We start from the raw sequence: 72,089 nt of genomic DNA, 5'->3' as shown, positions 1-72,089 counted from the left end.
GGTCATTTTAAACTTTATGTGCTTTTCCTGGATGACATTTTCATTTTTTGGAAGGGAGATATGGATGAAATAGAAAAAAATTGTTTCTTATCTGAACAACATTTACCCCTATTTTAAGTTCACTTTTACATATGATAACCTTGGGTTGTCCTTTTTAGGTACTTACATTTCACATGCACCCCATGGTTTTAAATCAAATATACATCGCAAACCCACATTCGGCAATTCGTATTTAGAATTTAGTAGCTGCCATCCTTTTTCACAGAAAAAAAGTATTTTAAGAGGACAATGCATAAGGGCAGGTAGAATGACTTCAAACTATGCTGATATGGTAGAGGAACTTAGATTGGTAGGCACCGTGTTCCTGGAAAGAGGTTACCTCCATAAATTAGTTAATGAAACTATTAAATATATATTATCACAATGGGGGGTACTATATAAGACATTATTAGGAAAAGAGCTTATCCAGAAAGTGGAGAATACAAATAAAGCAAATTTTACTAGCACTATGGTTTTAAAATACAGCCCTTTTTCGCCAATTATTAAGTACGTGATATCTAAAAATTGGAATATTTTAAGGGGTGATGTGGATACAGGACATAACCCTGATTTTTGTTTACAAGACAGGTGTCAATATTAAATTCCAGTTAGAGAATTATAGCTTAAAGGAACCTGCAAATGTGGGGCTTGTAACCAGTGTGTGTACATTTATGAAGAAAATGTCAAGTATTTGGAAAACACTAGTAGAAGTAAGATGACGTTCCTGACAGTGAACTGCAATACTAAGAGCATAGTGTATTTGGCTATGTGCTGTACCTGCCTGGCATATTATGTCGGGAAAACAGACAGGTTTTTGAAGAAAAGAATATATGAACATATTTATGATATAATAAAAGAGAACACTAATAATGGTTTATATAGACACATTCAAAAGAAAAACACGTCACACATTTAGGTTTACCATTATTGATAAGGTGCATTTTAACCCCAGGGGTGGTAATGTTAAGCTTCTATTTGAAGAAAAAGAAGTAGTATGGCAACTTAAATTAAATGCCAGCAACCCCCTGGGTATCACTGACCATATTTGTTTGATACACATTTCAAAGTCTAGGGTTTGAAAGTTCACCGTAAAATTAACATATAAACACACATACGTTTAATTGATTATATATTTTAATATGTACTTTTACAGATAGGCTTGTTTGTTGAGGCACAAAATTAAATATGTTTGTCCCACATAACACACTATTTTTATATATAGAAAAAAGTGTTTTAGTTATAAATATTTATAAATTTTAATATTATGATTATTTATATTTACTATTTTGATACTCACATTTTTAATAGTTTTTGCTTTTTTTATTGCGTACATTTTAGTTGTACATCTTTTTTAAAAAAGTAAGCTGTTTAGTCAATTGTAACCACTGTTGCATCATTTCCTGGTTTATGTGTTCATTTCTTGTGGCTATAAAAAGGCATTCTATCATTGTTTTAATGAATCTGATGAAGTCCAATGAATCTGGATGAAAGTGCTCATTCCTTTGTGTTTTTCGTATAAAGAAGAGATTTTATTACATATATTGGGAGTCTTTATGGTCTACATCCATTGCCCGGATTGCCTAGTATTTCAGTGTAGTTTTGGCTGCTACTTGTTTGTTTTTTGACTATTTTTATGTTCTTTTAAATCATCCTGAGAATTTATATAAAAGAATTTTGGCATGATCATATCATACAATATTTTTCAACCATTATCTAGGATTTTATATCAACATGTTGCTCTACCATGTTTTTTATACAATGACTGAGTCTAAAATTCTTATTTTATTTATTTATTTTTAGATGCATTGCAACAATATGCCATTATGTTTATTTAATAACCTCTACAATAAAGTTATCCTCATTGTCTTAAAAAACTCAGTTTCTTTAAATATCTTTAACAACCCAGAACAAATATAAAGGATTTAAATAAACTACACAATTAAGTAATCCAAAACTACCAAGCTGCTTCTTATTGTAAACTATGCATCTTCTAATAGCATTTAATCATGAGCCCAATAATACATAAAAAATAAGCAAAATAATTGTTTTCCATAACTTCGGGAGAAATAAAATTTCCTCCCATATGATTTGACTTACTTAAAACTTAGTGCAATATGTACACCATTCTCCTAAAAATAATTCAAACAACTTCCAAACTTTTCCCATTGGCTTGTAATCAACTTAAAGTGTACCTCCATTGCTCTTTTCTTTTATCACTTCCATGTTTTCAAATCTAATGCCTAAAATCTCACTCACTCTCACTTAGAAAAATAAAATCCCCTATCTTCTTTACACTACTAAAGTAATTTCATTTAATACTAAACAAAATAGTGTAGTGCACAAAGGGCACCCTTTCTCAAAACCATGTAGTTCTTTGTCAACCAATCAACCACTGGGAAAACATAAGTATTTTCATAACAACTCTAGATTGCTAATAATTATAGCTGGTATATTGTATAAACTTAAAATCTCCCATAATGTATCATAATTTATATTACCCAACACGTTTTGATCATGAAAAGCACTAGTTAATCCCTTCACAGTCTCTCTTTCAATATCCAGTATGACTTAATTTACAATATTCAATGTCACTTTCATATTTCTATTTTTAATCTCAAAGACACCTTTTCCCACCATGTCTTCAAAAACCTTCTCCAATTGTTTTTGTAATATTGTCATTATTATGTTACAATCTACCTTACCTAACATAATCAGTCTCTATTTTTTTAAATACTACCTGTTAGCCTTTTCTGCAGTCATTTTGTAAGTTCTTTACAAATTTCCATGCCTCTACTTCCATTTTTTTAAATATTCATCAATAACCCAGAAAATGATTTGTCTGTGCTTAATCATATCTTTGTAAAAATCATTATCCAATCCCACCATATCCCAACACATAATTTTCTTTTTCATTCACTGTGTAGTTTTTTTAATGATATTATATTTACCAATTCTTTTTGCAACTTTATTAGAAACTTTTTTAATCTTATAACCTGATTTCTCTGAAATATTTTTCTTTGAATACAAATTAGTTAAATAGTTATGAATCTCTATAGTTCATTCTCTTAAATAATTATTTTAATTTTTGACTTCCATAATAACATTTTCCTTATGCTTAACTTGTTTCCCCTGTAAGGGCTTAACTTCCTCTGTTTTTGTTTGTTAAATATTTTAACTAATCATAGAAGCTCTCATTTTAAAGCATTTAACACAAATTATTATTTCTTTAAAAAATTCAGTTTTTTTCCCTCTAAAATCTTATTTTCTTGTTCACCAATTTTCTCTCTGTAAATTATGTTCTTTTTCTCATGCAAACTTTTTCTATTTCCATGTATATGTTCTTATATGTATATTTTCTTATATTTATCTTTATATGCTATCCACAATAATTCCACATCTATGTGAAGGTGTCTCATTCATAAATGCTGATTAAGAAGTTTAGTCAAATCTATTCTATTTTACATACCCTTGTTAGTCTTTACAAACCCTTGCCTTCTATTAAAATTATTTCCAGCAAATACTGCTTCTACTGCAACATGATCTGTAATGCCCACCACATTAGTCTTTTGTACACAAATCTTTATACTTCTTGAATATAATATGTGAGCATGTCTATCTTAAATCACCCCTTTAATATGTATGCATATAATTTCATGTAACACCATAAAACATTCTTATAACTTTCCTTACATGATTTTCTATATCTTAGATTTCCTTTTATCTTAAGCAAATTACAATTCAACTCTCCCAATATTATTATATTCATATTAACTACCAAATAATCCATTAAACTCCTAAATATTTTTTCTCTGTGTCTCTGTTTCTCTCTCCCTCTCTCATCCTAAAGTGTAAGGCATAAATTGCAATGATTCTAAGTGTGTTAGTTCCTTTTTTTATAATATATGACTACTGCTCTACCTATTTTAACAACTGTTCATTAAAAATAAATCCATAAAATGTATTCAAACTCTACAATATTTTATTCTCTCAATACTGTTCAGTTTGCATTCATTTGTAAATATGCAATAATCTTGTATTAAGCAATATCAGTAAATCAGTTTTACTCCTCTTGCGTAATCTTCTTTCATCATTCTGAATACTGTTCATATTTAATGTGATAATTCTGAAATTATCACTTTCTGTTTTTTATTCTATTCATATGTATTTTTATATTTGTTTATTTTCTTACTTCTTACTTTTTGACATGTAAAACATTATTTCTGTTTTTCTTCTGAAATACCTTCATTTTTACAATTAGAAAAGAGATTTTCATTCAACACATATCTTTCATTACCCAAACCAAAATCAATATCATGTTCTACTATTGATTCATCCTAAGTTTCCTCTTCTAATTTTCTTGAATCTGGATTTTTATTTAGTTACATTACAGTCATTAACATTTATCTCTTCCTTCTGAGGAAAATCAAACAGCAAATGTCTTTGCACTTAGCACTTTGTGCAAACAGTTTTACAGTTCATTGCTGAATGACCCATATCATCACACATACATTGCACTTCTGTTAAGGTCATATTTTTATCAAATATTGATCACTACAACAGAAAAACAACATTTCTGCTGCCCTTGATAACACAAATTAGCATGAACAGCACTGATAACATTGCAAGGTATAAGGTTAGTTACATAATGTTCTATATGTAATAAAGCCCACACTTTACATGTCCCAGTCCAAATGTTTCTTTCATCATTTTTTTTACTGAAATAATCGATTTGAATTTAGTTGAAAATTAATCATATGTGTGTTTTTTTTTCTAAAGAACCCTTAAGAAAATGCACAATTAAACACTTTGTTTTTTTCTGTCATACTTCAAGAAATAAATTTCACTGATGGTCATGTTTTTCCTTTTCAGCAAGCTCATGAATTTTAGTAACGCATGATCACTCTCAAATATCACAGTACAAAATCTTTCTTTAACTAAATGAAAGTACAGTTGTGTAAATAAAACTTACCTTGGCAGTAGATATTTGAATGATCACTACTGCAATACCCTTAGGTATATGTGTTATATATTGCTAAGGATATATCAGTCAGCCAGCTTCCAAACCTTCAGGGCACCTACCATGCAACAAAACTGTCAGGTAGCTTGTGTTAAGCTGATTAAAAGAAGTTTGGGCGCAAAGCCCTTCAGAGCTTTCCTGACAGCAAAGTGAGGGAGGCAGAACCCTGGGAGGACAATGATAGAAACAACAGAAAATAAAAGTCTGCACTCTGGCATAAAAAAGCACACCAAAAAACAAGGGGGATGGAGAGAGGCAGTGACTACTACAGCAGTGATCATTCAAATATCTGCTGCTATGGTAAGTTTTAATTATACAACTGTACTATGTTCATCATATTGATCAATGACGTAGTAGCCTTAGCAATATAGGTAGATTACCTTAGCTCAGAGCTGGATCAAACACTAGGTGACCTAGGCAGTTGCCTATGTTCTGCTGGCTGGGGTGTTGCCACAACATTTAATTTTAAACAATAAAAAAAAAACATTTCTTCTTTAAGGGCACACTCTGTGTCTCTGTATGTGTTTTTAGTGCAACAACAAACAGCAATGTAGGGGATCTGATTTCACAAATGTTCATGGATAAGTTTATTGAAGTAGAGGAGAAGAACTGCTGCTTCATCACCACCCTTTTTGAACAGAACAAACACCAGTGTGTGTACAAAATGCCTTAGTTAGGGAGGGCAGGTTAGTTAATTAACTTGCCCTGGCTTAAACCCTGAGCCTTGGCTACAAAAGACAAAAGCCTTAATCCTCGACATCAAGTACCAGACTGCTCACTTAGTCATCAGAGTTGATTGAAATGGGTAACTATGTCTTTTATTGATTCATACATGTTTCACTGCTTAATGGGAAAAAATCTTCAAAACTAAAGGGCTACATTTTCAATTACTGTGAGTTTCAGTAAATTTTAAGGAGTGTGAATTTCATTGCATTTTCAAGGAGTATGAGCTTCAAGGGAAGAGTTTACTGTAGCTCATGCTAAGTCTGTTTTCAATGTGCAACAGTTTTGTTTAGCAAATAGCCATCTGTGTTTGCAATGAATAACATAGAAGCAGTGGTAGTAGCACAGCAAGTAGCATACTTGTCTCCACTGTAGAAGGCTGTGGGTTCTATTCCCACACCACATAGCTAGATTGCTGATGCATCAGTCCATTTTAAGGGAGTTGGGTGTTGCACTCCTGAGTGTGTCATCATTTGGATGAGATATTAAACAAAAGTCACATTTGTCTGCTTTAATGTCAGGGGCTATGAAATCTTTTACATCAACCCCGAGCTATCAAAAAAGAGTAGGGGGAAATTCCCCAAAGGTGTAGCCAAATTTCCCCTAGTAGTATAAATACCAACAAGGATCTCTCCAAAAATATGCTAGTGGACCTAACTTGGTCAACAAAGAATATTTAAATTAAAAGTATTGAATTAAATCCATATCTCTACCTTTATTGCAGAAGTTAAGAAGAAAATAGTATGCATGCTGACAGTTTAGAGCAGTGTTTATGGTAACTGGGGGAGAGAGATAAGTAATGGGACACCAAAAATGCTGCAGGGGGATCCTGGTCCATTTTCCTGCCTAGGCCCCATTGACCATGATCTGGATCTGCCTTAGCTATCTATATTTGGGAGATAAAAGAAGAGTCCAACAGTTCCTGGAAGGTGATTTTATCAAAGCTTGATCTGGACCTAGAGAAAGAATCTAAAAAGAAAACCCCGTCACCCCTGGGCTTTCGGATATTGGCAAAGACTCTTGCTACCCCCATATTGCCTTTTTTAGGCAAGGCTCAAAAGACAAACCCACCTCCATAGGTATCACAAGGGATAAGAAACTAAGAGTAATGCTACTCAATGCCAGAAGTCTAAACCTCAAGATGCATGCACTTGAAACTCTCCTTAGCATGGAGAACATCGATATCTGTGCAGTAACAGAAACCTGGTTCAAGGCTCCCGAGAGCACCACAGCACTACCAGGTTATACTTCATACCATGCTTTTCGGCCCCAAAACTTGGACCGAACCACAAAAGGAGGGGGAGTATCAATATTCGTCAAAGATATCCACACCTCCAGGTTGGTGGCACAGCACAAAGCATCAGAGACTATCCATGTGCAGCTAACAGTGGTAAAACTGCCTTCCAGTTTATAGCCTGTTACAGATCACCCTCCCAAACCCAGGAACCCCACTCAGCCTTCCTGAGAACACTGGAAAATATGAAGGTCTCTCCAAACACCATTATATTGGGTGACTTCAACTACCCAAACATAGACTGGGAGCATTACTCTAGCTCCAACACCCTAGCCCAAAGGTTCCTAGAATTTATAAACTCAAATGCTATGGAACAACTTGTTACCACTCCCACAAGAGGGGAAAACATACTGGATCTGATCTTCACCAACATGGGGACTCTATGCTCCAGACCAGAAGTGTATCCCTCACTGGTAAGATCAGATCATAAACTAATCTCACTGGCTATTCACATCCCGGACCCCACCCCCTGCCCAGAAAACCACAGTGAAAAACTTATCTAAAGCAAATTTCACACTCCTCAAAACCGAGGTGGAATCCTTCAAAGCCCCTGGGCCTGTGGAAAATATGTCCCAGACCGCAGAAGCCTTTATAAATGCATTCTTTGAACACCTTCATGAATGCATGGATCATGCAATCCCTAATAAAACCAAGACCCAATCCTCCAAAGGCAGACGTCCTGTCTGGTGGACCCCAGCCATAAACAAACTATTCGATAGAAGGAGGAAGCTACTACATGATTGAGCAAAATCCCAAAAAGGGAAGGCATCTCTGATCAGTATTAGCAAAAAACTACTGGCACTCATAAAATCGTCTAAGGCCAGCTTCGAGAGAAAAATTGCACAGGACACTAAGGATAATCACAAGGCTTTTTTTAGTTATGTTAGGAACCTGGGTGGGAATTCCCAGATATGCTCAGAATTAGTCCAAAATGACAAAAAATACACCGAACCCACAAACATTGCCAACATCCTAGCTGACAGGTTCAGCACAAACCCCCCCCCACCAAAAGGGCAAATATCTATCCCAGCAGAGTGCTGCCCCCTGACATCTCAGATGCTCAGGTAAGAGCCACCCTCTCCAAAGCAAAAAACACAGCATCAATGGGACCAGACGGTGTCCCGGGCTGCGTCCTACATGAACTCCACGAAGAGCTAAACCCAAACATTAAAACTACTGTTCAATCTCAGCCTTACTACAGGATATGTACCCAAAGAGTGGTGTACAGCAACAGTGGTCCCTCTCCACAAAGGTGGTGCCTCAACGGATCCTGGAAACTATCGCCCCATAAGCCTGACTAGCTTGGTCTGCAAAGCTATGGAAAGGATCATCATGGACCTCATAAATAAAGATATTGGGGACCTACAGACACTGAATCCTACCCAGTTTGGCTTTGTTAAGGGCAGATCCTGCCTCTTAAACCTGGTCAATTTCTTTGAAACAGTCACCAAGGCCATTGACGAGGGGAAAGTGGTCCACACAGCCTACCTGGACCTCGCAAAAGCCTTCGATACAATACCCCACTTGGGCATTATAGATAAGCTCACCAGCTTAAATATAAACCCCTATGTCACTAGATGGGTTGCAAACTGGCTCAAGGATAGAACCCACATGGTTAGAATTGCTGGAGCCATGTCAGACTCCAAACCAGTTACAAGTGGCATCCCACAAGGCTCAGTCCTGGGACCTCTCTTGTTCGGTATATATTTCTCGGAGGTACAGGCCAACACGGAAGGACTGTGGCTGACCAAGTTTGCAGATGACTGCAAACTGAGCACCATAATTGACTCTCCAGCCGGCACAAGCATCCTCCAAAAGGGCCTCATAGAAACAGACAACTGGTGCCAGAGCAATGGACTCAAGCTAAACGCCAAAAAGTGTATAGTCATCCCCTTTGGCAAAAACAAAGTGCCCACAAATTACTACATAGGTGGTAATCCATTAAGCACAGAAGAAGTAATTAGGGACCTGGGGACCCAAGTTGATAGCAATCTCTCATTTGACAACCACGTGGCCAAAGTGGTTAGAAAAACATTTTATTTAGCCCACCTAATCATGAAGGGATTCACATCTAGATCAGGGGAGGTCATCGTGCCTCTTTACTCATCCCTCATCAGGCCCATAATTGAGTACAGTGCCCCTTTTGGGATGTACCTTACCAGACACCTGCAGCAACTGGAAAGACCCAAAAAGTACCTCACCAAGAGGATCAAAGGGCTCAAACAGATGCCATATGCTGCCCAGTTAAAGAAACTCCAGCTCTACTCAGTGGCATACCACCTGCTCAGAGGCGATCTGTGCCTGAAGTATACATCAGCACTGAAATAAATAGGACATACTGGAGGGACAGATTCATAACTCAGAGGCTCCCTTCACTCTGCAATAAAATCCCAGTCCAGGTTAGGCAGAGTCCCTCATTGACTCTCTTCAAGAGGAATCTTGATGAGTGGATGGGAGATCATAGCTTTACCCCGGGTATCACTTCTGTGTCACTGTTAGACAGAGGCACAGTATACTAACCTCAAAAAAGGGCATAGCAAAATGAATTTAAAATGGGTGGCGAAAGCCAAGCACACTCTGGCTAGGCTTGTAAATGCCCTAGGGCAGATAGCCTAGTATGAACCTATAAACCTATGAATCAAGTTTATATTGCATTATAAAACTATGTCCAAAAGACCAAGTACAGCTTATAGAATATTTTTAAAATACAACCATTTCCAAAAAGCCATAGATAAAGCTAAGGATTTGGTAAAATGGAGCTTGACCCTACCTAGAATAGTTTTGTTATGGTGAGTATAACAAAAAGTAATAGCCTTGTAATAGCCTTAGACAACCATTTAGAAATAGTATGTTTTGACAGTGGTTGTCCCTTCTTACCTTCACAAGAAATTAATAATTCATCTAAAGATCTGAAAGATTTGGTTCTGTCATGATAGTACCTGAGTTGTCTGGGGATATCTAAGGTATGGAGTATCCTTCCTCCCTCATTTATACAAATTTAAAAAAGGCGGAACAGGGAGTCCAAGAAGAAGCACTAATCCTCGAAGTCAATAATAATAATATTGATTATTGACTTTGAGGATTAGTGCTTCTTCTTGGACTCCCTGTTCCGGCTTTTTTACATTTGGTTATACTGCTTCACAAGTTTGTCATTTATACAAATAGTAAGATGGATAGTTTGGCTTAAAGTAAACCCGGATTCCAATTTAGGCATAAAAGACGTATTAGCTCTCAAAGAAGCTCTGACTCTATGGAAAATGAGTTAGAGTTAACTTACCATAAGAGCTTTCAACTCAGATGCCCTTCTTGCTGAGGTTAGAACAATCAGGAAAAACTGTTCTCTGTATTAAGAACCTCTAGTCAGACATATTAGCTGGCTTAACTAGAAGTTTTATCTTCTCTAACACAAAATTAAGATCCTAAGGAGAGGCCACCAGTTTTCTTGGAGGCTTTTATGCAAAATCCATTTCAAGAACATTCTGGCTTGGGACTGCATTTAAAGAAGAGGATCTATGGGCAGATATGCTGAAATGGACAACAAAGGAACCTTGAAAGAGGAATAACATCACCAAATTTGCCACTGGAGCCCCTTTTTGTACCCACTATTACAAAAATCTGAAACAACTAGGATGGCTGGAATTGCAAAACCAATTTCTTCTACTACAACTTACTATCGCCCACAAGATGTTGTACCATCCCACCAACACTCCAATACTCTCTAACATTATTAGCCCTTACAAAAATCTCACAACCATACGATTAGCTAATAAGCTACTAGTAGCAACCCTTAAATCCAACAATAAATCCGGTGACTGCCTGTTCACTAACTCTGTTGGAAATACTTAGAACAAACTTCCAAGTGAAATGACATCTCTCACTTCTACTCCACTTTTCAAGAAGCAACTTAGACCCTTCCTAAAATCCCTTTGGCTACGCCCGTGTACTAATCCTGAATGATACTTTCTCCACCAGCCTTAATAGCTTTAAATGCCTGTAACTCTTTCTGATGACTTATTTCTTTACTACTTTTTAAGGGACATGATATAACAAAAGGAAAAAAAAAAGAAAAGTTTACTTTTCCAGTTCTCTAATACTACAATTGAATAACTGCTAGCCATTTCTGATATCTCTATACTGTCCACAACTCTGTATACACAATGCTTAACAGAAACCAGTGTATAGATTTCCTTATTCTCTCTCTGACAATCAGCCTATATGTAATGTTGGCTAAATGTTTATATGTAAGTCCGTTTTTTTGTCTTTTTTTTTGTGTAGCAAAAACATATCTATAAGGGTTTTATATGTAGAATCATTCAAGATGCATTTTCCTATTGTATATGCCTTGTAATCTTTGACACTTGTATAACATTGCATAATGCTGTTGGAGCTTTTCTCCCCAGTCCTCTACTGAAAATAGACATATATCCAGTTAGACTAGCCCGGTCAACAAATGTAAAATAAAATTAAATAAATAAAATAAAGAAAGGCCATATGTTAGTAACTCACACAAATCTTGTAGAAGCAGAAACAAACTAGCACTTACTAGGTGCTGGTTATGTTGCTGGCACCAACTTAAAAACCTTTTCCATTTGCTAATATATGATTTTTTTTTAGCAGTGGGCTTTCTTGCCTCCATAAGTACATGCTTTATGTCTTAGGTAAACATGTATGTAAAACAAATTAAGACCCTATCACCCAGGCAGTCAATTGACGCTGATTGATGTCAAAGTATGTCAAAACCCCTATTCTTGTGTGAGATCCAGTCTATGAAGAAGCTTGTGGTAATTGCCTCTTTCCATTTGTTAAAAGAAGGGAGAACTATAGTTGCCTCAGGCCAGAAGGGAGTTACCACAATGATCTTAGGGGACTTTATTCTGAGTCTTCAGAAGTACCCTGGATATTAGTGAAAAGGATGGAAAAGCATACAGTAACAATCCTGTCAAGGAAAAGAAAAGACATCTGTCTTACAGGTCTTCTTGCATGGAGACTTTGATCAGAATCTTGCCAGTTGATTGCTAAGAGAGGATGCAGACATGTTTATTTGAAGAACTCCCAACAGATGGATCAAATCTTGGAAGATCACCTGATCTAGTTACCATTCGTGAGGGTCTGCTCTGGTCATGCTCAGCTTGTCTGCCAAACAATTTTGGTCTGACAGAATGTAGGATGCACTGTGAATCTATATCCCAAAATAACATAGTCTGCAAAGGGGTATGACCTGGTTCCTCTTTTCTTGATATAGCACATGACTGTGGTATTGTCTGTAACCATGTGAAGATGTCCCAGGGACCAAAGATGGTTTAGAGAGTAGAGTGACTTGATCAGGGCAAGCATCTTCATGATATTTCTGTGCTTGTGTCAGCCCTTGATGTTCCACATGACCTGCACTTTTAACCCTTATGAAACTGCTTCCCAAGCAAATTCCAAGATGTCTGTGGTTACTGACTGCTTTGGAGCAAGAAGGGAGAATGGGAAACCCGGATTAAAGGATATCTGTTGTCTCCACCAAAAGATTTCTCTTTTGCCAATCCCCAGCACTGAGATTTGAAAAGGTAAAGAGTGTTGATGCTGGGACCAAAAAGATTTCAGATACCAGTGTATCTTTCTCATGGAGTCTTGCCAGGAGTATCATTAGAATCATAGATGCTATGAGACCCAAAATCCTGAGGTATTCCCTCACAGTGACTAAAGTCTGAGTGGGAAACTTTATAAATAGATCTAGATAAAGATCTATTTTTTTTCTTGTAGAAGAAAATCTCTTTGAATTGAGGTGTCTAGTTGACATCCCAGAACTCAGCAAAGATAAGTAAGTCATCTAAATATGGAAAATGTGGATACCCTGTACCATGCAATGAATTACAACCAGAGCTAGACACTTTGTGACTACTCTTGATGCAGTGGATAGTCTGAAGGGTAAAGCAGAGAACTGGTAATATGATCGGCACACAAAACCTTAAGAAACATCTGAAGTCTGGATAAATAGGGATATGATGGTAAGTAAATTTTATTCTAAGGTTGCCAGGAAACTTGAATTAGGAAGAAGAGGTAACAGGCTGTGAAGTAACATCATTCTGAATTTGGGCACTGTCACAAACAAGTTTAGGAAAGAAAGATTCTGAACTGGTCTCCATGAATTTTCTTTTTTTGGCACTGTGATTAAAAACCCTTCCCAACCAGGGAAGGAAGAACTTATTCTATCAATCCTTGGGACAGCATGTTATGAAAAACTGGTCAAAATAAAAGAGTCTAATATGGAGGATGAGGAATGACTCCCTGGAAAGCAGGACATTTCCACACACTGTCATTTGTTTGCAATCTTGAATGATTTTCAGAATCTAATTGTCTGAAACTATCTGTTGCCAAAGAGAAAAATGGAGATTTAGACTTTCTGGAAGAAAAAAGAGCAGGGTAGGAGGTGTTCACAAGGTTTTTTTGTACAGTCATTCAGATTTGTTGGACTGTCCTTGATTTTGGGAGGTTTAGGACTTCTTTTTGGAACTCATTTCTTCTTAAATTTCTGTCCACCTGTATTTTGTTGAGACTATTTATTCTTTTTTTTTCCAAAATTGGATGAGGAGATAGAAAGTCTCTTGGAAAATCTGGAAAAGATGGGCTGACAAATCTTAGAGAGTTCCTAAATCAGCTTGTTCCTTACATCACACATTTTAATCATCTCTACAGCAAAAGGGCAAAACACTAAATTTCTGTCCAAGGGAGAATTTAAAATCTCATTTTTTAAATCTTAGAGGTTCTGAGAATGCAGCCATGCATACCTCCTGAAAACAGTACCAGTGGCCATATCCCTAGGAGAAATATCAACAGAGTCATATGCATGCTGCAAACAATGAGTACTGACCTGTACAATAGAAGAAACTAAGTTATTTAAAGCCGATTTTTCCTCACAAAAAAAAAAAACTGCGGAAAAAAACACTCCTCATACTTTCATAATTTGTCAAAACAAACTTTAATGTATGAGCCTGACAATTCAAAATTCTGAAAATGAAAGTTGCAGAAGTACATACTTTATTCCCACACCTACCAATAATTTTCTCATGCTTATCAGACAGAGTAGAATTGAAATGAACTAAGTGCTTAACAGCAATGGGATCAACAAAAGCTATAGCTGCTGGGTCAGGTTTGGAAAAAATGCATAAAAATTTAAAAGAATAAGGAACTTAGGGGCATCTGGCTGACTATCAGGAAAATTGCAGGCAGAAGCACGCATGTCCTACAAAGCATACAGAATAAGAGGAATGGATGTAGGTTCTGGAAATTCCTTCTGTAACAACTCATAGTATTTTCTGAGAGACTGAGTAACCTCAGTATTGTCTCACTGAAAACACTGGTACACTCTTGAAATACTCTCAGAGAAAGAGAAACTCCCATATGAAGCTGTCCTCTGAGTCTGAATCAGATATCAGAATTTAAAAAAAATGTATCTGTCCCTATACAATTATGAATCTCTTTGGGAAAAGATGAAACTTTCTTTCTTTTACCAGAAGCTACTCTACAAGAAGAATCAACAGCCTGAATTAAACTTGAGCCAGACCCAGTAAAGTACTGATATCCAAAGAAAATTGAAGAGGAGTAGATGCATGCTTGGTTTTATGTTTTCTTTCAACAGGGAAAATTGGGCCAACCATGTTACTAATGACAACAGCAGCTTCTCCAGGGATGGATGCACCTTTCTGACACAACAGGGAAAATGTCTATGTTCCCTCTCCAGGACTGACAAGAATTGATATCAGTTGCCCACTGCCTGTACCCCAACAGCCACAGAAGATATGGCTAACCCCTAACCATATTGGTTGTAGGTGCTACACCTGAGGGATCCATGGCAAAAGATGAACAGTCCTAGGTACAGCAAATTTCCACAACAAGGTAAATTGCTAGGCTCCTGTGGTGGCAAAGGCTGTTTGCTTATTTTTTTCATTCTGTCGCTCAAAGAAGGAGGGACCATGGTACCAGTAGTCTGTGCTATGGTCAAGCCAAAAATGGTGGATCTTTCCCAGGGAAAACAAGCAGTAATTGCTAGTAAACATTGCCAGTCCATAAAAGTTATTTTTTGACAGAAAAACACAGTAAAAAGTATTTAAAAACACTATGCCAGTACCAGAAAAGTATAATAAACACAATTTCTCCACAGGAAAAAGTTTTCAGTTACTTTACACCACTTTTAAACTGACATAAAAATGAGCACAATGTTTAAAATTACACTGCAGCCTCAAAACAGTCCATTAAAACATAACACTCCAAAGCTTTAAAATAACTTTACTGAAGATGAAGGTAATAAAGCATCAGCAGAATTAAGAAAATAGAAGGTTTTTGCCTAAGTAGAACGTACCTGCCTAGCAAAGAAAAACACAAGCTGATAGTCAATACTCAATAGTTTCCAAGGAACATATTTTTTGGCGGCAGTAAAGGCCCAGAGTTGATTTTTCATCAGCTCAGATTGAGCTGCCTGTCAATTCAGGTGTGTGGAGGGTTTTCTGAAGTTTTGGAAGTTGGCAAGCTGGTATATCCTTAGTAGGATATAACCCATATAGCTAAGGCTACTGCAGCAGTGATCAATATGATGTACATTAATCAATATTATATCCATGGCAGAAAAACTGAAAGGGTAAATGATAATTGTCACAGATAAAATACCTGTTAATGTCTTCTCCCTTCATGTGAATCCCAAAACAGGTCTTGGTCTTTTTTGAAACTTTATTTATAGAGCCTTATCAACCTTCTTGTTCATAGAAGCAGCTTCTTCATAAGGTTTCCTTTGAAAAGCTGAAGACAGCACCCCACCATTAATTATGTTAAAAAGCTTCTTGAACTTTGCTTGATTTTGCTAAGCAATGATCTCTACCCCTTTTACTTCCTAAACATTCCACTATCTGTGACCATGAAACAGAAGAACTGAATGAGTCTGCTGCTATCATTTTTTAAGGTAGCGTCATTCTAGCCACTGGATAATAACAAGGCTGCTCAAATCCAGCCAAGCATAACATAAATGCAGCTGTAGTGACATGAAACAGTGATAAGTCCAAAACTGCAGCAAAATCTTTCTATTCTTTTTATGTCTAGCATAAACTTTCCAACACATTGATGATTTTAAGATATTCACACAGGTATTCTGTAACCCTCATGGTGAGAGTTTTCTGTGGGTCATGCAGTTAATGCTGACACCTATAGCATGTGTAGTTAGCTAGACATTGGTTCAAATCTGGTAATGTATATGTGCAAAGCAATATTGATGGACAGCATTGACTTACCCAACAAACAGTGATATGGCAAACTCACACATGTGAACAGTAACATGGCTAAATCCATTTGATCCCAGTAGATGAATTTCTCCAGAAAACATGAACATCCAAAACATTTCTTTGTTCACACCTTGAAGTGTGTCCTTTCTTACAACCATATATTACAATTTCTTGTTGCAAAAGTAGTTAATGCACAGATAGATCTGCATCATGTGGAGCTTAATAGCCAGGGGTTTGAATCTGGGAAGGTATATCTGTCAGACAGTTATAATAGACACCAGTGGCTTAACCCAAAGAATGGTGATATGGCACAGTATCAGGGACACATTTTTAGGGCTCATCCTTCATTTTGAAATGATACTGATGTAATCCCATCAAGGGATACATCAGATATGGTTCTTTCTTTAAAGTCAACTGTTGATAACATATCTCTATACAATCTGACCAGAGGCTTTTGTTCATGTCTGACAAGGTGTAACTGCTTACAGGCAGTATTTAATTCCCCAAAATAATGCTGTTTATTCCATGACTTAATGAAAACATTTTCATATACCTTTTATTATTTTTGTTTACAATATTCATATTTAAAGGTAATAATGGCTTATCGATTGATTGATTGAATGATTGATTGATTGATTGATTGATTGATTGATTGATTGATTGACATCTGAATACTGAGAAAGTCCAACTGGGTAGGTGTCCATTTTCAGAGGAGGCCTGAGGAGAAAAGCTCCAAAGTATTACAAAAACATTTAAGAACAATAATTTTACAAACTTCAAAAATAATACAAAAACATCTACAGCTTAAATAATTATACAAAAAAATGTGGATACTTTTATATTTAGAGACATTTTAGCCAGTTTGTAAAGAAAGCAAAGGTAAGTTAGTATAATACAAACAGGAATTGCAGTATGAAGTGAGAGAAAAATCAGGGTTTTGGCATATTTAGAAAGCCATGGGAGAAAAACTGATTGATGTTTGGAAGTGAGTGAAGAAGGGAAAGTAAGGAGGTATAAGATATGAAGAGATACTTGTTTATATTTATGTATATAGTTTATCCTGAGGATGAGCAAAAACAGGCATAGATTTTTAGTTATGAAGTCTTTCACAATGATTTTAAAGGACAGGAGGAAGGGTAATGGATACAGGTAAATAGATCCAGGTCTTAGTAACATAGTATGAGTACAGACCATGTCCAGCAGATTCAATAAGTTTGTTGGAGTTTTTAGTCATTGGATCGCAGTGACCAACTAGGAACATAGTTGTGTAGAATGGTATTTAGTGGTGGACAAGTAGATGGATGCTGGATAATTTTATATGTGGTAAGAATCTGTGTATACGTTAGTTGATTGGGCAGTTATGATGAAAAAGCAGCAAACCAAAGACCAGGAAGGAACCGGACCACAAAACTTATAAGCTTTCGTTCATTTAATAAAACACCACAAATTTTAGGTGTGTACTAGGCTAATGGCCCTGGAGCCTTTACAAGCCTGTCCCATAGAAGTACCCTGGCATCATGCCGCCCAACGTTAGTTCCCAGTGCCTCTACGAAGTAGATCCACTGGAGTGATCCCAGGGGTGAACTTTCTATTTCCCATCCACTCATCAAGATTTCTTTTGAAGAGGGCCAGTGAGGAGCTCTGCTTGACTGGGTAGTCTCTGGGTTATGAACCTGTCCCTCCAGCATGTTCTACTGATTGTGGTAATGAAATTGAGGTCTCTGGAGCATGTGGTGTGAAAGGATTGGGATTTCTTTAGATGTAGCATTTTAACACAGCTGGGTCACACATGGCTTTGTAAGTCAAGCAGAGATAGTCTCTTAGTAGACAGTATAAGACAAAAAATATCGGGAGTTTTTTGAGTCTGTCCATGTAGGACATGTTTAATGCCTAAGATACTCTTCGTAGGTACGTTTGTTGCCTTTCCACCTGTTGCATGTGTCTAGTGAGGTACATGCCAAATGTGGAATTATACTCGATGATTGGCCTAATGAGGGAAGAGTAGAGAGAGATGATGACCTCTTCCTTCCTGGATGCAAAACCCTTGGTAATGAGATGTACCACAGAGAAGGACTTTCTAACCACAGTGGCAATGTGGTGGTCAAAGGAGAAGTTGCTGTCAACCTGTGTCCCCAGATATCTCTTACAACATCTTCAGTGTTCAATGGGCTCCCATCGATGTGGTAATTAGTGGGAACTGAGTTTTTCCCAAAGGGGATGATGATGCATTTTTTGGCATTAAGCTTAAGGCTATGGTTTTGACACCAATCATTGGTCTTAGTGAGGCCTTTCTGTAGGATGCCTACATCACTTGGGGAGTTAATAATGGCTCCCAGCCTGCAGTCATCTGTGAACTTGGTCAGCCAGAGTCCCTCTGTGTTGGCCTGGACTTCTGAGAAGTAGATGCCAAACAGGAGAGGACCCAGGACTGATCCCTGTGGGACTCCACTCATGAGTGGTCAGCAGTCTGAAATGGAGTCCGCAACTTTCACACTGTGAGTTCTATCTGTGAGCCACTTTGCAACCCACCTAGTGATATAGGGGTTGATGGCTAGTTTGGTGAGTTTACCAATAATTCCTGAGTGGGGAATAGTATCAAAGACCTTGGCCAGATCAAAGTAGGCTGTATGAACAGCCTTGCCCTCATCCACAACTCTGGTGACTAACTCAAAGAAGTCAAACAGGTTGAGCAGGCATGATCTACCTTTCACAAAACCAAATTGTGTGGGATCTAGAGTTTGGAGATTCTCTATATCCTTGTTAATTAGGTCCATGATGATGTGCTCCATAGCCTTACATATCAGACTCATCAGGCTAATGGGGTGATAATTCCCTGGGTCTGTAGTCACTCCAACTTTATGGAGATGGATGACTGCAGCAGTGTGCCGTTCAGTAGGAACAAAGCCTGAGGAGAGGCTGTGATTGAACATGGCACACAGATGTGGTGCCAGTTTACTTTGTAGTTCATGTACAACACATCCAGGGATATTGTTTGGTCCCATGGAAGCTGTATTCTTGGCCTTTGACAATGCAGCTTTAACTTGTGCTGCAGTAATGCTGGGTGCCTGGCATTCCTCCGGTGTTGTGACTGGTCCTTCAGTGGGGAGAGAGGGGTAAATATGGCACTGAATATGTCTGCCAGTATGTTGGCAATATCTGTTGGCTCAGTATAGGAGGTACCATTGTGGAGTATCTCAGAGCAAACCTGGGTATTGCTGTGGAGATTCTTGATATAACTATAGAAGGCTTTGTGGTTGTTTTTAGTGTCTGCGGCAATTCTGCCTTCATAGCTAGCTTTAGAGGTTTTCATGAGGGATCTCAACTTTTTGTTGAGGCTAATATGGGAGTTTTTCCAGTCTTGGGACTTCACTTTTTTCTGCAACAGTTTCTTCCTTTTGTTGTAGAGTTTATTAATGGCAGGGGACCACCAGATTGGCTTCCTTATTTTGGAGGAGAGCTTATTGGTTCTGTTGGGTATGGCTAGCTCCATGTATTTATGTACATGTTTGTACAGTATATTGGTGTATGATTTGATAGTCATGCATCTATTTTCCATTGACATGGGTGCTGTGAAGTTAGCCACCTCTGTTTTTAGGAGCCCAAAGTTAGCTTTGGAGAAGTTTTTCATGGTGGCTACCTTTGCAGGGGGTGTGGGTGAGATGTGGGTTTCCATGGTGATTAGTTTGTGGTTGGATCTAACCAGGGAGGAATTGACTATTGGTGTAGAGCAACAGGTTGCTACTGTTAGTAATAACCAGGTCAAGGATGTTGCTTCCTTTACTAGGGGTAAGAATGAGCTGGTCCAGGGCATTGGAATTGATGAATTCCAGGAAGCGTTAGGCCAGTGTGTATTTGTGCATGAGTAGTTTTAACAGTTGATGGAGGGGTAGTTGAAGTCATCTAGTATGAGAGTCTCGAGTTGGACCCTAATAGTTTCCACGGTGCTTAGGAACATGGAGTGAGAGTCTTGGGACATGGTTGGGGACCTATAGCAGGCTATGACCTGAATCGCCATCTTACCCAATGTTAGTTGTACCTGAAGTATCTCAAATGCGTTATGCTGGGCTACTAGTCTGGAGGTGTGCATATCCTTTATGAATATGGAGACACCACCACCTTTGGTGCTTTGGTCCAGGTTCTGGGGCCAAAAGGTGTGGAATGAGTTATAGCCTGGTAGCTCAGGGGTGATTTCAGCTGCTTTAAGCCAGGCCTCCATTACAGCACAAATGTCGATATTCTCAATTTTGAGGATTGCTTTGAGCAAGTGCTTCATGAGATTTAAACTTTTAGCATTGAGCAGCATGACCCTCAGATTGCATTTATTTATAGCTGTTACGATGGTAATTTAGTGTTTGGAACATTGCCTAAAAAAGGCACTATAGGGGTGGCAAAAGCCTTAGCCAGTATCCAGAAATCCAGGGGTGACAGATGCAGGCCATCTCTGGCAAAGCATCAAGGTCTGTCAATCATGTCATCCCAAGCACACAGATACTGGATCCCCTTAGAATGACACAAGAAACTTAGGCAATTGTTGAAGTCAGTCATTTTCTGCTTGTAGTGCAGTATCATTCTGGGCAATGGTAGGATGTTGCTCAGGGCTAGGGTCATACCTGCCTGGGCCATATAATCCAAGAGCTCCTCCATGTCTCTTTTCATGTAGTCCAGGGAGGTGCATCTCAGGTCATTCACACCCACATGCACAGTGACAGAGTAATACTTGTACTTGTTGTGGAGTGACCTGAGTGCATGTGTTATGTGCCAGATTCTGGCACCTGACAGACAGATGACTGTTACCTTCTCCTTATTCAACCTAGTGAGTGAGACATCTGTGTGCCTCACTATCGAGTCACCTATGATTAGTGTATTGGGCAAGCTGTTTTGCCTTAGGGGCTTAGGTTGAAAGGCACACTGTGTAGGTAAGCTATGTGTCTTGTGGTTTGTGCTGTGTTGTGGTGGTTGAGTGTGCTTCTGCCTTGGAGGTGTCTGCTGTGTGGGTAGAATTCTATTGAGACCCTCCACAAAGGCGGGTGTGTGGTTTGTGTTTTTATGTGAGAGCTATGATGGTTGGTGTTTTGGAGGTCTATGTGTTGTATGTGGTGTGGTGCAGGTGTTGACCTGCTCCACTTGACCAGCTATTCCTGTCTTGGCTTGAGAGTGCATGGCTTCCAATTTGGATATATAAGTGCATCTCTCATAAGTCTGAGTGTTAGGAGGTAAAAGGAGAGGTTTGTCTGTGTACATGAGGCAGTTGCTACTCCAACTCAGAATGCCCAAGTTCACCAGGTTAATAGGAGAAAGCACAGGGAACTGACCTTTAGACATGCCAGGAGGGATAAGTACTGGAGCTGTTTCCTTATATATTCCTTTTACAGGAAAAATATCACTCAAGGTGTCTGAGTCTGTTCAGAGCACTGCTAAACACTTAAGATTCATACACCTCATATCTCTCATAGTTACAGAACTGTAACTATGGATAGCTGCAAAATATTCTGGTAATATGCTGCTCAAAGTGAAAATTCTGAATATGTGTCAGGCCTTTCTGGATTACAGTACATAAATATGCATCATGTATGAACAATCACACCTATCATTCACATTAAGCAGGTTGCAACCACAAATGATTGTTTTCAGATTTTCTAATTTTATTGGAATGCTTTTACAAATGTGCATGAGTCTTCTCAGTATGTCCACATTTTGATATGTGTACATTGCCATTACTGTTTCCTTCAAATATATAAGGCAAAAATGTGCTAACATTCCCATAGCTTTTACATGACTATGTCTGGGTATTGCACCAGGTGGTCCAAGAAATACTGAGCTAAGAAGTTGTTGTCGGAATTTGTTAGTCAATTGTTCAATAAAAATAAATGCATTCTAGTAGTAGACTGGAGATGATTTGTACCCAGTTCTACAAGTTGCGATCAGTATGTAGCTGCTTATGTGACCGCTGACGAGTGTAATTAAATATGTAACAGTTACATTTTGAAGTTGTACTAGCTGAAGCTGCTTACATTGAAGACATACAATGTAGCACTATGTAAATATAGTACCCGTTCAGTCTGTGGTAGAAACTGGTTGTTTAGGTAATTCTCCTTACATAGTTAACAAGCAGACAAACACAAAAATGAACAATTGAAGTTAGAAAAACAAATTCAGTAATAATAAAATACTAAGATTAGTATAGCTATCTGTGTTAACTCACATGTATACCTGCTTCTTAAGAAAGGTATGTGTGGTTTGTATGGGATAAGCAGGGCTTAGCATCTACCGCTTTAAGCAATGCTTATCTTTGCTAAGCGGATTTGCCCGAAACTTAGCTAAGCTCAGCATATTCAAAACTGTCCAATCACAGCAAAGGGCAGGAAATCAGCCCTATTTAAACCTTGCAGGTGGGAATACAGCTCATAACCAGTTGTAGCTCCCCACTGTAGGCACTATGGCAGGTGTTGGTGAAGGTGTGCACTTTTGAGCGCAGTGCTGGGGCATTCAAGAGTCCAGGGTCATGGTCAGGCTCCTTGTAGAAAACCATGACATTAGACTGCTGCATGACCAGTACCAGGGCTCCCAATACAAAGCAGAGGCTTGGGAACGTCTCGCCCGTGATCTCACCAATGCCGCTGGCATCTCTCAGACTGGTGAGCAGGTCTGACACCACTTTGCTGACTTACAGCAGAGGAAGTGGGAGCGCTTGGACCAGTGGGTCCAAGATGCCTGGGCAGGGAATGCTTCAGGCATGTATAAGTATCAGTCACAATAAGTGTTTTTCAAAGTTCAGCCTTTGTATGTGATGGATAGGTATGCATAAATGTTTTTTCTTATCTCTTGTACAGCTGCAGATGAGAGGGCTGTGAACATGGACGCCCAATCCAGCAGGCTGCTAAGGCTGCATCACAAGGCTGGTGAGTAACAATCTAGCTTGTAGTATTCAGGGCAAATAAATAAAAATGAGTATTATGTCACCTTGCAGTATTTAAAAATGGGTATGGTTTGTACTGAATAAACAAGCCAGTAGGAGAGTAATACTGACATACAAGCTATATATCAATAAAATTGTAAGTACTCATCAATAAAAGTCAAAACCCCAGACTGGCTGTGTATTGTATGAATTGAAATGTGTACAGTTTATGCATAGCAACTGTAGCTCTGAAAGCATTAAACAATCAAGGCTCATCTGCCAAAGATTGTGGAGGTGTAAAACAGGAGATTAGCTATATGAAGAGAGTATTTGAGAGAAAATGGTCAAATAAAAGAAAGCAATTTTTCAATACCTCATTCTGATGAAACTCAAACTTGTATTTTTCACACAAAAAGGCATGCTTCAAATCCCGGGAGTAGTAGTAAGCTGTATGTATAATTTCACCCAGGATTTTGTGAATATGTGCAGAAACAGTCAGGTAGTCTTAACAGAAATTTCCTCCACAGGTCTGCCAGGTAAGAAAAGGTATAAAGTAGCTATAAGAAGGCTGTAGTTATACTTTGTCCAATACCCACTGTCCTACCCCAAGGCTGCAAATGACAGTAAGATAAGTACATTCACCGAGTAATCTCCCCCAAGTAATGTTCCTCAAGTGTCATGCTGTCACAAACTAGTGGTCACTGATGCAAACAACCAGAGTGACCGATAGAAATCAAGGCAGAGTATGGCAGTAGCACGTACACACACACACACACACACACACACACACACACACACACACACACACACACACACACACACACACACACACACACACACACGCACACAGTATGTATACACATATCTAACGCTGACTATGTGAATATGGGTAGAAACAGTCAGGTAGTGTTAACAGAATTTCCTCCACAGGTCTGCCAGGTAAGAAAAGGTATAAAGTAGCTACAATAAGGCTGCAATTATAAACTGTACACAAACATACCACTGCCCAACCCAAGGCCATAGGTTGTTAAAAGTGAGGTAATACATGTAGAGTAATGATTAGAGCAATGATCATTAAAGTTGTGAACACTTCAAGCATGTACAGTTGTTAATTGACATCTCTCTCTCTCCCCCACCTTATCTGCATCAATAATCTAAACACATAAATCGATGGGTATGTTTTTCACCAAACCTATTGGTGGGACATGTGTCCTATTGTTCTACAAATATTGAAATGTTTTTCTATTAATGTTCCCTGTTCAAATACTATCATTGGTGGCCTGTTGCTATCAATGTAACCTACATGCCATTATAATGCCCACTGTAGTTCCATATATGCATGTGTTCTGTTTGCTATGAAAGTGTTTCAAATCTGTTGTTTTGGGTTAATGGTAATACCTATGCATGCTGTTATAACTAATCCTGGAAAGTGTTTTACATGACTAACCACCATATGTTCTAAAACTGCAACACCATAGCTCATCTGGGAAGGCCAATCCCAGTGAATCCACCTCTCACACCTCATCTGGCCATGGCAATGGGCTCTAGCATGTCTGGGGCCCACCCTTGGACCTTCTCACCTGCTGATCCTGCACCACTGTTGGGTGGAACTGCCTCTGGGAATGGGGCTCGTCCCCCCTGGGCACAAGTGAGGACAGGATCTTGTCACCCGAATCCGGGTCTAGGGTCTGGTGTGTAGCGAGATCCACAAGGAATTTGGAGATCCACTACACCAGCTTGAGGGCTGTGTGGTGCATCTAGAGGGTCAGCCTGCCCCTCCTGCTCAGCCCCCAGCACAACCACCTTCTGGTGACTGCCCATGGGTGAGGACCTCAGTCCCACTGTATCTATTTGGGGGCTCGTGGACATCCGATTACCAACTACCCCTTCCCATCCAAGGTGTTTACCCCCACATGTGTCATGTACCACCCCTGTCTGCTATCTTGCCTGTCTTGTCTGTCTTCCTACCCAACCTACCTCGCCAAATATACCTACTATACTTCCCCAACATCCCACTGTCACCTTAAAAAAGGCAATCTGTTCCCACAAAAAATGTCACCCCATACTTAGCTGTCTATTTTGCACACACGTCCACTGCACACGTAATCTGGTCTAATTGGCTTCACAACACATTATTCTTGTCCTCACCCCTCTCTCAAGGGTGTGAGTGTTTAAATATACCTCCAAATTCTGTATATATGCACAGCTGTTGCTGTAGAAGAAATTGACAGCTATGGACCTTCCCTACACCTGTCCTGCACATCCCTAGCTATCTTTCATATTGTTATTCCCTCTTCATGCCCACTTTTTCATCACTTTTCTAGCATTCCTTTTTTCTTTTCTTTTAAAGAAATTATCACTGGGGTAAGTGGGAGTAAGCGTTTTTGAACTCTACTAAGTGAAGCTAACTCAGATTAAGCACTTTTAGGGCTAACTGTGTGTAAGCATAGTTAACCGTAAGTTGGCATTGCTTACCTCCGCGTAAACCCCCTGACAACTGCTTAAGTGTCTTAATCATTCTATATCCAACAGCCTTTGTTCTGCCCAGCAACAAAATAACCAGTCCTTGCAAGTCTTGAACCCAGGACCCTGCATACCATAACCACAACAATCTTCCACTAAGTCATTTGAGCTGTTGATATGTCTGATGTTTTTTTCAAATATATCATTCAATAGAGTAATTCAACAGTATATATATATTTATTTTTTCACTTCATAATTTTAAAATACTGAAATCACGAATTTCAGTTTTTCGAGACCATGAAATCGAATCCACACAACACCGAAACAGCAAAACCACGAAGCCCAAAACCGCGAAATTCAAAACACCTAAAACACAGCACACACCAGACCACACATATACCACAACACCCACATCACAACATAAACAAACAAAACAACACACATCTGCAAATATACAGCATAAGTAAGCAGGGGGTGCAAGCCCCCCTGCAACCCCTATATGGGGGGCTGTGCCCCCGACACCCTCCTACTTATATATACTAACTCCGAGATCATACAAACAGTAAACAAAAGCAAACATACACACATTCTACAGTCCCTCACACACATATCAGCACACTCACATACACTCAAACTCCCACCCAAAACTCTTACAAAACACTCACTTACCTGACATAACACCTAAATCCACACACGGCACCGCACACCATCCACATACAATCCCAGACATTACGTAGCGTAAAGCCATAACCATTAATTTGAGATATTCAAATTCACTATTATGCACCTTCGCTATTTTCAAACTTCGACTTTATAATCTTGAGATTCTGAAATTCGACATATATATACACACACACACACACACACACACACACACACACAAATGTATATGAGCATGGAGATGCATATACATATGGACAAATAAATATATAATATATGTAGAGCTATAGATATAAAATATATACATTTAGAAATCCATGTATAAATGTATATATATGTATATGTGCATAAAATATACATATATATATATATATATATATATATATATATATACATATATATAAACAAATATATATATATTTATATATCTATATGTATATATATATATATATATATATATATATATATATATATATATATATGTGTATTGGAGTTGTACATCAGATCCATACCCCAAAACTCTTAATGTCCAATGGATGTCAAAATGGGGGTCAATGGGCCCAAAATAGGGACCTCTTTGAAATATTGCCCTTATCCCTCTGTCTCCTGCAACAACTCTTCTGCCGTGCAACAAGATTATCAGCCCTGCTATGTCTTGGACCCAGGGCCCTGTACAGCAATGTACCACTGCACCATGTGAGCTCTACAAAATAGTGATGCTTTTCCAAACATATCACTTAGTAGAGTCATTCAACAGTAGTATGGCGGCCACGGTGGTGCAGTGGTTAGCATTGCCGCCTCACAGCAAGAGGTTCTCCGGTTCGATTCTCGGCTGGGGTGCCTTCTGTGCGGAGTCTGCATGTCCTCCTGTGGTCGTGGGTTTCCTCCGGGTGCTCCGGTTTCCTCCCACATCCCAAAGACATGCTGCAGGTGGATTGGACACTCTAAATTGGCCCTAGGTGTACGTGTGAGTGTGCCTTCTGTGGAAGGTTGGGCGCCGGGCTGGCAACTCGACACCGTAAAACTCCACTGCCATTCAATGTGCGGACAAGGTGATCCGCTGTAGCGACCCCTAACCGGGAAAAAGCTGAAAGAAGAAGAAGAGTCATTCAACAGTAGGTAAAAGATCCTGTAGAATCAGTCAAGTTTGCTATATATACATGTATTTATGTATGGTGATGTACATATGTGGACAAATCTAGACACAATATTTATATATATATATATATATATATATATATATATATATATATATATATATATGTGTGTGTGTGTGTGTGTGTGTAAAATATATGCATATATACATACACATATGTTTAGAAAAGTGTATAAATACACACACACACGCACACACACACACACACACACACATATATATATATATATATATATATATACATATATATAAAATGTATACATAAATAGACCAAAATATAACACAGCTACAAACAAATGTAATCTGAGAGTCATGCTGCTCAACACTAGAAGTCTAAATCTCAAAAGGTACTCACTCAAAGCACTCCTTGTTCAAAAAGGATGTGCACACTTCCAGACTTGTAGCCCAACATAATGCATCACAGATACAGCAGGTGTAGCTAAATAAGGTAAGACAGCAATTCAAGTCATAGCTAGCTATAGGTCCCCAACCATCTCCCAAGAGTCAAACCCACATTCCTAAGCACCCTGGAGAATATTACTGTCCAACCAAACACTTTCATACTGTTTGACCTTAAATACCCCACCATAATTGAAAGCTACTCATCTATCAATGCACTTGCCCATTGTTTCCTGGACTGCATTCATTCCAGTAGCCTGGACCAGCTGATTTCTACACCCACTACAGGTAGCAGCATCATTGACCTAATCAGTACTAACATGGGAGACTGTTGCTGTACACCAATAGTCAACTCTGCCATAGTTAGATCTGGCCACAATGTCATCACCTTAGAAATCCACATCCCTCCCACCCCCTGCAAAGGTAACCACCATGAAAACCTTTCTAAAGATAACCTTGGCTTCCAAAAAACAGAGGTGGCTAACTTCATGGCACCCTTGCAAATGGAGATTAGTTGCATGACCTCCAAACCACACACCAGTGCAATACGATGAACACGTACACAAATGCATTGATTCCGCCATAACCAATAGAACTAAAACCCTCGCCTCCAGAAAAAAGAAGCCAATCTGGTGGTCCCTTGCACAAAGAAACTCTACAACAGAAGGAGGAAACTGATATGGAATAAGGTGAAGTCCCAAGACTGGAACCCCCCCCCCATCAGCCTCAATAAAAAGATGAGATTCCTCATCAAATACTCTAAAGCCAGCTGTGAAAACAGAATTGCAGCACACAATAAAGATAACCACAAGGCCTCCTATAGTTATGTTAGTTATGTAAAGAATCTCCATGGCAATACCAATATGTGCTCTAAGCTACTGCACAATGGTACCTCCTATACTGAGCCAACAGATATTGCCAACATACTGGCACACAAATTCAGTGGCAACTTTACCCCTCTCCCTACCCGCAAAGGACCAATCACAATACAAGTACACTGCAAGGCACCCAGTAGTACTGCTGCTTAGATTAAAACACCACTGTCCAAGGCCAAGAATGCAACTTCTATTGGACCTGGCAATATCCCCAGATGTGTTTTGCATGAACTGCAGAGTTAACTGGCACCTCACCTGTGTGCCCTGTTCAATCACAGCCTCACCTCAGGCTTTGCCCCTACTGACTGGTGCACTGCTACAGTCATCCCTCTCCACAAAGGAAAAGTGGCTGCAGACCCTGGTAAGCATTGCCCCATTAGCCTGACAAGGCTGTTATGCAAAGTTATGGAATGCATCATCATGGACCTAAGAAACACAGATATGGGAATCTCCAAACTCAGGATCCCACACAGTTTGCTTTTGCCTGTTTAATCAACCTTGTTGACTTCTTTGAGTCAGTCACCAGAGCTGTGGATGAAGGCAAGATGGTTCATTCAGCCTACCTCAATCTAGCCAAGCCCTTTGATAACATTCCCCACTCAGGAATCATGGATAAACTCACTAAGCTAAGCATCAACCCCTATAACAGTAGGTGGGTTGCAAACTGTCTCATAGATAGAACCCACAGTGTGAAAGTAGCTAACCCCAAGTCAGACTGCCGAACAGTCATGAGTAGAGTTCCATAGGGTTCGGTCTTGGATCCTCTCCAGTTTGATATCAACTTCTCTGAAGTCCATGCCCCCATGAAGGGACTCTGGCTGACAATTTTGCAGATAATTGCAAGTTGGGAGCTATTAACTACCGAAGTGATGTTGACATCCTACAGAAAGTCCTCACTGAGACCAATGACTGGTGTAAGAGCCATGGCATTAAGCTCAATTTCAAAGAATGTGTTGTCATCCCCCTTTGGGATGTCAGACACTACAGGGATGTTACAGCACAAAAAATCAGACACCAGTGTGAAAGTGCATACCCACAGCCAATTCCATCACAGAAGAGTAGAGTATATGGACTGTGTGAAGAAATACATAATAGTTTTCCAGTCACACACTACCCCTACATATAGTTGCCCAATTCTCAGTGTAGTCTGAATCCTGACCATGGTACAGGACATGTCTCAGTCTGATCCTACAAAGGCATACAGCCAATAGACCAGCAGACACTGGAGCAGCATACACAATCAGATAAAAAGGAGCTATAATACTTACATCTACCCCTTCCATACACAGCCCAAATAACATGCACACATGACCTGTGTACACAATTCTGAGAGTCTGTCAACAATGGCCAGACATACACAGACATCTCACATGTACAGTTCACCTCAAAATGTACAGGCTCAGGACTGATATCTATGGCCTCTTCCCTGTAACATTTATGTGGCTGTACTACATCACTGGGATGGTAGGAGGAATGAAGGCAAGAAATAATGATACTAAATACATCTGAGCCTCATAGTGCATGATATCTGGACAAAGCCTGACATCATTTGGGGACAGAGGCACAAACACAGGCTTAGACTGGACATATTGCTGTCAGAAATTTAGACAGTTACTGATGTTACTGGGTTTGTTGTAACATATCCTTTGAGGAATGTGAAGTCAGTAATACCAATGGATTTTAGTATTTACTGACTACATTCCCCAGAGTCCCTGACTGATTTTCCAAGGACAGCAACTGTCTGGGGAACAGACAAAATATAACAGGCAAGAATGTGGCCAGTCTGTGGACAGCATGCCAGTGGAGAGGTATGTCAGAGACATATCATTGTCAGACGTGAAGTCACTCTACACAAACCCTGTCAGTGTATCAACCCACCATGTGTACAACAGCACTGATGATGACATAGAATCTGTTCACAATTCTGGAGATATGTCCTCCATGTTGTTGTGCTGTCTAAAATGTCCTGTTATGTGAAGTATTCCAACCTACTGTCTCTGAAATTGTAGCCCACCACTTCTGTAATGTCCCTCACACAGGCAAGGAAAAGGGCCAAGGCCTACATGAAGGATGTCCCATTTGTTGGAGCTAGCAGCAGTGTCCATGTCCAAAGCACAAAACTATATGGGCACCTACATAGTTGTATGGCTTTAGCAATACCTGACATCTGCACATCTGCACAGAGGGCAGACAGAAAAAGGACAGCAGACAGGTTATGCATTAGGATGAATGTCCTGAAGGATAGAAGTCGGAAACTGAAATGTATGCCATTACCACATGACAGCAGTCCTCAATGACTTGGCCAGAAAACATAGTACTCTACAGTTAATATAATAATAATATCATATTAATATCCAAAAGGAGATACATAAAAACATACAGCTGAAACACCAAGAACAAGATAGTGTAGTACTCAGAGTCCCAGGTCTGCATGCAGAGGTGTATGATTGAAGTACTACAATAGGCAATCTAATTTTACATGGAAAAGCAGTGTCAACAATACTAATTTCATAATACAATATGTGTGGAATCATATTCGTCAACCAGTGTACTGTAGCTGATGTAACATGAAAGTGTGAGTGCGTATAACGTGATACTACCCATGTATAAAAAAATTGAAATAAAAACGTGATACTACCCATGTATACCCAATTGTCCTGTACAACATAGTCACACCCTTTGCTGCTGTAATAAGAGCACATAAATGCATGTTATGTACAGGAAATTAAACTTATTACATGATGTCATTACTCTGCCATTTTATGAGACTGAAATGTGAGCAATGGTTACCATGGCTGAGCTATACTTATCAGGTTTACACATTGTTTAAATGTGAATAATAACCATTAGTTAACTCTGCTAAGCATATTTTCGCAATGGTAAGTGTCGGTAAGCAAAGCCTACACAGTTTAAGTGCCTATCAGTTTAACTGTGTTTTAGCGCCACTTAGCGTCACACAAACCTGCTTACAACTGCTTAAAAGTGCCTTAATCACTCTGTATCCAGCAGCTCTTCTTCTGGCCAGCAACAAAATAAGCAACTGTGCTCAGTCTGATGCGATACGCCATAGTCACAGCAATTTACCACTAGGCCATCTTAGCTGTGAGATGTTAGGATGTATTTTACAGCATATCATGCAGTACAGTCAGTTTACAATAGAAAAGAGACACTGTGCAATCAGGAATGATTATCTGCAAATATTTGTTTGTTTGTTTGCGTCTTTCAGCTTTTCCCGGTTAGAGGTCGCCACAGCGGAACTCTGGTCCGCTAATGATCGGTAGTTGATTTTTACATGCTGAGTTACCAGGCCTGATGCACAACCTTCAATGAAGGTATGCCCATTTAAACATGTCTCCATGCAGAAGACGCTCTAGCTGAGAATTGAACCGGACAGCGTCTTACTGTGAGGTGACAACACTACTGCATATACTTGAAAATAAAATATTTACATATATGGATAGATAGATATGTATGGAGATCCATATATATGTATAACAATATATAGATATATTACCAAGAAATACTAACGTGTGTGTGCATATATATATATATATATATATATATATATATATATATATATATATATATATACATCTCTAAATGCCCATACAAACATATGCTGCTGATAGACCATCCATAACTGGAGCAGCATGCACAGTTGGATACAAAAGGTCCCCTCCAGTCCACATAATAAGTGAACAGTACACTGCTACAAAATCATGATAGGCCACACACAATGGCCAGACATATATAATGACCTCTTAGCAAAACAACTATAATGAGTGAAAATAGGAAACAAAAATACAAACAGCCAGTAATTCACACAATTCATTTTACTCTGATGTGTTTCCCAAAGCCTTCAAGGAGCAATACATTACAAGAAATACTTGCCTTAATTAGAGGAAGCAATTAACACTTAAGTACATTTAAATACACGGCCTCCAATTACATTCCTCATTCAACCCCCTAGGGGGTAAAGTATCACATTTAAAAACATACATTGATTCTGTACATAACAATTGTTCTTTTATGGCTGTTTGATAAAACTGAGAAACTGACTTTTTCCAAAGCAGTACCTTGCAACCCACTACACATAATTACATGTATATACACAGCCTCCAATTACACTACTCATTTAACCCCTAGGGGATAAAGTATCACATGCAAGAATTTAAACTGATTTTGTACATAACAAATGTTCTTTCATAACCAGTACCCCCATGGTGAGCATTATTAAAATGTACAGCTCTAGAACTGTCTTCTTTCTCATCAGTAGTATGTCTCACATGTTATAACAGGCTAGTTTTAAAACACTTGTTACTCTCCCCCACATAAAATATGTTACAAGGGCATCTAAGAGCATTCTCCATACACCAACCTTTTGAATGTACAGAGTCTTACATGTTGTCCACCCTTTCCCCTCAGCAGGAATGACAGAACAAAATAATGGTAGACCCTACCTATGAACCTCCAACTGTATGGCATCTGTACAAAGCCTGACATCATTTGGGACAGAGGCCCAAAAACATGGCCATACTTGAAATATTCCTGTTACACACAGAAAATTGCTTGTGTTACGGGGTTTGTTGTAACATATCTTTTGTGAGGGATATAAAGTCTGAAACACAAATGGATGTTAGCATTTACTGATTGCAGTCACCAGAATATGCTACTGATTTGCCAAGGACATCTGTCTGGGGAACAAACCAAACATACCAGACAAACATCTGGCCATTATGTGGATATCCCTACAGTTGAGAGCTATGCAGACACAACACTTTGTCAGACTGAAACCCACGCAAAGTAGCATGTTCAGACAAACCCTGTTAAACAAGCATTATTCAAAACATATAACAACAATACTCACATTCTGTCCCTAAGTCTTGAATCTTCTCCACCATTTAGTTGGCTTGTCTCCAAAGGTCTTGTTCTAAGAGGTATTAGCTCAAACACCTCCAGGATGTCTTCCTCACAGGTAAGGGAAAGAGCCAATGCCCACATGGAGTACTCAATTATAGGACTGTGTTGCCATACATTGGCTATTGGAATAACTACAGAGCTGCTCTGCATGCAATCAGCAACTGGGAAACACCAATTGGTGCTCAGGCCATCACACGGTTATGAGCATTACCTACAAAAGACAAGCGTCCATCTATTCAAACCACCTCTGTCATAGATAGTCCATCAGTGCAAAGCTGAAGTAGTGTGCAAAAAAAAAGGCTATATCTGTGAAAAAAGGTATGTGAAACAAGTAAGCATGTAATTGAATGCAGTAGGTGGTCTGTAATAATGGAAAATAGGGGTTTGAAAGCACAAGACATGCTGTACTGATGTACTGCTGAACAACACTGATGGCCATAGAATGTGGCTCTGTCTGTAGTGACTAGGCCAGCTACTAGGATGTTGTACATATCCATATGTTACCTGTGCATATAACTATGATACCCATTTTCTCTTGTAAATATAAGACAACTATACAGAGCATGTGTAGAGTAAAGTACTGCTGCAGAAGTGTATGTTGAAATGCTTGTGATATAGTGAGTTCATACCATTCAACTGTACAGTCTTATAAGCGCATGTGCCTGATATCTGTAGTCACTTACACATAGACTTGTGTTATGTTGGGCAAACCATTGTCAAATCTGTTATCAATGACACCGTCACATAATAGCCTAGATATGAATGTGGGACATCCTCCAGGTTAGCACTGTGATAGCAAAGCCTACTGTGCAATCAACTTACTTATCTAAGTATGTAAATAAGTTGTGCATGTTCTACTGGTGTGTAACATCAGTTTCAGTGCATGCAACAGACATAAATATTTACAGGTAATGGTTGTTGGATTGCCATGACAATAATATGGGTAGTAGAAAAGGCATGATTATCGGTTGTAATTGGAGAAGTGGGCAACTGTGTTATGACCCTCTGTCCATGCCTACCACAAACAGCTACATACAGTGGATATCAAGAGTGTACACACCCCTGTTAAAATGCCAGGTTTGTGTACTATACAAAAGTGAGACCACAGAAAATCTTGTCAAAATGTTTGCCATCTTGAATGTGACCCATAACCTGTACAATTCTATTGACAAACAAACAAATCTGTTGGGGGAGAAAATGTAAAACATAAGAAACGTGCCATAAACTGGTTGCATGCATGTGCACACAGATAAACAACTACTTGGTTGATGCACCTCTTGCAGTAATCACAGCATTCTCGTTTTGGTTACACATATGGCATCAATTAACAGGACTCTGATTAACCCCAAATAATGTTCAACTGTCCAAGTAGGATATATTTGACATTTACACAGTTGCCTGCTACAGCAAAAGACATGTTTGGCAGACAGCTTACAAAGCATTGAAGGGAACTCATTGTGGAAAGGTGTCAGTCAGGAGAAGAGTAGAAAGTGTCCCCATCATTGGATATAGCATGGGATACAGTGCAGACAGTCATCAAACAGTGGAGAAGATATGGGACAACAGTGACACTGCAAGCACCTAGACATCCATCCAAAATGGATGACATGACAAGATGACAACTGGCCATGGAGACTGACAGGGAACTGACAGCAACAGTGAACGAGCTGCAGGAATACCTGCCAAGTACTTGGTGTGCACCACATGTGACAACAAGCATCTATACTCCCCATATGTCTGCCCTATGGGTTAGGGTTGCTAGATGGAAGCCTTTTCTTACACAGAAAACCATTCAGGGCTGGACAAACATTGCCAAACAGTACATCAAGTCTCCAAAAAGCATACTGGACAATGTGTCATGGTCCGATGACACCAAGGTTGAACCTTTAGCCCACAATTCCAAGAAGTATGTTTGGCCCAACACAACACTTTGCATCACCAAAAAAACACCATCCCTCTGGTGAAGCATGGTGGTGACAGTATCATGCTGTGGTGCTTTTCAAAAGCTGGAACTAGGCCTCCACTGAAGATGGAAGAATTATGAAGAGTTGCATATACCAACCATTTTTTGTCCTATACCTTCAGTCATCTGCTAGAAAGGTGAAGATGAAGAGGGATTTTGTCTGTCAACATGAGTATGACCCCAAGCATGCATCCAAATCAACAAAAGAATAGCTATGCCAGATAAAAATTACAGTTTGGGAATGTGCCAGCCAGGCCTACACCCAATAGACAATCTGTAGGTTGCCCTGAATAGGGCTGTACACAAGATATGCCCTCAGTAATTGACATTTTTATAGCACTGTTGGAAGGAAGACTAGGTGACTATTACCAAGTAAAGATGTGCCATGATGACAGACTCTGACCTAAGATGACTGAATGCTGTCATTATCTCAACAAATGCATCCACAAAGTATCGGTGTAAGGGTGTGCTCACTCATGCAAACAGCTTATTGTACTGATTTCAATTTGCATATGTTTTCCCACAGCAGATGTTATGTTTTCAATGGAATTGTACAGGCTATAGGTCACATTAAAGGTAGGAATTCTTCTTAAATGAGTTATTGTGGTGTCAAGTTACAATATCACAAAGACCAGTCATTGTAACAGGGGTGTGTACACTTATATATCCATGGTAACTGTATGGACTCAGCAATACCTGACCTGTAAAAGCCATCTCCACCAAGGTAGAGTAATCCCTTTTGGTCAACAACTGCAATACACAAACCACATAATAGGTTCCTATGTTGTTGCACAGGGCCACATAGGTGCAGCCAACAACTTGGAAGCATGTTCACCTCTATCTAAACAAGCATGTAAGGTCACAGGTGACTCCATGTAAGGCTAACTATGAGTACAAATCACACATATCCACACTGCCAAAGCCAGTCACAAGGGTGTCTTCACATATGTTGTCAGTCCCAGAGGTAACAACACAATTCACCATATACTGTTGTTGAATCACACCTCATACACACATGCCATTGATATAGGTAACCTGCATTAGACAGGTTAGTTGTGAACATCACCCCCTCATCCCCCCATCCCTATAGGGGAATATGCACATCAACCACACCCTTCCCCTCATCACTGGTGAGCAGGCACATTTTGCCTACTGAAGGGCAACAACAGCAACTCTCCATGGGGCCTGATAACATCCCTGGCTGCATCCTACATCAACCCAGGCAAGTACTCACAGTGCCATCACACACTGTATTCAAACACAGCCTCAGCAACATCCACACACCTTCCACATTGAAGATGGCCACTGTCATCCCTCTACACAGAAATTAATGGTGAATAAAGGTTTATGCAATTAACTGTCCATCATTAGGGGGAATATGACACATCAGGGCCAGGGGAGAAATGCAAGCTAATATTGTGTTGAAAGATTACGGGGGTATGGTGTAGCTGAATGCTGGCAAGAAATATCCACTGATGATGTGCAATTTCTGTCCATACTGTTGTCAACTGTATAAGGTGCTATGATGTGTTTCACTGTTTGTCTTCCAGGTGGATGCATCATATCCGGAATCCTCCATACAGAACTGCAGAAACCACTGAAATTGTAAAATTCCTAATACAGTACTACAACATGATGTTTGGATGCAGCCAGGAACATCTGGGGGAGTGGACTGCCCTGTGAAATGACCTAATCCACAGGGTAAACAATGTTGGCCTGCACATAAGAATGTATGAGCAGGTTTGGCATCATGCAAATGACCTCCTACATAATGCCCGGTGAAGGGCTGCTGCCATAGCCAGGTAAACAATCACAGGTGGGGGCCCACTCATGCAGCCCCCACTTACAGCAGAAGAACAGTTCCACGCCAACCTTGGGGAACCCCCCCCCAAGAGAAGAACATCTCCATGAAGCCAGCATCGTGGATGTGGGTGCCCACAAAACAATGGATGAGAAGCATGCAGGTGAGGCCCTAGTACACATTACTGGAGTACTTTAACATACAAACCTGTATCTGTAGAGTATCTAAATGCATATGTGAGATAAGATAGTAGTTGTGAATGGGGTTTGGTAATGCACATAAGTGCACAACTATGGTGATGAGCAGCATATTTTGTACTATTGGGGGTTGTATTGTTAATGTGAAGAAATGCTGCTACCCCCTGTACCAAGGCCAGTTGACAGTACCTCTCTCCCATACATATTTAGCTTCTTCTGGCCTACTGGGACAGCAGCTTGTAGCTGGTGAGTATGTGCTTTGCCAATACACACCTAACCATATTGCTTGATGTCCATGTTCACATGTGGTGGTGTTAAATGCAGTGGATCACAGTGGTCACCACAGGGGCCTATCTGAGGGGTAATGTAACATTCCTGCAGCACACCTCACAACCTGTCCATGCAAGACATGTGGACAAAGACCAACAAACTGGGAGGACAAATGGGCTATGGTAGGGACATGTTTCAAATGGGTCTATATTACACCGTTGAACTTCTAAAAGTTCGAACGATGTAATATCGAACCCAAATGTCTGAAACAGTAAATTAGCAAACACACAGAACAGCAATTTTTTTCCCAGGGGAAAAAAATTGCTGTTCCCTAACAAAAAAAAAAAAACAAAACAAAACCTGCAGCCTTAAACTTAAACTAAAGTGGGGGGGCTTTGCTCCACACCCCCCACACACACCCTACTTAAATACACCAACTCCAAAATCACACCACAGTGGAGGAAATAGCAAAGCTCAGAAAATAGCCCACTGATTTTTTTCCCTGGGAAAAAAATTGATGTGCCGTGGCTTCACTATTTTCAGGTTTCAGACATTTGGGTTCGATATTACAGCGTTCAAACTTTTGGAAGTTAGACAATGTATTATAGATCCGTCTGAAACATTAATCCTATACAGTGGATACTACAGTGTACACACCCCTGTCAAGATGCCAAGTGATTCTGATATATACAATAGGAGAACACAATATTACATTCTGCACCTTTTCCAACCTGTAATGTGACCATAACATGAACAATTAACTTGTTAAACCAAACAATATGTTAAAAAATTGGATTGCACAGGTCATATGTCACATTTAAGGTGGGTAATGTTTTTGAATGCAGTACTGCGGTCTCATTTTATATGATACAAGAGCCTGCCATGTTAACAGGGGTGTGTACACTTATCATATCCATGTTAAGCTTAGTAGGTTGTTGGGGTAACAGGATTTGTTTGAACATACATTCACTGCTGGTGATGATGTGTGCAAATTGAATGTATGTCATTAATTAGTGACATCAATCCTCATATGATCCCAATTATGTGTCAGACAAACACATAGGCATTGTGAGGGACAGAGCAAACATATGTACCAGACATCTACATATTCTTCAATGATTTGTACAGTGGTGAGGTATGGTCTACAGTAGTTGCCACTGTGCTATACAGGTGAACAGCAATTATATGTACATGGGTGCAGTGTGTGCTAGGTGAATGGGCGTCAACTACTAACAGTACACATGCATTCCAGGCATGTATATTGCTAGTAACAAGGATTGAGAATGGCTGCAATGCATGATGATGAGGGCTCTATGTGTCATGCATGTCATGTTTTAGGTAATGTGGGGTCTGTGTAATAGCTTTGTGCCAACTCTCCTGTAAGTGTATGTGTGCATGTCTGTGTGAGTGGCAGCCAACCATAATGTACAGGTATTAATTTACATGTATTGTCTTCCCCTCACAGATGTCAATGGGATCAGGGTCCCTCTCACTTGAGAACTGATGTCAGTGTCTCTGCAGACTCTGACAATGATGATAGCCATAGTGAGGGACAGACTGGGTTGTCAGGTGCTGAATATGTGCCATTGGTTGGCATGCCACTCATGTTCACCCCATCCCCACACACAGACACAATGCCCACACATACCCAATCACCAGTGGCCATAGATGATGGACAGTTGGTGGGTAGTGGCATGGAACCGGCAAGGGTGGTGACTATGGCAAGTGTGTCTGTAGACACCAGCCATAGCCAAAGACCAGGTGAGGTCCCACAGAAGCAGACAGGCAGGGGTGCTCAAAGGGGGCCTGCTGCCCAACATACTCCTGTCACAAGTGCCACAGCAAGTGTCACCAGATGCATGGTTTCAGACCATCATGGAGGTACAGGTATGTAGTGAACGTAACACCAGACAGCTTCTCAGGGCTGTTAATGCTACTCCTCCTGCTATGCGTGATAACATCCATGATCTTGCTGATGCCCACCATTATTATGCTGAAGTCATAGATAGATGGTTGAGTGAGATGGTGGGAATCCTTGTTTGTGACATATCAATCCTTGAATGTGGAATGTCTGTGATAGAGCATGTGGTGGGAGTTGGCTGTCGGCTATGTGGATGTGAGACAGCACCACAAGCAGCTGATGGTCCACATGGCCATGCAACTTCTCGCTCCTGTAGTGGCAGTACCAGTAGCACAACTGCAGGGGGTGTCACTGTCCACACCACTATGCAGCAGGCCATGGACACATGGTCCTGGTTGGTCCCAACAGAGATGCGGATCCAGCAGACCTGTCACCATCGGGGAGTAGTAGTGCATCTGGCCTTGTGACTGGTGGTGCCCGTGGGTCCTCTGTTAGGCACAGTTCCCATGTCCATGGCCAGCAACAGTGAACTGTACACTCTGCTATGCATGGCCCATAGCTGTCCAACATAGCTCTGTATAGGGCAGCCACATGGCGTGACTGTGTGTATCCATACACACAAACACATCACCATCACAGTAAGGTAACCTCCAGGCTTACACACACTACCTCTGTATGGCCAGTCTCAGATACAAACCCCAAATACACACACATAATGTCAACCAAATGGCCCAGCCTAGGCCACTGGCAAACTCACACCACACCCTGTGCATATGATGATACCTGTGCCACATCCCTGTCATCCATACCATTGATACAGGGGCATGCTAAAATGGTTCTGATGCACAGGGTGAACTTAGAACTTAGTACAGTTTACCAGTGTAATGCTGTGTAGTGTTGACAGCCAGCATGTTTAATGGCTACACGACAGCGTGTGTAGATGTCAGCCATGATGCAGTATTGTTATTAACGATGACTGCATGTGGTCTCCATAATGTATTCTGTTTGTCTTCTAGGTGCCTGTGTATCAGCAAGATCTGTCCGTGCAGACTACAAGGGGTATGGCAGTGTGGTAACACATTGAGCGTGTCATATCCAGGGTACAATTGATAGGTATTTATAATAGTTTTTGCATGTGCTATGTAGCTTTTAGGGCTGAGGGGTTTATACAGGTAAGTGTATGGTGGCTGACATCAGCACCTCTAGTACAGTGGATTATGGTAAATGTACTGGGTTGAACACACCTCACATTTGTAATTTCCACACACACAGAGGGTATTATGCTCATCCAACACACATAGAATACTATTCACAGACACAGACACACATAATCAGAATTTCCAGTACTGGGTTTGAAATCCACACTCATCTAGTTAGTGGTAGTGCAGTATTATGCAGTCATCACAGGAGGCACAGAGCTCATAGTGTGAGTTTCCAAAGTACATGTATAATGAGTAACATGACATGCTCTGTGTGATGCTGTTGTTCACACACCTCCATAAAGTCACCTCACAGGCAAGGTAAAGGGGCTACACCCTCATGAAGTACCCAATTATAGCAGTGTGTTGCTATGCCATTATCAACAGAAATAATGACACAGCTGTTCTGCATGCAATTAGCAAACGGGGGACAATAATTGGTCCACAGGCCATCAGCTACTCATGAGCTTTTCCTACAAAAGGCAAGCTACTGCCTATGCAAAACAGATGTACAACCTACATATTTGGGAGAGGGAGAGGGAGAAACTGAGGAAAAGAAAATAAATAGCATATAACCACCTACACTTGGAAAAATACAAAGACAGGTATGTCGAACAAGTAAACATGTGATGGACTGCAGTAGGGGGTATCTAAGAATGGGAAACAGGAAGTTTAACATATATGTCTCAACAAAGCTTGCTGTACTAATGCATTGCTGATCAGAACCTATGGCCATAGCATCTTGGTTTGTCTGCAGTGACATAGATCATAGGTAAGGCCGCAGGAAAGGATGGCTCACATATGACTAATACTGGATTGTGTGTTGAGCAATACTGATTTTGCCAATGTTAGGCCAGCTAATGGGATGCTGTACGTATCCATATCTTACTTGTGAATACAACTAGGATATACTTGTTTGTCTCAGAAATGTCAGACACCTATACATGGTATTTGCATAGTAAAGTACTGCTACAGATGTGTATGTTGAACTCCATGTTATATACTGAGCTCATACCATTCAACTGTCCAGTGTTCTGCACACTGACCATATGTCAGCCTCATATTTGTAGTCTTTTACCCATAGAGTTGTGTTATGTCTGTCAAATCCTTGCCAAATTTGTGAAGACTGACATTACAACATCCCCCTTCATTGTCCTCTGGCTTTTCCCATTCAAGATTGCCACAGTGGATCATATGTTGCCATTTCTGCCTGTCCTCTGAATCTTGCTCTTTTAGACCAACCACCTGCATGTCCTCTCTCACCACATCCAGAAACCTTATCTGAGGCCTTCCTCTCTTCCTCTTATCTGGCAGCTGCATCCTTACCATCCTTTTCCAATATACACAGCACCCCTCCTCAGCACATATCTAAACTGATATAATGCAGTCTCTCCAACTTTGTCACATATACATCCAAGATGGCCTGAGCCTGTCATATACACATTGCTAAACTTGTGCACCCATGTCACACTCAGTGCAAATCATATCATCTTTAACTCTGCCATATGCAGCTCTGACTCCTGCCTTTTTGTCAATGCCACTGTCTCCAACTCATATAACATAAGTGGTCTCACTACTCTCTTGTAGGCCTTACATATTACGTTTACTGGTACTCGTCTGTCACAAATCACTCCTGACATGCTTCTCCACCCTCGCCATCCTGCCTGTACTCTCTTCTTCATCTGTCCTCCATAGTCCTCCTTAATCTGAAATGTTAATCTCAATCATTTGAACACCTTTGACAACTGTACTCCATGCATCCTCAACATTCTGCTATCCTCCCTCTCATTCACATACAGATATTCTGTCCTAGTGCTGCTGACCTTCATTCCTTTCCTCTCTAGAGCATATGCCCACCTCTACAGGGTCTCCAAAAGCTGTTCCCTGCTCTCAATACAGATGACAATGTCATCTGCAAACAACATAGTCAACGGGGACTCCTGTATGATCTTGTCTGTCAACCTGTCCATCACCATTGCAAATCAGAAATGGCTCACAGCTGATCCCTGATGTCATCCTACCTCCACCTTAAATACATCCATCAATTCCAAAGCAGACCTCAATGCTGTCACACCATCCTTGTACATATCCTGTCCCACTCTTACATATATCTCTTCCACTCATGACTTCATCATACAATACCACAACCCCTGTCTAGGCTCCCTGTCATATGCTTTCTGTAAGTCCAGGACTCCTGACCTTCTCTGTATTACACCAGTAACAGTCTCAGAGCAAACATCACATCAGTAGTGCCCTTTCCACACATGAAACCATACTGCTGACTAGTACTCCTCACCTCCCTGCATAACCTAGCTTCCAATACTCTTACCCATAACTTCATGCTGAGACTGGTCAGTGTTATCCCTCTGTAGTTATCACAGCTCTGCACATCAACCTCATTCTTAACACTGTACCCAAGCACTTTCTCTTCACTTTTCATGCAACCTCACACTTCCCAAGATATCAGTAAACAGTCTGGCTAACACACCACTGCAATTTCCCCTAAACAACCCCATGCTTCCAAAGGTGCGTAATGTGGACCAACAAGCTTGCCAGTATTCATCCTTTTCTTAGCTATCCTTGCATCCTCCTTGTTAAGCCTATTCACTTCCTTATTCACCATACCCACATCATCCAACCTTCTCTGTCTCATTCTCTTCATTCATCAGCCTCTCAAAGTACACTATCCATGTGCTCAACACACTCTCCTCACTTGTGAGTACATATACCTCATCATCCATTATCACCTTATCTGCTGCACATCTTTCCTAGTTCAGTGCATCTGTCTAGCCAATTGGTACAATTCCTTTCATCCCTCCTTAGTGTCCAACCTGTCATAGAACTCTTCATATACCCATCCTCAGCCTTTGCCACCTCTCACTTTGCCATGCACATCATCTCCTCATACTCCTGCATACTTTCCTCATCTCTCTGACAATCCCACTCCTTCTTCTCCAACCTCTGTCTCTGTATGCTGTCTAGTACTTTCTCAGTCAACCAACAGGTGTCCTTGTACTACTTCTCCATCCACACGTCACCCCAAGCACCCTTTTAGCTGTCTCCCTTACCAGCTCTGCTGTACTTAACCAAATATTTGTTAGATTGTCACTGCCATCCAGTGCCTGTCTCAACTCTTCCCTGAACTCCACCTCACAATCACCCTTTTCCAATTCACACCATTTGATCCTTGGTGCTGCTCCCACACTCCTCCTCTTCTCGATCACCAACATTATCTTACATACCAACATTCTCTGCTGCCTAAATACACTTTCCCATCACCACTTTACAGTTTCCAATCTCCTTCAAACTGACCCTCCTACACTGGATATATTCCACCTGTGTGCATCTTACTCCACTCTTGTATGTCACCCTATTCTCCTCCCTTGTGTTATAGTATATATTCACCACAGCCATGTCCAGCAAAATCCACCACCATCTCACCATCTCCATTCCTTTTAACACCATACATACCCATCAATTCCCCATCCTCTGTGTTCCCTTCACCAACATGCCCATTGAAATCTGCTGCAATGACCAGTCTGTCACCCTTGGGTACAGTCATCACCATGTCATCCAACTAACATCACATTTCTCTTTCTCATCCACCACACAACCAACCTGCATAGCATATGCACTAACAACAGTCATCATTATACCATCAGCTTACAACTTCCGAAACATCACTCTGTCAGACATTTATGTCATACTCCAAAAACACTCTTGGCATACTGTTACTTCAGCAGAAGCCCTACTCCCTTCTTCCTCCAGTTCACATCATGATAGCACAATTGTGACCTGCCTACCATACACCCAGCCATAATCCCCTTCCTTTTGGACTCTTGCACACACACAATATATCAACCAATCCCTGGCCATCATATCAGCTAGCTTGGTACCTATATCAGTCATACTGCCAACATTAACAATTCTTGCCATCAATACCACCCCCCTAGCCTTTCTCCTCTCTTCCTGCAATATGACTGTTGGATATCCTCCAGGGGATGCCTGTCAGTGTAAAGGTTACTGTGTTATTGAATGACTCAAGTATGTTACAGCAATATTGAGACACTGTCACTGATTTTGTCCCATTGCACCCATGTATGCATGGCATCCTACAGATGTTCTGCTGTGACAGGTTGAGTGGGATGACTGTGAAGCAAGAGTGTAAATACAGTGTGCCATACTGACATATAACAGACATGTATGTGATGTATTACCTATGCACATGTCAGTCTGAGTAGGTGTGTGTCAACCTCATGAAAACAGACATGGGTACAAAGCCCCATCACCCTTCATCACCAATGAACAGGTACATATTGCCTACTGAAAGGCAACACTTATAAGCATCCATGGGATGTCATATAATCCCTGTCTGCATCCTACATGAACTCAGTTAAAAAAGCTGTACATGTTGTACATGCGTATAATCTTACTTACTGTGCACCCAAAACAATGACATTTCTACAGCTACTGGTTGTTGCATTGCCCTGACACAGTCATGGTTAGTACAATAAGTATGATTATCATTACTAAATTGGAGAGGTATCCAACTGTGTTATGACTTTGTGGCCATGCCCACTACAAACAACTGATTGAACATATACATGATTGTATGGATTCAGCAATACCTTACTTGTCATACTTGCCTCCACCAAAGTAGTGTAATCCCCTTTGCTGGACAGCAGAATTACACAAACCACAGACTTGGTCCCTATAGTGGCTATACAGGGCAAAGTAGGGGCAGGAACCAATCTGGCATCAAGTCAGCCATTGTCTAAACAAGCATATAAGGTCACAGGTGGATTACTGTAAGGCCAACTATGAGTACAAATTGGATACATCCACCAAGGACAATCACAAGGCCATCTTCCTATATGTCTGCAATCTCAGAGGCAAAAAAACAAACCAAATTGTAATGGTGGCCAATCAGATCACATACACAACATAGCTACAGACAACCTGCTGCAGATAGGGTTAAAGCAAACATCACCCCCTGGCTCAGTATCACTATAGATGGATATGTACTGTATTCACACCCCTCCCTTCATCACCAATGAACAGGTACATATTGCCTACTGAAAGGCAACATATGTAAGCATCCATGGGATGTCATATAATCCCTGTCTACATCCTACATGAACTCAGGCATGTGCTGAGCTGCATTACACACAGCACCATCCACACACCATTGGCATGGAAGATGACTAATATCATCCATTTACACAGAGCTGAATGAGGAATGATGGATTATGCAGTCAACTTGCCCTCACTGCAGGCAATATGACTCATCAGGACCAGGGGGACAATGCAAGGTGATACTGTGCTGATAGATTACAGGGGTATGGTGTGGTTGTGAGTGTTGGCTCCTGGTATTCAAGGTACATGTGCAGGTACTGGACATGCTGTTGCCAAATGTATGGGGTCCAGTGATGTGTTTCCCTGTTAGTGTCTACCAGATGCAATGTAACATCACCAGCGGAAAACATTTTCACCATTGGAATACAACCTGATAATGGAAGTCATAATACAGAACCACACAGTACTGTTGGGCCGAGGCCAGCAACGTCTTCAGGAGAGGACCACCCTGTGAGATGGCCCTGTCCACAGGGTAAATGAGGTGGGCCTGCACGCATGTACATATGAGCAGGTGCAGAATCATGCCACTATCCTCATACCCCATGCCTGCAAAGGGATACTGCTGTTGCTAGGGTCCCCAAAACCACAGGTGGGGGCCCAGCCATGCAGCCCCCACTGACATCAAATGAGGAGTTCCTTGCCAAGCTTGGGCCACCCATCACAGTACAACACCAGGGTACAAAGCCCCACTTGCTGGACATGGGTGGCACCCACACATTGGACAACTAGTGTGCAGGTAAGGTCCCAGTGGGGATTAGTAGATTACTGTATGAGACATACTTGTATCTGTACAGTATCTACATGCATGTGCCAGGTCAGATTTCAGTTGTGGATGGGGATTCCTAATACACAGAAGTGCAAACCTATGGTGAATGACAGCAAATTGTGTAGTACTGGGTGTTGTATTGTAAATGTGCAGAGATGCTGCAGTCATCCTTTACCAAACATGTGAGTCTGTTGACAATACCTCTCTCCCACAACTAAATAGGTCACTCTGGTCTGCATATGGGACAGCAGCCTGAAGCTGGTGATTATGGAGTTGTTCAGTTGTGCTTTGGCAATACCCCACATATGTGAAGAGCATGCAAGTTACCAGCACACAACTATGACTAATACCTGTATTGCTTTATGTGCATGTTCACTTGTGGTGGGGTTAATTGTATTGCATCACCACAGGGGCCTTATCTAAAGAGAATGTAACATTCCTGTAGCATGCCTCACAACCTGTCAGTGCAAGATGCCTGGACAGACACCAGCAAAATGTGTTGGACAAACTGACTATGGTAGGGATATGTGTGAAGCATTACTGCTATACAGTGGATATAAAATGTGTACACACACCTGTTAAGATGCCATTTGTTTCTGATATATACTGATTGAGACCACAGTCCACACCTTTCCCAAACTGTAATGTGACCCATGACATGAATAATTCAAATTTTAAACCAAGCATCTGGACTCATTTGATGCACCTACAAGCCTGCACAAGTGAGAGGGTAGCAGACATTGTATCAGTATGCTGTTTCAGTCAGGTATGATACCTGATGCTGCTATATGTGTCAGTACACTCACGATGGCCTATTTGGCCACAATATCACATACATGGGCATTGTTAATGCAGACAGAGCACTAATAGGTTCCAAACATCTGAATGTTCCAAACACATCTGTACAGAGGACTTGTATGGCATGTACAATGGTTTCACATGCTGTATGTGAGGTAGATGCCATTACCACACTATATAAAGTAATGGCATCAGGAGGTGGTGAGCTGCCATGTATGGTACACACATCAAAATGGTAGCCACACAAAATATGATCAACACACCAGTATTGAGATTAGAACTCCTACCTATTTATTTATGTCTACTATAGTTTTACACAGTTATCAGAAGCGCCATGGAGCTTACACCATTTCACCTCTTCCAAAGGTACTTGTAAGGTGAATGACATCAACAGGACTTCTAAATTAGGATGAGTATGGTGGTACACAACTCAAAATGGTATAACCTTCACAGTACATGATTCTCACACAAACACACAAATGCAAACAGTTGCCAGTATTGAGATTAGACGTTCTGCCTATATAGTCATTTGTATTATGGAATTACACAGGTAACAAATGTGCCATGAAGCTTACACAATTTCACCTTGTCCAAAGGTACTTCTAAGGTGAATGAGAACAACAGCACTAGTAAAGTAGGGTGGAGGAAGTGTAAAGGGTGGTACACAAATCAAAATAACACACACACACACACACACACACACACACACACACACACACACACACACACACACACACACACACACACACTTGCCAGTATTGAGATTACAGCTATGGTATTGCGCAGTTAGCAGATGTGCCACAAAGCTTACACAATTTTACCTTGTCCAAAGGTACTTCTTATGTGAATGACAACAACAGCAGTAGTAAAGTATGGTGGGGGAAGTGTAAAGGGTGGTACACAAGGCAAAATGGTATAACCCTCACAGTACATGCTTCTCACACACACACACACACACACACACTCACACACACACACACACACACACACACACACACACACACACACACACACACACACACACACACACACTTGCCAGCATTGGGATTAGAACTCCTGCCTATCTAGTTATTTCTACTATAGTGTTACCCAGTTATCAGATGCACCACAGAGCTTATATGATTTCACCTACTTCAAAGGTACTTCTAAGGTGAATGATATCAACAGGACTACTAAATTGGAGTGGGGGAAGTGTAAAGGGTGCTACACAAGTCAAAAATGGTATAACCCACACAGTACATGGTTATCTCTCTCACACACACACACCCCCCACACACACACACCTGACAGTTTTGAGATTAGAACCACTCCCTATCAGGCTATTTGTACTATAGTGTTACACACTTACTGCACACACTACAGAGCTTACTGGACTTTCAACTGGCCAAAGGTGCTAATAACTGCACAGCTGAGGTAAAGTATTACAGGTGGCAGGAAGTTTGTCTAAAGTTTCTCCCTTATATCTTTCTAGTTCTTTCTTTCTTGCACTTCAAATAGCATTATAGCTTTGCACTTCAACAGGTCATTGTATCAATAAGTGTACCACACCTGGGAGCCATCAGCAGTACTCGTTCATCATGGAATTAGCCCCAGTACTTACTAGTTTTGACCACCCATCCTGGCATGATTGAAGTGTGGTTTTCTGTGCTTTCCCATTAACCTGGTGCACTTGTCCATTCTTTGGCACTGTTACAACTGCCTCATGTACACAGACAACCCTCTCCTCTAAACTCCAAACACTTAGACCAGTGAGAGTTACCCCTATATCACCAAAGGTGGAAATATATAGTCTCCAGCAAAGAGTGGACTAGCTGGTCAAGAGGATTAGATCAACACCTGCCCCACACCATGTGGAGCATATAGCTTGCCACAACACCCACTATGACAGCCCTGGCATACACTGAAAAGCCACACACCCACTTTCACAGAGGCACTCAATGGACATTTACACAAACAGCACAGGCCAGCAAGACACCCACTCAGACACCATGGCATAGCACATGCCAAAGGACATATATGTCACCTACACAGTGTGCCCCTCAACCTAAGCTCCTAAGGCTACCACCTTGCACAATACAGTGATCATGGGTGATTCAGTACTGTGGCACACAGATGTCCCACTCACTAATTTGATTCTGGAGGAGGTAACAGCCAACTGTCTATCACGTGCCAGCATCCAGCACATGACACACCCAGTCAAGCCACTCCACAACAACTACAAGTATCACTCTGTCATCATCCATGTCGGTGTGAATGATCTGAGACATACCTCCCTGGACTACATGACAAGAGACATGGTTGAACTCTCAGATTATGCGGTCCAGGCAGGTGTGACAGTATCCCTGAGCAGTATTCTGCCATCACCCAGAATGATGCTGCAGTACTATTAATAGATAATTGACTGCAACATTGGCTTACTTGTTGTGTGTCATTCTCAGGAGATCCAGTATCTCTTGCTTGGGATAACATGATTGACATACCTCAATGCCTTGCCAGAGATGTCCTAAATCTGTCAGCCCTGGGTTTCCAGGTACAGAGTAAGTGTCTTGTCACCCCTATAGTGCCTTATTAGGCAGTGTTTCAAATAAAATTACCACCATAACAGCTAGACATGTATGCAATCTGAGGGTCATGCTGCTCAACAGTAGACATCTAACAGTCAAGATGCAGTCACTCAAAGCACTCCTCAGAGTGGAGGACATTGACTTTTGTGCTGTAATGGAGAAGTGGTTCACAGCAGACAGCAGCCCTGCATTAACAGGCTATGACCAATTCCACAGCTGTCAGCTTCCAAACATGGACCACACCTCCACAGGTGCTGTTGTCTCCATTATTCATAATGGATATGCAGACCTCCAGACTATTATCCCAGTACAATGAATTGGAGGTACTTCCGGTGCAACTGACTTTGGGTAATAGTGCAATCTACACCATAGCCTGCTATTGGTCCTCATCTATGTCCCTAGACTGTCAATGCACATTTCTCAACACCCTGGCATCTATGAAGGTCCAACCCAACACTGTCATAGTAGGAGGAGACTTCAACTACCTCTCCATCACCTGGGGAAAGTAGTCAAGCACCAGTACACTGGCCCAGCACTTCCTGGAATTCATCAGTTCCAATGCCCTGGACCAGCTCATACTGACCCCCCCAGTAGATGATGCAACAACCTTGACCTGTGTTGTTTACTTACATATGGGACAGTTGCTCAACTACAGTTGTCAATCCCTACCTGGTCAGATCCAAACATGATGTAATCAACATGGAGCTCAACATCTCACCCACACCCCCTTCAAAGGTAACCACCTTGCAAAAACCCTCCAAAGCTGACTTTGCAGTCATAAAAACAGGAGTGGATGACTTCACTGCATCTATGCCAATGGGAAATAGCTGCATGACTGTCGAATCATACACATATGCACTGCACAAACATGTACATGGATGCATGGTACTAGCCATAGCCAACAGAACCCAGGCATTGCCGTACAAACACTGGAAGCCAATGTGATGGACCCTGCCATTACTAAAGTGTACAACAGAAGGATCACACTGTTGCAGAAAAAGGTGATGCCCCAAGACTGTTGAACCTCCTTATTAGCCTCAAACACAACTTGGGATCCCTCATGGAATCTCCTACAGGCAGCTATGAAGGCAGAATTGCAGCAGACACTGACGACAATCACAAAAGCCTTTGATAGTTATATCAACAACCTGTACAGCAATAACCATAAGTGCTATGAGGTACTGCACAATGCTAATTTCTGTCCTGAGACAACAGATATTGGCCACAGTCTTGCTAACACATTCAGTACCAGCTTTACCCCTCTCTCTCCCTGGAGGGGACAATCACAATGGCAGATAAATGCCAGGCACCCAGCATTACTGCAGGGCAGGTTAGACCTGCATTGTCCACAGGCAAGAATACAGCTTCCATGGGACCCCATCATATCCATGCCTGTGATCTACATGACATAGAAAGAGACCTGCCATCACATCTGTGTGCCCTGGTCAGTTACAGCCTCACCTCAGGCTTTGTCCCTCCAAAATGGAACACTGCTACAGTCATCCCTCTCCATAAAGAGGTAGCATCTACAGACCCTGGGGATTATTGGGCCCTTAGCCTCATGTCTACTATGTACAGCTATGGGCTGCATCATCAGGGACCTGACTGGCCAACATATGGGTGATCTCTTAACCCTGGACCCCACACAGTTTGGCTTTGTGACTGACCAATCAGGCCTGCTCAATCTGGTTGACGTCTTTGAGTGAGTCACCTGGGCACTGCATACAGCCTACCTCAATCTGGCCAAGGCTTCTGATACCATTCCTCAGTCAGGAATTATTGATAAACACAACAAACTAGGCATCAACCCCTATATCAGTAGGTGGTTTGCAAATTGGTTCACAGAACACACAGTGTGAGAGTGGCAAACTCCAAGTCAGACTGGCAAGCAGTCACGAGTGGAGTCCCACAGGGTTCAGTACTGGATAGTGTCCTGTCCAACATCTACTTCTCAGGAGTCCAGCCCAACACAGAGGAACTCTGGATGACCAAGTTCACAAAGGACTGCAAGCTGGGAGCTATCATGAACTCCACAAGTGATACAGACATCCTACAGGAAAGGCCTCACTGAGACCAATGAGTGCTCTGGAAACCATGGCCAGAAGCTTAACACCACAAAATGCATCATCATGCCCTTTGGTAAAACACTCAGTTCCCAGTAAGTACCACATCAATGGGAGCCCAATGAACACTGTAGGCATTATAAGACATCTGGGGGCACAGGTTAACACCAACTTCTCCTTAAAGCACCACATTGCCACTGTGGTCTGGAAGTCATTCTATATGGCACATTGCATTACCAAGGGTTTTGTATCCAGGAAGATGGAGGTAATGATCTCTGTCTACTATTTCCACATTAGATCACTCCTCAAGTATTATGGTCTATTTGCCATGTACCTCACTAGACACCTGCTACAGCTGGAGAGGCCACACAAGCACCTCACAAAGGGGTTCCTAGCATTAAACACACATCCTACACAGACAGACTCAGAAGACCCAAACTATTCTCTGTGTCATATCACCTAATTAAGTGCTTGACTTACAAAGCCATGCCTGACCCAGCTGTTTTAGAAATGCTACATTTGAATACACCCACACCATACACTGCAGATACCTCTACCTCAGTACCACAATCACCACAACATGCTGGTGGAACAGGTCCCTCACCAAGAGACTGCAAATGCCCTGGAATATACTTCTCATACATGTCATGCAGAGTACCTAGCTGACCCTTTCCAGAGAAATCTTGATGAGTGGATGGGTGATAGTTCAACCCAAGGATCACTGCAGTGGCTATACTTGATACAGGCACTGGGAAGTAACATCGGGTAACACAATGGCAGGGCCCTTTTATGTGCTAAGCTTGTAAAGGCTCCTGAGCCAATAACCTACTACACACTTGTGAACCTATAGAGGGAATGACATCAGCAGGACTGATAAAGTAGGGCAGTGGGTGGGAAACATATCTAAGTACTTCTGCTTATAAACATACATACCCACATGCACACATTTGTCGGATACAAGAGTAGAACCCCTGCCAAACTAGTCATTTGCACTATAGTGTTAAGCATTTATCACATGCACTACTGAGCTTACAGGACTGACAGCTGGCCAAAGTTGCTGATAAGGGACTGGCATCATCTGGACTGACAAGGTAGGGCAGTGTGAAGTGTTTTGAGGGGGAATGGCCTATAAACAAACACACAAATCCCTCAGTTTTGCACACACAACTGTCACACACCCACACACAAACTTTTACATTTGCCAGGACTGAGAATAGAATTCATACCTAACTAGTTATTTGTATTATAGTGTTATGCAGTTATCGCACATGCCACAGAGCTTATGGGGTTGAGGCCTGACAGACGACACTTCTAAGATGAGTGATATCTGCAGGACTGCTAAAGTAGGGAAAGTGGAAGTGTACTGGGTTTGAATGGACACAGAAACTTTTAGTTGTGAACACACACACACACTCACACACACACACACACACACACACACACACACACACACACACACACACACACACACACACACACAAGTTTACATTTGCCAGGACTGAAATTAGAACTCCTACCTAACTAGCTATTTGCACTACAGTGTTATCCAATTATTGCATGCACCACAGAACTTATGGGGCTGGGTCTAACAAAAGTGACTTCTATGGTGATAGACAACTTCAGGACTGCTTAAGGTGGTGCAATGGGAAGTGCACTGGGTGGGGAAGGCCTGTTCATTCCTAGATCCTACTGACATTTCAAGTGTATGAGCATGCCCAGTGTATCCTTCTATAGTACACGTGGTACTCCATTCCAGGGATTTTTGTACGCCAGTCCAGATTGTTTTGTGCTACAGCCATACCTAAGAACCTGTTTTTTTTATTTATTTGACATTTGTTAACCGGGTTGGTCCAGCTGGGCATGAGCCCATTTTTCAGTGGAGACCCAAGGAGAAAAGCTCCAATTACAAAAACAAAAACAATTAGGATAACATAGGTAACAAAGCATAGAAAGTAACCAATTATAACTCCATAACATATTAATACAAGTTATCACTCAAACATATTCAAATTACAGCAAGAGGGTTTTCTCAAAGAAATGAGTGTATGAACCCCTAATGTGTTTTTTTATGTACAAAAAACAAGTTATATACAAGTGATCAAATAAAAGATATATAAGTGAATCAGAATTTATTGCATAGGTTTTGTAGGAAGGTATAAGTGCTTTCAGGAGTTCAGAGGAAAGGAGCACCATTTGTATAAAGGGGACATATCAGGTAGGTTCTAAGTAGAGACATGATTTAGTGTTGAGAAGATAATGTTTGAGTTCCTTTTTAAAGTGTGCGGGGTGTATGATGGAGTGGATGTTCAGAGGAAGTTTGTTCCAAGTGTGGGCTATAGAGCAGTTATATTGCAGTTTGCCTGTGTTCTTCTTTGGATGGTCTACATTCAGAAGTTGTTGGTTAGAGGTGTGGAGGGTTCTAGAAGGGGTATAGGTAGATACAAGAGTAGTGAGAGTTGGACAGGATGAAGGCCTGTATAGAATCGAGTGAATAACTTGAAATTGAGAAAGTAGCAGTAGTTGAGGGAATTCGAACCATTGTAATGAGTTCAAGGCAAGGCAGTGATGGGAGTTGTAGGGGGAGTTAGTAATGAATCTTGCAATTTTATGGTAAGTTTGTTGCAGTTTGTTCATGGTAGTAGCTTGTATATTGGTTAGTATTGGGGTTGTGTAGAGAAGTGTGGGCAGGAGGAAGGACTGAGCTAGGGAAAGTGTAGCATTTGGAGTAAGAAATCTTTTGTTACGATAGAGCAAGCCAAGTTTCTGTTGTGTTTTTTTTTATTCCTTACAGTAAGTGTAAGTTAAATTTGAGCTTGTCATCTATAATGACGCCTAACAGTTTAGTGTGTGGTTCAGGTTTTATGATTGTGTTGTTAGAGGATGTTATGGTAAATGTAGATTTGTGAGTGGAAAAAGAGCGGGGGAGAATGAGCAGGAGCTTGGTCTTCTTAGGTTTAAGGATAAGCAGATTGTCAGATAGCCATTTCTCTGAGGATAGAAAGGAGTTTTGAGTAAGGGTGAAAAGGTCTGTGATACTACTGGAGATTGAGATGAGTGTAGAGTCATCTGCATATTGCATAAGCGAAGATTGTCTACAAGAGGTGAATAGTTCATTTGTAAAGATATTAAATAATAGGGGACCCAAGATAGAGCCTTGAGGAACACCTGTTGGAACAGATATAAAGGGAGAGCAGGAGGAAAGCCATTTGACAGATTGCTGCCTACCTGAGACATAACTGGAGAACCAAGCAAGGGGGGAAGAAGACAGGTTAAGGTTATATAATTTAGAAAGTAGTATAGGACGAGAGACTGTGTCAAAGGCTTTGGAAAGGTCAAGGAAAAGGCAGGATATTAGCTGATTGTTATCAAGGGCATTGGCTATGGTCTGAGTGAAAGAGAGGAGGGTTGTAGATGTGCTGTGGTGGGGACGGAAACCATGCTGAGTGGGAGTGAGAAAATTGTGTTGGAGGAGATGGGTGAGAAGTTGTGAATGTATGCATTTTTCGAGCAACTTGGAGATGGGAGAAAGAATAGCAATGGGACGATAGTTAGATGGATCAGTGGAGTTGCCACCTTTATGCAGTGGAATAGTATAGAAGGATCTTCAGATAGTAGGAACTGTAGCCTCTTGTATAGATCTGTTAATAAGAATGGATATAGGATAGGCTATAGATTTAGCAGCGAGTTGGAAAAATGTAGGAGGTAGGTTATTGGTAGAAGGAGAGCATGGTTTAAGTTTAAGAAGAAGGGATTTGATGTAGGAAGTTGACACATGTTTAAATGAGAAGAGATTCTGGATATGAGGGTTGTTGGTAGTAGTGATAGTTTCAGCATTAGCATTTGAGGGTGTAAGGTTTTGGATAGTGTCAATGAAGTGTTTGTTGATTAGGGTAGCAATTTCAGGAGGAGATTTGTTGGGGTAGGGTGAGGGGCAAGAAGGCTTACCAGAGTAAAGTATTTTGTTAAGAGTAGTCCAGAAGTTGCGCAGGTTGGACCTGTTGTCCAGTTGAGGAGAGTCATAGTAAGAGGTCTTGTCTTTGGTGACCAATTTCTTAACTAGGTTACGTAGTGTTTTGTATTTAAGTAGATGTGGAGTATGCCTGGTTTTGAGCCATAATTTCCAGGTGCTATCTCTGGTATGCATTAGTGCTCTAGTATCTTTAGAGAGCCATGGAGCATGCTTTGATTTAATTCTGATTTTCCTGGAGGGAGCAAGGGAATTAAGGATATCTAGGAAAATGTTGAATTTCATGACAGCATCATCAAGAGGGATGTGTTTAAGGATGGACCAATCAATACTGCATAGCATGGAATTAAACTGGGTGTTATTGAAGTTAGAGAGCTTATGGCAATCTCTAAATAGGTGTGGTTTGTGTGTCTGGGAGGTATGTCTAAGGATAGAGGTGGGGAGGTGATCACTTAAGGAGTCAAATTGGGTACATGGGCTATGGTAGAGGTGAGGAGAGTTGGTGAGTATCCAGTCAATGGTGGAGCTGGAAGATGTCTTTATTGAGATGGGTGGGGGATGTAATTAGTTGATGGAAACCATGTACGTTGATGCTGGATTGTGGTGAGTCAGTAGTAAGTTTGAACCAGTCTATATTGACATTACCAGGAATGAGGGTTTCATAGTCTAAGTTGTGACTAAACCAGTATAGAATATTTTCTAGGGTGGGTATATTATTCCCAGGGGTGATGTAGATAGAAGTGACAGCAAATTTCTTGTGAGGGTTGAGATGGCAGTTTAGGATGAGAAGTTCAGCAGGATAGAAATTGTGGATGGGGATAGTGATAGGAGACAGGTTTAGGCTGTCTGAGTAGAGTATGTCTACACTGCCACCTTTTTTAAGGGTTCTATCAGCACGATAGATGTTGAATCCTGTTGGCAGTATTTCATTTTTTGTGGGACTTGAGCCAAGTTTCGGACAAGGCAAGGATGTTAGGGTTTGTTTGGGCTATCCAGGAATATAGTTCTGAGATCTTGTTTGTTAGACTTTGAATATTTATAGAATATATGGACAGATTTTATGTGCAGGTGTTTTTTGTAAGTCAGTATGGGTATGGTTAGGGGTGAGAGCAGAAGGGGTGGGATTGGAGGAATGATGAAGGTACTGAGTGACTGAGGGCCTGGGTTAGGGTGGATGTCACCAGAGAGTAGAAGTTTATTTGTAAGGTGGGTGAGTGGAGTATAAGCTAAGTGAAGAAAGATGAGTTTAGGTTTAGGTTTGAGGGTATTTGTATGATTGGAAAGGAGGTTAAATTTGTGAAATGTAGAGGAGGAGATACTAAACATGATGGGGAGATAGCTGAGTAGGAAGAAATGAAGAGGTTAATGAGGGATGTAGAGGTGGGAGAACCTTTAAGTGGGTTGGGGAGGTATGAGTGGTATGAGTGAAATGAGGTTAAGGCTGATAGGTAAAAGAGTAGTGGAATGGCAAAAGAAAGGACAAGTTGCATTGTTGGGGGATAAGAGAGAGTTAGTATGGGGACTAAAACTGAAGTGGAGGAAGGAAGTGAGGTGAGTTGCGGAGGAGTTCTGGCAAAAGGTGTGTTGTGAGAGTCTGGGCTGGCAGGAAGGGAAGGGATGGAAGTGAAGTGAATGGGGAGGAGTACTGGTAGAGAGTGTGTTGTGATAGGCTGAGCAGGCAGGAAGGGGAGGGAATGGAGAGTATAAGTGTAATTGATGTAGGGGTGGGTGGGAATGGGGGTAGGGTAGGGTAGCGAAGAGAGCCCGTGCGTAACGAGGGCGAACGGAGCAGGGCATGCACCCCTAGAAAACTAAGCTACTAGAAACAATCAGGAAAGCCTGGGAAGTTAGATAAAGTAAGAGTAAAAGAAGGCAGGAAGGACAGAGGTGCAGGGAGAAAGAGACAGAATAGGTCAGTAGTGTTTACAGCATAAGTTTAGAGTACCAAACCAGGGGCCAAGCACCCAAAGTAAGAGGAGTGCAGATGAAGGGAGGGTAGACCAAAGATATGGTCAAATGTGGCAGGGCAGTGCAGAGAAAAGGCACTGTTGTCAGAGAGCTGGAGAGGGCTGGTTGATTAATTCAGGGAGAGAGAGAGAGAGGGATAATAGTGAAAAGAGGCAGACACCAAGGAGCAGTCCAGAGAAGGTGCTAGCTTACAGCCAGGACAGGAGTAGCAGAACAGGTATTAAATACAATATATATTTCACTTGGCTACACATACATAAACTATCTCCAGATATTCTTTAGGGGAAAAACCAATGCAGGGGAAAATTGATTGTAGGGTGTTTGGTGCAGGATATCTGGAGAAAGACTATCAAAATGTGATGACAATGGGCCACACATTGATTGTAGCAATTTCTCTCAGTAATGTATGGGTTGCTAGGGCTACAGGGCTTGTTTTAGCAGACGTCTGTCAGATATGCCATTTGACACTGTCATGTATTGTTTCAGTACCTCATGACATACCTCCTCAGATCATCAGAGTGATTTACCAGAGGAATACAGGATGGATGATGCACACACCAGGTTTATGGGCCAAATTCTATGCAATATTGCACAATCCACCCTGTTGAGGAGTGTGCCTACAAACAATTGACTGCAGGTGCTGTGTAAATGGTCCAGGACCTTGGTGATATATTACAATGGTGAAATCTCTGTGCATTTATGTTCTGACCTGGTCTGATTTTCAGTCCACAGTTGGGTAATATAAGTCAGACAGGATCAGGGTGACAGGCAGACTCCAGATAGATTTGTAGGGAATAGGATAAGTGGGGGGTGTCCTGGGCAGATATGTTTGCCTATTACTACCAGTACTTTGCAGAATTGGGTTCTCCTCAATGGTTGACTGCACTTGGAGTGTCTTGTGTGTGCCAGACTGTTTGACTAATCTGGCGGTGTGTGTTTGTCACACATATATGTATGCCTCACCTCTTTTTGCTTGGATGGCCACATGTTGGGGTCAGGATGTTGCATAGGATGAGTGATCAGGGAGGGGTGTGTTACTCCCCATGGCTGTGGCCCAGGGTTCTGTGGGTGCAGACATGTCACCATCTTCCAGGGTTAGGCCTGCCTGCAGTGAGTGCATTCCCATGCTTAAACTCCTAGCCATGCCCGTCGACTGTACAGAGTATCACACAATGTGCACATCCATGACTCATATATCTTGTTGGTTACCCAGATAAGTGTGGTTTTCCAGCAAAAGTGCTTTGCAAGTCACTCAGGGTTGAAGTCAGATATTACTGACAGTTGACATTGCAGTTTCAGACTCCGTACCCATCAGACATTCCATGCTAACGCAAATCATTCCATCAACTTTATAACATTATTAGAGCAGTATTTCACAGGTGTCCTGCACTTTGGACCTTCATCACCCCATTATTCATGGCTTTGTCCAGATTTCTGGCTCCCTGAGGCTGGCAGGTTTGCTCCTAGCAGTTATCAGCATGGCCTTTATTTGCATTTTGTGGACTGTTTTATGTTGTTGTTAAGGACCCCACGACACTCCTTAAAGGGCACTGTGGGTGAAGCACAGGCATTTGCCAGAGGCCTGTAGGCCAGGTGTGACAGATGCAGGCCATCTGTGGCAGGGCAGTGCATTCTGATGATCATATGTTCCCAGGCTGCCAGCAGGAGACACCCCTGGGATGGCACCAGTAAGTTGACTGTGAGGATTACCGACAATTACTTTCTGTTACTATTGTGCCCATCACTCTGGATGACAACTGGGTGGCATTTAAGGCTAGGAACATGTTACTGCATTTCTATGGGATTATGGGGGGGGGGTGACACAACTGTACATGATACACATCTCCACAGACTGTGCTGATATTTACTTAATATTTTGGTCCCATTTAGCATAGTGGTGTGCCCTATCTTTCAGACTACAGTCATAACAGTATCAATCACAGATCAGATTGTTCTGGCATAGACATTTGTAGTTTCAGACTTACATTTCAAAGCCGTACTGCCACTGCCAGACCTGCTGTGATATCACTGTGTAAAAGTCTGTGGGTGGGGATTTCATGGATGCCGGAATGTGGGGGCCCATGCCAGGGATTTATGTATAGTTTTCTACAACTGATCTGCTGTGTGGGGTTGGTGGTGGGTATGGGACCCCACTTTGACATCGATGCATGTGACCTTTGACACCCCAGTTATTTGGCTCACCATACTGCAGTGGTATTTGTCAACTAGGGTGGTACTGCATGGTGTGGAAAGGGCAGCACGGGAGATACACTTCCTGATGTCACACAGAGCTGTTAGTTGTCTGCTGCTATCCCAGTTAGCCACCCCATTCCCTTACATGCTTGATCAATACCATAAATATGCTATCAGAAAATTCCAATCCATTAGTTTATTTTGTTACAGAGACTGGCTTACCTTGTGCTTGCAGCTGTTGTGAGGGTGGTGCTTGAGGGATGACTATGTCGGATGCACTCAGTACATTGCCTATACATGGTAAAACACCAAACGGGGAGTCCAAATGAGTGTACCAACAGCCTCAATACAATATACAAATAAACGCAGTTTTATTTTTTACGAAAAAGCGTTTTCGCCACAGACAAAGATGCAGCTTCTTCAGATAAAAATCAAACCAGACTCCACAGTTTAAATACATTTTAAATACATCCAACAGGAAGTGGTAAATTTACGTCAACACAATGCTAATAACACTTGTCATCATGTTACTGGCACAACCCTCCACTAAAACAACGAGAACAAAAGAAAAAAGAACACTAAGAATATAATAAAAATCACAAAACATATAAGTATAAAAAGGTTTAAATAAACCAAATATACTAAAGGTTTTAAAAATAAAAAAATATAATAAATAAAAAGATAAGGGAAAAAAAAAAAAAAAAAAAAAAAAAACCTTATCTCAAATAACTACGCAATTTTAAAACTGCATTAATGTTACAATTTTCATTGAGACCCGGAGCTTTGAAGGCATCCAAAGAAAGTTGCCATTCAAGCTCACGGGTCTCTAACAACAAAGACAGCAGCCCACCCCTAATGCCTCCCTGTATATGGTCAATACCCATAAAACAAAAAGCATGTCCTGGGTTTTTATCCACATGCTTAGCCAAAGCGTTGTCACCTTTATTTTTCTTTATGGCATACGTATGTTGGTAAATACGCTCTCTAAGTTTGCGGTCCATCTTTCCAATATAGAAAGCAGGACAGCAAACACAGAATGCAGCGTAAACTACTGAACAGGTTTGACAGTTAATTTTATGGTGAATATGGAATTTTCTATTCCCAATAAGGAAAGAGTTACCAGATCTAATAAACTTACAATAATTACAAGAGCCACACTTAAATGTCCCTTTTTGTCTAATAAAAGAGTAATTGGGCTCTTTTCTTTGTAAAAGTTCCTTAAGGTTACTGCCCCTTTTAAATACCACCAAAGGGGACGGTCCCAATTTTTCCAACAAATCAGCCAGACTGGAAATAAAATGCCAGTTCTTTTTAATAATAGACAAAATGGCCATAGCATTCACATTAAATGTAATAGTGAAACAAAGATTAAACTGTTTATCATCATGGATGTAATTTGAATTTTGAACTACAGTTAAAGGAAGATTGTCCTCAGAGGGGAGCACATCTGAAGTTTCACCCCTTGGAACTTGGATCTGGTCAAGGAGAGGCTTAAAGTAGCCTTCAGACCTTTTCAAGTTAACTTCATTGAATAATTCGTCAAACAATTGAACAGGGTACCCCCGATTAGAAGACATATCCTTCAACAGTGAACATTCATTAAGAAAGACCGGCAAGGTGCTACACATTCTTACAGCACGAACAAGCTGACCCTTTACTATAGCCCTCTTCTGTTTGAAAGGGTGTGAGCTGGAAAAATGCAAAAATGAATTGCAATAAGTCTGCTTTCTATAAATCGAAGATGTTAATGAATTACACTCCTTGACCAATTTAACATCAAGATAATCAATCTCTGATATAGAAAAGTTGAAGGTGAACTTTAAGAAAGTGGTTGTTTGATTGATGGCATTGACAAAAGTATCCGCACTACTGATGTCACCCTTAAAAAGGATAAAAATATCATCCAAGAATCTGGTATAGAAAACAATATACTTCGACAACTCAGGGTTACAAAGGAGGAAGTGTTGTTCCCAATAAGCGACAAAGAGATTCGCTACACTGGCGCCACAGGGGGAGCCCATGGCCACCCCCTGTTTTTGCAAGTAAATCTCCTTGTCGAACATAAAAAAGTTAGATGTAAGGACAATCTCCAACAACTTGGTGACCAAGTTAATTTCTAAATCTGGTGCACCAAGTTCGGACAACAAAACCCCAATCCATTCCACCGCTTCTAAATGTGGAATGGAGGTGTACAGGTCGATGACATCAATAGTTAAAAAGTTATTATGGCCATCAAAGGGGATGTTGTTGATGTTACTTAAGAACGTCCATGAATCTTTACAGATACTTGGGATCAATCTAATATATTTAGACAAGATGCTGTCTATAAACCTTGAGCACGGATGGGTCATCGATGAACGACCATCAACCAAGGCTCTCAAAGGGGGATTTGAGGCATCCTTATGGATCTTAGGGATGCCAAACATAACAGGAATTTTAACTGGGAAGATATCGATAAAATTATACATATCAATATCAATTTTTGCTGACAAATATAAATCCCTGAAATACCCTCTAATTCGACCATGAGTAACATTAACCTCATTAAGTGAGGCCCCATCATAAGCTGAGCTGTTTAAGATAAGTAACATTCTTTCCTTATAATCAAGCTCATCAAAAATCACCAAACCCCCACCTTTGTCTGGTTTAATAACACGGATTGGCAATTCACTCAAATGACGAAGCCCTACTGCTTGCTCCCTAGTGATGTTAAACTTGGAAAAATCTACCTTCCCATGTGTTGATGAAAACAAGTGCCTGATGTCAACCTCACACATAGATTCAAATAATTGTAAATTGCCATGTAAAGGTGGGTTAAATGAACTAGGCATTTTAAGCCCCATCAACGCATTAGTGACATGCTCACTAAAAAACAGCTTTAAATTCAGCTTGGGAGTGAAAATTTTTAAATCAATGATAGCCTTGGCCAGATTGCCAGTAGAGGAAGGGACAAAGGTATAGCCAAATGCTAATAAGTCAACCAATTCGGGTTCAATATCAACCATGGAAAAGTTATAGATCTTAAAGTCACCTTTTTGATTAGTGATGATCCTAGGACCAGCAAGGACCGGGCTCTCAGTAGGTGTTAAAGTAGAAGTTAGTTGGGCCTGTTCGTCTTCTTGGCCGAATAAGCCTTGTTGCTCCGTGTCCCTAAAAAAACCCCTCCATTGTTGTGAGGGTGGTTACCCTTATTGGCCTGGCCTTTCTTCCAATTTTGATTGGCCATACCTTTATTTTTCTTCCTTACCACTGGATTGAATGCACCGCCCGATTCTGCCAAGGAATCAGCCCCCAGTCCATCTCCATCACAAACAACAGAAGGAGCCGAATCATTAACAAGGGATTGACCATGATCGAAACCTTTAATTTCCAAATTAGGGTAGGCTTTCTTTTGTTGGTAAGCAAGCCTATCTCTGATAAGCTTTTTATTTTTATTTGCCCTTAATTTCTCCAACAAGGCATCTATACTGACAAAAATACGATTATAGTCGTATTTAAACTGTAAAAAGTCAGTGTCAACCTTGATTGCTGAATCAAGAATGTTAATTTCTTCAATAAGGTTACGGATATGTAAAGAGTAATGTTTTATGATAAGCTGTAAAAGCTGCTCCCCCTGTTCCTGGAACAAATTTTTAAGATCTGTATAAAAAGGGAGATCATACAGTAGGCCCGAAGGCGAAAAGCAATTCCTTAACCCTTTTGGAATTAAATGTTCATCTAGACATTGCTGAAAGTAAGCAGACTCCAATTGGAGCTTCTTTAGTTTGAGCAACTTTGTATCAAGAACTTTTAGTCTATCAGCCAGACTGTCTGCCTGAGCGCAATTACTATTAGTCTCAGTTAAATTACCTTCGGTGTTAGGCAAAAAACAAAAAGCACCTGTGTTGCCCATCCAATCGGACAAGGAAAATGAAGCATTACGACCTGCAGGAGCATTAGGGAAACCACAAACAGGAACTGTTTGAATCGCCGGTCTAGTAGACCCATAAGCACCGCTAGAAATAACGCCCCCATCATCGGAACGCTGCCTTACCGAGGAAGAAACTCCATTCCCAAAGACACCAGGGTTCTGCATCTGTTGTGGGCACGAAGTGGAAGGTTGAAGAAGTCCACTGGTAATATCCGAATGAACGATTTGACCTGCCGGTATCACCGACTCACCAGTACCTTGTCCCAAAGAAGAACCAGTATCACGGACAGGTAATGTGTAGCAAGTAAAACCATGCTGCATACGATCAATGCGAGCGTTGAGTAGCTCGACCTTTTGCGTGAGAGTCAAAAGCAAAGAAGGCACATCAATGCCTTGGTTTTGGACCTCATTAGAAACAGTTCCAAAAATGTTAGGGCTGGCAGGACTCGTTGGGCTGCCCGTAGCCATAAGAAACAAACACCACAGCACAGATGCAAAAAACTAGTAAAACACCAAACGGGGAGTCCAAATGAGTGTACCAACAGCCTCAATACAATATACAAATAAACGCAGTTTTATTTTTTACGAAAAAGCGTTTTCACCACAGACAAAGATGCAGCTTCTTCAGATAAAAATCAAACCAGACTCCACAGTTTAAATACATTTTAAATACATCCAACAGGATGTAAATTGTAAAATAAAACTGCGTTTATTTGTATATTGTATTGAGGCTGTTGGTACACTCATTTGGACTCCCCGTTTGGTGTTTTACTAGCCTATACATGGTAAGGTATAGGTGGTTTGGTTTGGCATCCATTTTACTCTGTGTGTGAGTCAGAGAGAGAGACAGAGAGACATCAGTCCCTGGGGACTTACAGTGTCAGTGTATGTGCTATGCATTGCCTCTTTGCCAAGGCCAGGGCATACTGGGCATGCCTCCATCTGCCTACAGGCGCAGGCTCGAGATGTTCCTCCTCCAAGTCACTCTGTGCCTGTGGAGGCCTTGGCAATGGCGGGGGACTGTGTGGTCCATTCCCATTTTGTTCCTGCTGCAGCTGTTTTCACAGGATCATTTTGTGTAGCATGGCACATACTATGAACATGTGTGCAAATGTGGCTGGAGAGTACAGCAAGGCTCCACTGGATATGTCAAGGCAGCACAACTGTGACTTGAGCATCCCAAACACATGCTCTATAATGATCCTGGTTTGTGCATGTGCCTCATTATGGCATTCTTGTGTGGGTGTGGGTGCATTTCTGATTGGTGTCATCAGCCATGACTCCAGTGCATAGTCAGTATCCCCCACCAGCTGGCCATATGGGGTGTCCCCACTGGCAAATTCCCAGTGCAGCTGTGACGAATTCCAGATGTGGGAGTCATGATAGCTTCCAGGGCTGCCAGCACACACACTCAGGATAATGCCCTGGGCATCGCACATGACCTGGAATTTGATGGAGGGGAACCCCTTAGGTTTTATGTAGACCCTACTCCGTTCACCGGGTGGTGTTTTGATGTGGATGTGTGTGCAGTCTATGGCACCCACTACCTCTGGGTAGTCTGCTACATGGTGGAAGAGATGCATATTGCTGGTCCTCTCCTCACTGGTGCTGGGGAAGTGAATGTGCTCAGCGGCATGTGGTCACATGACATCCAGGAACTGGTGGAGTATCCTGGACGCAGATGCTTGTGAGACTCTCATGATATCCCCAGTTGGTCTTTGGAAAGTACCTGTAGCTAGTATTCTTAAGGTTACACATACTTTGGCATTCATTGGGATGGGTTCCCCTCTATTGGTTCTGGCTCTGAGGCAAGGCCGGCGTAGCTCAAGTTGCTGAAGTATGTCCCTGTCCACTCTGTATTGCTCTACTATCTCCAGATCATGTAGCCCCTGGTAGGTTACCCTAGGTCTGAACAGTCTTCTCCTCCTCCTCAGTCTGAATTGGTTGTCAGGCTTTTCCTCCTCACCACCCTCAGTCTCTAGCCCATGCTGATAGATCAGAGCAACAGCAGCCCCCAACATATTTTGTTAGATTTGTCAGTTTAAAATTCCCATGAATGTGTACACCAGTGGTGTAGAGTTTGTGGGAAAAAAACAGAAAGGTGTTTGCATAGTTTATGGTAGTGTGCTGGGCTGCTGCATGTGTAATTGGCTGATTCTGATACATTCCACCTGCCAGCTATGCTTGTTTTCCTTGATTGCCTTTTTTTTACAGTTTCCCCTTTCCATTTCCTCCCCACTTAAGCCCTGATGCGCACAACATATTCCTGGTGCTCAAATGTCAACAGTTCTGCTATCTCCTGTGGGGTTTTTTTTGGTGTTTTAGGCCTGGTGCATGCTGTGCACACCTGTTTAGCTAAAGTAAATAGTTTTCAGCAGAACTGGCCCTTCCTAGATGCAAACACACTCTGCATTTCATGGAATAGGGAAATACAGTCTCAGAAGTTTCCCATGCCATAGCTGTGCTTAGATTAGGGCAAGCATGGGCCACTGAGCTCCAATGTGCTTACAGCAATCATGACACACCCCTTTTTCATGTTAGCTGCTCCTCCTGTCTACACCATGGTGTTGGAGTACCTACATGGTTAGGTGGAGTCTGACACTTGAAGAAATGCATGATTCAGTATAAATCCCCTCATTTGCATACCCCACTGCCTTACTCCTGAGTTACCATACTTACACTGCGCCTTTCCCCTTAGCAACCACTATTCCCTGGTGTTATTTTCATTCTGCATGCCATTGACTATTATGGCAAAATGCAGATTTCTCTCAATGTTGATTTTTTCACTTTTTTTTTGTATTTTCTCATGATCCTGCTTGCGCACCACTGCCCTGTGCTTAAACTGCCAAGATCAGCCAAAAAAAATCTTTTATTTTACAAAAAATAAACTATTTTTAATGCCAATGGCCATATATTTGACCATTGACATGCCTAATTAAGGGATTATGTGCTTTCTTTAGGCTGTCATGCCTCCATTTTCTATTTTGCAGAAATGTATTCAGCTAGTAGCCGAATACATTTGTGCGCCCTACACTGTTCCTGCACGGAGACCTGCCTACTTCCTGAATCACTAATTCAGCTCATTTGCATGGTTTTCACATGCAAATGAGCTGATTAGCATACTGCAGGACTTTCCGTGCAAGAACATTGTAGGCAGGCTCATGCACATCAAAATGGCATGTTCCTGGATCACTCGCCGGCCATATTCTGTGCAGGAGCACCTACACTGCTCCAGCACGGAAATTTCAGCTTTGTGAATCCTGGGGGTTGTCTGTGACATATTGGTTACTGCAGTTGTTATGTTAGAATATCTAGAGCTGGTTATCTGATGTTGCATTTCTGTATTGAATTACTGAATGCCTCTCCAGTATTTTGTTTTAATGAATGCCAGCCATCCAGTATGGAATGCTGTTTTAAAATATATAAGAATAGCTTAGACTGACTAGGGTTGTTGGCAGATAACTATTATCTTCAATGCATGCTTCACTGATAATACTAACAACACTGATAAAAATATTTTCTAACACTTAGCTGCCCATTATTGAAATAAATTTCACATCTGTCAAACACTTACAGGTCAGGGATTATTTAACACCCTCCACATATTACCAGGACACAGGATCACAGCACTGAACAATTTTGCCAACATGCACTAGTCAACAAAGCTGCTGCACTTCCATTTTGTTGCTACTTTTTTAAAGTAATTCTTAAGTACTTACAATTAATGAACTCCTCATGTTCAATTTCCTTAAATAATACTGTTGAATTCTTCCCCCCATATGGTACTGGATCCTATCCTTGTGGTCATTAAGGTATGTTTAGACCTCACTATAGTTGCCACAGAGACCTTTCAGAGACAGACTGGAGACACAATAGGGTTCTCACAGACTTTTGCCCTGAGGATACAACAGCAGTTCCTGAATGTAGTCTTGGTATATGTGGATGAATATGTCTATTTCCCGGTGTCTCCTCATGACCAAGCCAGGACTATGCATGCTTTTTATGGTGTAGCATGTTTCCCTGAGATACTTGGTGCAGTAGATTGCACCCATGTTGCAATTATGGCCACCTCTTGTCCACAGGGGGTGCAATACCATAATAAGAAAGGCTATCATTCCAACTACCAAGTAGTGTGCATGGCAGTGTATCACCAACGTTTTTGCCCAGCATCCTATTAGTGCACATGATTCCAATATCTGCCACACTGGCTCACTCTGCCATCTCTTCCTGCATGGCAGGATGCCCAGTGGTCATCTTGTTTGCAAGTGGAAAAATATTGTCTTTTTATATTTTATTTAAGTAATTTGTGGTAAAATTGTAAAAACCATTGTTTCTTTGTTTAGTTTCACCCTCTTTTCTCTCTTCTCTCTCTCTCTCTCTCTCTCTCGTCTTTCTTTTTTAGGTGATGTTTGATATCCATTGGGGCCATGGCTCATGACACCAGTGAGAAATCCAAGTGGAGTGACAGAATAGACTCATGCCTGTCTCAGACCTGTATTGGCATTGGGAGGGTCTTTGGCCTTCTGAAGAGCCATTATAGGTGCCTGGATGAGTCTGGGAGTGCCAGTATGACCCATCTACATAGTGCAGGATGTTTACTGCATGTTGCATTTTGCATAACATGATCATATGCTAGTCTGGTGTTGAAGTGACCCATGATGTCACTGCAGTTCCCAGTTACAGCCCCTCTGTGACTAATGATGACCAAAAGGCAGCAATAGTAAGGGACCCCATGTGGCAGGCTCGAGCATGGCATATGGATGTCCAGGTAAAGAGGTGATGTCTAGTTCAGTATTATGGACTTTCAGGTTAGTGCTTTATTTATTGTAAAAAACACAGAGTGAGTATAATTGATGGATGCAGTGATATCTGTGGGCTATGTTGTGTGATCTATGGTCTGCTGTCACTGTTCATCTGACATTCTCTGTCATCTTAAAATATATTTTTTTTATTTCATAACAGTTATTCATATTATTTTTAGAAGTTATGCCAGAGTGCTCACTGACTCCTGCTTAGTGATGTGCATCATGTAAGTAATAACAACCTTTTTAACTATTTTGAAAAATACATTCTGCTGAAGTGATGTACATATGTGTGCATGTACTGGATGTCCTCATTTGGTATAATTAGTCATATCAGTTATTTCAATGTTTGATGACTTCATGCATTGTATTTGAATAAAAGTGTTTCATTTTTTAAATATATTTTGCTATTTATAATTACATTAAAGTATGTTGTTTGCTGAGGTACTGCACATCAAATGATTTTTATTTTTGTTATATACAATAATTATTGACTTCAGAGACAAACAAATATCATCATTTGTGTAGTGGTGAGAGTGAAATGGCAGCATTGTTTGTTTAAATCACAGTATACTCATTTTAATCTGCAATTTTCTCATTACTGTGTTTCCATGAAAAGTCGTGTACTAATACTTTTCAGCTGTTGGTAACTGTCAGCTGTAAGAATGCTAATGCATAGAGCACTGGTGTTAGTGACTGTAATGTCATGTTATATTATACAGATTTATTTCCATATTTCTCTGAGGTTCTAAGCAGTAGGTTCATAGATTCATAGATTAGTACTAGGCTAACTGCCCTTATGGGCAACTTTTTTAAGCCTAGCCAATTATCACATGTGAGAATCAAACCCTGCACCTTGTGTCTGTAAGGCAACCACTTTAACCATTATGCCACCCTCCCACCCTTCTCAATATCATTGCAAAATTGTAATACATATAGTTGTCAAGTGTTCCAGCCTCTATTTTTCTCATAGGTTATTCCCCTTTTAGTTAAACAATTCAACAGTGTTTATAAAGGTGAAATTATAACTGACAAGAGCTATCAAAGTTAACTCACAGTAGTTCAAGGTCAAATGAGTCATACGTATCTCATAAGCATAGGCTAGCTGATAGTGGAAGTGATTCTGAAGAGGTGCTGTCAATATAGCTTTATGGTGAGTTGGTTCAATGTGGTGACTTAATTGATGCAGGTGATCCTGCGGCACTGATCTGACAGTGCTTTGTGAACATAATCAGGACTTAGAAGTAGATTTTCTGGTAGGTGTAGATGAACACTAAGGTGACTTCCATGTCATCTAGTCTGATTATTCTTCCTAACTAGTTACATTACTTTCTTGAGAGCACTTGGATTCTTATGTGATCTGCCTCAACTGGTCCAGATAGTACACTGTCCTCTTTCTCCTTCTAGGACTGACTCCTACTTGAGTCTGGTAAGTCCTAACTAGTGTATGAATGGAGGTGGCCACATATGCATGTTATGCCCCTGTACTATGCATTAGTGTAATTATGGCATTATTCCTACTCTCTGCCATTTCAAGGCAGTACTGGAAATCCTCACATATACCCTGGAGGGCACAGGTCATTTCTAGCTGAGTCTCAGTGGTAGTGCTTTGAGCACTAACAAACTGCATAATTGCTGATGGACAGCCAGTGCCTTCCATGTTATCTGGGGTAGCTGTAACAAATGTCAGTACCTGCCTTCCCTTTGTAAAGATATCAGTTTGGACACAGTTACCTCTGAATGCCTGCCATCACCCCCAAACTGTTTATCTGACTTGGAGATATGGGTGTAGCAGTGCATTGTTGTTTGTCATGTACAAGCCTGACTGCAATGTCAGCATGTGCTTGACTTTGTGATTCACTGTCACTTCCTGCAGAGTTACTGACATGTTGCATGGTGTGAGATATTGCTGTTAAACTTGGAGACTACATGCCATTTGCCCCAGGCTGCCTCATAAATATAACTATGTTGACATCAGCATTACTATCACCAACAACAACGCTGCTGTTGATATCCTCCAAATTCAGGTGTATGCTGCAACTGTTTGTTTCTGATGCTGACATTGTAAAAAAGTTATTTGACAACATTAATATTTGCTTATCAATGGGGTGTGGGGAACACTTATGCATGCTGCCGTCATTACTGATTTTTGCTGATGTAGAAGGCTCACCTAGTAACAGTGATTGTCATTTGTTTAATGTAATTGGTTGTTGCCGGAATTCACTTCTCCGTATGAATATAGGGTACTATTTTTAAACCAACTTTCATAAGCAGATGGGTGTTGCTGCTGTACATGTTGGAAGTCAGTGTCCACACTACTTCTGATTATTCCAGTGCCATCATCATCTGTGCCATGCACATCCCCATGGGTGAAGAGAAGGTATTCCTCATTGCGTGTTAATTGGATAAATGTTGAAGCCCCCCTCCCAGTACTGGTATAGGCATTTGCTTTCTGCCTTGCATTGCTTCTGGCTCATTCTACCATATCATTTGCCCTCTTCTTACAATGTGCTAATTCACAGTTTCTGCCACCCACTATACTAATGTTGAGGACAACTTGATTCTAGGCTTTATTCCTCTCAGCTTGTTTGGGCCATCTTTTACCAAAGAGATGTTTCCCATATGTCCTAAAGGCTGCTATGATGATATAGATTTCCTTATGGCTGAAGTTATTCTTTTTCTGCCTTGAACCCTTATTTTACATCATTATTGAATATTTATAAAAGAAGATAAAAATGCCACAGTCGTACATAAAAACTTTTGGATGCAATAATTATTCGAATTGCACAACTTTGGGCCATGTGTGCCTGTCACCCTCCAAAAAATAGGTGACACAAATCCCATATTTATATACACTTATATATGCATACTGTCCAGCCATGTGAACTTGTGCTATAGTATAAGTTGGAATACATGTACATTAATAAACACTGTTT

This window comes from Protopterus annectens, chromosome 5.part0 (assembly GCF_019279795.1).
Source record: "Protopterus annectens isolate FY-2018-M chromosome 5.part0, PAN1.0, whole genome shotgun sequence".
Classification (NCBI taxonomy): domain Eukaryota; kingdom Metazoa; phylum Chordata; order Ceratodontiformes; family Protopteridae; genus Protopterus; species Protopterus annectens.
The sequence above is the reverse complement of the archived record's forward strand: the minus strand, read 5'-3'. Positions refer to the sequence as shown.